Source organism: Neodiprion lecontei, chromosome 2 (assembly GCF_021901455.1).
Source record: "Neodiprion lecontei isolate iyNeoLeco1 chromosome 2, iyNeoLeco1.1, whole genome shotgun sequence".
NCBI classification, from domain to species: domain Eukaryota; kingdom Metazoa; phylum Arthropoda; class Insecta; order Hymenoptera; family Diprionidae; genus Neodiprion; species Neodiprion lecontei.
In genome coordinates this window covers 23,229,868-23,298,538 of record NC_060261.1, presented here as the reverse complement: position 1 = coordinate 23,298,538, position 68,671 = coordinate 23,229,868, and the positions used below count along the sequence as shown (strand labels likewise).

Genomic DNA, 68,671 nt, shown 5'->3' with positions numbered 1-68,671 from the left:
AAAGAGTCCTTTAAGTCAAGAACGATTGCATTACCAAATTTCGTTTTAACCCGACGAACGCCACTTCGCAGTATACTCCGAGGTCCGAAAGCTTTTTCAAGGGCGGAAGTGTCTCCAGGCGAGCGATTTCGTTCGATTTTGAAAAGTCTATCATCGTTACTGTCCAGTTGTATGTGTTCAAAATCTCTTGTGATTTGATTGAGGTCAGATTTGATTTGCAGCAGATGTTTCACTTCTCCAATATTCTTGATGAGCAGTTCTAGTCGTTTCTTCAATTCACGTTGTTGCTCCAAAGCACTTCTCCTTTGCATGAAGAACAGCTTCAGACTGGCGATGAAGTTTTCACTTTTGACTTATGTAACGTTCCACCACGACATAATTTGAAATTTGGTGGCGGGTAAGGAATGTCAGGTGGTTGATATCAAATACGTATGTTTGTGTATGCGCGCGCACCTTTTAGCATTCTTGGAAAGATAGTAACCCAACACCGCTGATCCATGGCTCTGAATGTACCGTGGCTGTCGGTCGACCTTGCACTCTGGTATTGGCTGAACCCGTTCAAAATTCATCGTTGAGTTCACATGACAGTCCAAGCCAAAAAATGTCACGTGGTTGATATCAAACTGACATTCGAGTAAGTGAAAAACAATTCTCAGAACCATTAATTTTGGAATGTTGCGGGGTTGATGACGTAGGAAAGGAATGTGAGGTGGTTGATGTTACACATCAGCGATATCCGAGTGGATAAAAAACAATTCTCAGAACTATCAATTTTGGAATGTCACGTGGTTGATAATCTGGGAACAAAATTGGGGGTGCTTGATGTTACACATCAGCAGTCCTACCGTCGGAAAGGAATTTGGAGTGGTTAATGTTATACATCAGCAGTCCTATCGTGGGAAAAGAATGCGGAACGGTGCAAAAGTTCTCGCCCCCGCTGCACCCTCTACCGTTGGCAGACGAGCAGTACATAAAGACTTTGACCTTCGGTCGGTAAGATTGTCGGTGAAACAGCACGATTTTGACCTTCGACCGATAAAAATTGTTGGTAAAGCAGTGCGATTTTCACTGTCGACCGATACAACTGTCGGTAAGGTGGCATGGTTTTGACCTCAAGTCGGTACGGCAGACTGTGACGTCATTGCGGAAAAGCGTTCGAGTCTGGGGAAAATGTCGGTAAGTGTCAGTAACAGAAATCTGTAAGTAGAACCCCTATTGCTATACTACTGGTGAGCCTTAATTTACGATTGCGCATATAACAGTGAATATTTTTTCGCTTTTATGTAAAAGACAACATGACAATTTAACGCTGAGAATTTTAAAAGTTTTGAGTCGTTGATTAGATCGTCCAACGTGTACTGTGGCGTGTGCAATCTTTGCATTTGATAGAGCCTCGATTTTGAAAAACTGTTTTTTCTTTCGCTAAAATGGAGGTCTGATGAGTTTGATATCGTTATTTTTGCAAATATCGTCAACGAGGAAACCTTTGTCCGACATGAGTGCATCGTTTCTTTCGACTAAGCTGATTAAATTACTTTGTTCGAAGATCGCTTTATATGAAGAGTGTCCTCCGTAAGTTTTGCTCACAATTGAGATTAAATCGGCCGGGGTTACACCAGTCATGAATTTGACTGTGTAATTGCCCTTGTAATGTGAATATATTGCGAGTTCACAGCATTTCAATTTTTTTTTATTGTTCGTGTATCGCTATTTCGATACAATCGATGACACCAAAAATCTGGGAAATCATAAAAACATTGCGGGATATTTCGCAACACTTCATCTTCAGCTGGCTAAGGGATTGCAATACTTTTTAGACTAATGTACAGGGCATCTATAACTCCAGAGACGACTAATTTACAGTTTTGTCCTGTGCAACCAAACAACACCGATAATAGCGCGTAGCTTGTATTTTGCTTAAATTTTACAAAAGTCATTAATATTTTTTCCGTATAATCAAGTTTGACTCGTGTTTTTGGTGCTATGCACGCTAGAATGGTGATGAGAAACTTCAGGATGTCAAAACTTGATATGCCAGTAAAAGTATTCAATTTTCAACTCGTGGTGATTAAATCGATAAATCTGAACTGGCTGGAGTCCCCGCTTATCACTTGAAATCCTTCATCTTCGAATGTTGGCAGAAACTGCTGGAAATTTTCTTGCAGGTCTTCTTCTTGTTGATTTTCTTCTTGTTTTATTTCGTCCGTTCTTTTTTTTGCGGCTAGGTTCCTTCGGGCCTCCTCAGTTTTTTTCCCTACGTCTGAGTAATTTATAGCAATTTACTGCAACTTTCGGCAAATTACACGATGGTACTGCATGGTGCTTCAAATACCTTCTTTTCGCTGAAATATTTAACCATAATCTTTTAACTTAAGTACACATGTATAATATGAAATGAGTATGTTCAACTTATTATTAAAAATTCATATTTCATATCTGGCAATATATAATCATCCTTTTCGAAATGTCAGGAGCAGTTATAAGTCGCCTTGGTAACTTTTTGAGCCATTCGTGAGCCGATCCTCAACTTAAGTTCCCAGGCTTTTTGTACGCCCGCTTTTTCTTTTTTACCATTTTTGTTTATAATGTCAACAAAATATTGCACTGGTTTCGGAAATCCGTGAAACCGGAGAGACGGATCGGCACTTGCTTCACTCGTACAGTCGTCGACATGACAATACCGTTTACTTTTTGAGGTTAACGGTGAAAATCTCGCTCCATCTTCATATGACCTGACAGTATCCATCGATAATAGTAAATTTGACAAATTTCACGTGGGAAATAACAATAGATTTTTGAAAAACTGCGCGCACGAGAAAAAAGTATCCCAGCAGCTGTGATGTTGCTTTGGCGTTTGCTGCACAGTCGGTCCGCTGATACCGAATATCACCACCAGGTGTCATGGCTCCACTCTGGAGTTCACAATAGTATGAAAACAAAAGAACATATGTTTTAACGTAATTAAAACGCCAAGTTCAACATAAATAACATTTCTTATTTACTACGTAACCACGAAACGCAACATTTCGAGATTGTATATGGTTATTGTGCAATTAATCATTTTCTAATATATTGTTACAAAGGATGAAATCACCCGTTTTGCCCCCTCTTTAATGATCTAGTAGTCATCATAGATAAAAGACGTTTATAAACCTCTTGTGTCTTTCAAAAGAATAAGGTTGCTGCGTCAACCAACATTATTGTGAAAACAGTCTTGTTTCAGACTTTGAACGAGAAACACATATGACGCAATTGAAGCATTTTCACAACATTTTATTCACGCTCTTGATTTTTGACTTGTTAATTAAACTCGCGGATCCATATTTATTTTTCGTAACGTCAAAGAACGTTACAATATTTTTCTGTGTCGTGAGTTGAAAAAATGTTTTTGTCAATGAATATACAATGATGTTCAATCTCAAAATCACGACACGTTTGAAGGAATAACTTTATATTCATATTGTTAATTATTTTTTCATTTTACTTGTGGTCCTCATTATTTTACCTTTTGCAGATGTATTTTGTGGCATTTTGCCATGATTGGTGTGTGACAATATCAAAATTTTGGATCCATCATGATTCAACAAGCCTACGCTGGCCACCGAAAAATAACAACGCTACAGCCGATTGCAATAAAGCGGTTATTCCCAAGTATAATTGGGTGAGCATTCAGTACATGGAGCTTTTTGGGCCTTACGGTAATCTCAAAATATATGGCTCATTATTGAACGTAGATATACAAGGGGGGTTTTGAGTAGAAACACCTTCTTTACCGACCAAGCTGCCTATCCAGCGACCGGTCCGCCCAGCTGTGCATCACAGACGCAAACCTTTGAAGGCTACTCCCCCTCTCGTAAGATAAATCGTGCTCTGCCGACCGCTCGTCGATAAGAAAATCTCCCAAACGACCATGACAGTTGGTATGAAATCCTCAGGATGACCATGATTGTCGATTAAAAATCCTCCAAATGACCATGATCGTTAGTAAAAAATGCCTGAAATTGCCGTGGTATTACCCCTGGTGGAATAAATTGTGCTCTTTGTCGGTAAAGAAGATCATGCCAACGAGCGGGATCAATAACTGCATTACCGAGCACATTCCGTGACTCCTCAGGCGTTCGAGCGGACCCCGTGGATCCTCGGACCTTCGAGCGAGAATCCTGGCATGTGTCAGGTTCTTGAAAACTTCCAGAAGGTTCGAGAAGATTCTCCGGCAATTGGGAGGTTTCGAGGGTAGCGGTACGACGTTGAGAGGTTCATGCAACGGTCTTGAACGAAGTTAGGCTGACGAAAAATTCGTCCAACGTGTTTCGGCTAGACATTGAGCGGCATGCGGTCGAAGGATTTCGGTGCGACGTAGAATTCTGAAAGATCTGCTCTGGCCTCGAACAAATTTCAGGTCGACAAACAATTCTCGAAATCGTCCGACGAAAACAGTACTCGGAATCGTCCGACGAGTATCGACTTGACGGCGAGCGGTCTGCTGACAACGGATTGGGGTGCGACGTTGATTTCGTGAGCCGTGCAAAGAAGCCGCCTCGATCCTGAACGATTCTCGGAATCGTCCGACAGAAACAATACTCGGAATCGTCCGACGAGTTTCGACTTGACGGTGAGCAGCCTGCGGACAACGAATTGCGGTGCGACGTCGATTCTGAAAGGTTCTGAAATTTGTATGCGGCTGCTTCGACCCTTAACGAATGTAGGCTGACAAAGAATGCGTTCGACAAGCTTCGACTTGACGGCGAGCGGTCCGGGAACGTGAAAAAGAGCTTCTTTGACCCTGAAAGATTCTCGGAATCGTTCGACGAAAAGAATACTCGGAATCTTCCGGCGAGTTTCGACTTGAAGGCAAGCGGCCTGTGGACGACAGATTGCGCTGCGATGTTGAACTCTGGAAGGTTCTGAAATTGATTCTTAACTAGCATGACAGAGGTTCTGAATTAACGGTTGATATTGACTATGCAAAATATTTTATTTGAAAAAACAACTTGAGATTACAGTTTTACATGAAATTCATAATGCTGATATATGAGTGTAATCACATGTTTTTTACTCAACGGTATCGTACCCATGCTTTATAGAATGGAAATAAATAACTGTTCGAGTGGATACAGATTGTTTTTTGTGTGTGAGTAAAAAATTCCGCAGTAACAATACGTTTTAAACTGTACAGTTTGGACGTAATATAGCATGATGCGTACAGTTTGAATTCGTATCCGACATTTGATTTAATTTCTGCAACGACGAACAACCAAAATCCATCAAATCAACGACTTCAAATTTTTCACCCAGAATTTTCTGCAGCCAACTTTTTTTCTCCAAACCTTTTACGTAAACTGTTGAAGCGTTACGCAGCGACATACATTCGATGGTGAAGTCGAGCTTCTCGGAAGGTAAATCACCACCTTCCGAGGATAGTCCATGATAATTCCGTGACAGCCACAAATTTTCGCTTTTGAATGGAGCGAGCAAATAATTCCAATCGTACGGAGGCTCAAAGAGAAAAATTGACGAGTTGATATCTTCGTCGAGTGACACAACTGCCAACTCTTTTGGTGTAAAACGGGGACCTGGTCTTCTGAATCATTGTACGTCGACTATGAACTGCATCGTGAAAAACACTGAATCGATTGTCACGAGCTTTAAGGTTTTTATACCAATTTTCTTACCCCACCACTCAGCGGGTTATATTCAATCATATGATCATGTAAAATCAAGCAGTAGGCAGATGCACCAGTAGGAAAGTTATTTTTAGCTTCAAATTCGATACGAATATCTACTGGTCCAGATTTCAGAGCCTAGTTTTGTTTCGAACAGTCGATGAAAATCGAAGGTTCGTGCTGTAGACATTTGCTCTTCGTCAACAAAGGCTCGGGTTCTTTGCCGTAATAGGTAGCTTGAAAGTTTGTGTAAATCTCGTACAGTAATGCAAAGCGATTGTGACTCATGTCCAAGTTCAGGTTACCGTACGGATGATACTCGGAATTCAAGAAGAGCTTGACGCCATTCATGTTACAGTGATCAAGATGACTGGCATTTTCGCCAACTTTGTTTTTTTGATTCATTTGGAAACCGAGCATGACAAATAGCGGTTTTTCCAAATGGTTGGACGTTTTCACAGTCCAAACGTGTTTCGTGGTTGCCGGTAGCAAAGGATATTCGTACAACTCCCTACTGCGGAAGCTCATGGAGACTGATGTATCTTTCTCAATGAAATTCAACAGTGCGATTTTTCGTTGATCCGAGAGCTTCACATACGGTACTAACCATTCCACCTGATCGATCACGATTCAAAAATCTTAATCTTGATTTAGAACGATGGCATTTAAATCGCTTTTTGATCTTTCAAGAATCAGCTCGTGTTTCGCGTTAACGATGAACCTGCGATAGTCTTCAGCGACGCCCAATATCATGCTCAAGGGAATAACTACGTCAAAGTTGCCATCTGCATCAATTGATTTTTTCGTTTCCTGAACATCGAGCCATCCAGCATTTTCCATAAGCCAACTGTGGCCAGGGTTGAGCGAAGTGAAACTTTTCAGCAGGCTGGTCAGACCAACGTTTTTACATTTATCAATCTCCACGGCGTTGAGTTCGTACCGTACATCTTCGAACAAATGGCAGATGGCGTTATTGACCAAAGTTGTGATCGCTACTGCAGTGCCGTCCGATTTGAGCAATTTTCCAGAGATATGCAGCGAACTCTTGCTCGGTAATACGCATAAATCCTGATGCTGAACGGTGATTCGATTCTCATTGCTGTTGTTGAAAGTTGATGATGCGTACGGTTTGTGTGCGTGTATTTCTTGGTGAGCGATTGATTCGTCAAAGACGACAGGTGTTTGAATGTTCAAGATTTCCTCCTCCATGGTACGTAGCATAAAACGAAACAGCAAAATCGCAGTTTTATTTGTCGGAAATTCCTTTTCCAAAAGGTGTCAGCTTTAGACCCAGAGCTATCAGGAACTCCACGTTTCGACGTGTTAGCGGTTCGGGAATCGATCGATGACTGACTTGATCGGGACATGCTGACTGACTAATATAACTCTTTTTGGACAATCTGTAATATGCAATACCCATCTCTCATTGCGATTTGATGTGCAGTCTCACAGTTATAACTTCTCCGCGAAAATTAACCAGATCTCCGTCTTGATCGACTCACCGAAGCTGTACGTGATCTGTGGCCTTGACGGTGATCGGAAGGTGAATTAGGTGCGACGGCACTTCTACGATCTTATGTTTCCGCGGAACGATGGGGAAGAGTCCGTGAATAGTATGCACTTTGCACTCGTTCACGTTGGTACCCGTTGTAACGCTGCATTCGACTCACAACGCGTTAACCTTGAGAAAAGCTACAGGCATATTCGAATTGTGAGTTTGGTTATCTGCCACTACGCGCGGTGTAAATCCGAATAGCTGACCAATAGAATCGTCAGGTTACAAATTTACGATATGGTTACATTTGATTTCGCTGCATAACGTATTGTAACGTTCTTGGACGTTGCGGAAATAAATATGGATTCGTAAGTTTGATTATCAAGCCAAAATCAAAGGCGTAAATAAATGTCGTGAAAGAGCTTTTATTGCAAGATATGTGTTTCTCGTTTTGAGTCTGAAACAAGACTGTTCTTACAACAATGCTGGTTGACGCAGCAACCTTATTCTTTTGAACGACATAAGAGGTTTATAAACGTCTTTTATCTATGATGACTACTAGATCATTGGAAAGGGGGGAAAAACGGGTGATTTCACCCTTTGTAACAGTATTATTGTTAGGCTTTATGCTGATTTCGATGTTGGTATTTTTTGACGCGTCTTGAACATACTGTTCAATATCATCAATTTCGTAACCTCCAGTGAATATAGTGACTACCTTATCGGCTACGTATAGTTTATTGTGACTGACATCAACGTTGGGAATGAAATTGAAGGTTAACAGTTCAACGAGACCGGGAACACAATTTTTGTTCAGAGCAAGTTCGACCGGAGAAAAATATTGCGATTCGAGAATCGAAGACGTTCCCGATATGGTCAATGACGTTACTAAATTACGTGTCATGTTTATTTGGCTCATCGCTAAGAAATTTCAGACACAAGTGTCCGCAATCGAATGTACCGTAATCCTGATAGCTTTCATCGTTGTTCTTAACGCTACCAGCACCGAGATGTTTCACGAGGTCGGAGGGACGTTGAAGATGACCGAAACTGTCAAAGTAAACTACATCGCTGCCGCGCTTATGACATGCAACCCAGTGTGTCCCAGGGCCATTTTTATCGTCGAGATTGACCACAGCTGTTTTGTTTTTACGCGGTCCGGTTTTGGGCATTTCGTTGCGCATAAAGACACCTCGGAAGTATGGAATTTTCATGATTTTTGCATACTTCAACAAATCCTAGTTGATCAACGCTCGGCGTGGTAGCTTCACATTCAGTTTTTTGAAAGATGAAGACCGAAACCCTTTTTATAAGGTTTGAAATGGAGACTTTCACCTAAGGCGATCACTATCATCGTTTTGTTATGCCGTTTGCTTTCCTCCAATTCTCGGTATGCCGTGCTCGCATCGTTTACAGCATTTGCTGTACCCGCAGCACCTCCCGCTAACGCACCCGTAGCGCTGAGACCGGCAAAAATAGTTATGAGAGAGGGTCAAAAGCCGCCAACTTCTGAGGGTACCGATAGAACGCTCGTTGATCGAACATTATGTTTACCACCTTTTTTTTTCACAGCTTCTCGAGCACCTTTGAGTGCAGACTTGATGCTCGTTTTCGCGTCGAAGCTCCGAATCATGGACTGTTTTGCCGCTCGTATGATTTTGTCCAAGGCAACGTTCTTAGGTTTTCGAGACCCGATGCCTTATTTTGTATTTATCTTCATCGTGTTTGCTACAGCCCGAGCGGCTGCCCTCTCACCCAAATTTGCGTCCTTTGCGAGAACCCGTTTCCAGGCTTTTCCGGCTAATATTTTATACGCAATGATTCTAGCTTCAAGGTTCTGACGATTTTTCGAGTACGCTATATCGTGTTCCTTACACGCTGCATCGAAAGGATTGATACCAGAATCTCGTATCGCGAGTATTTTCATCAAGTTCTTACCAGGACCGCAGTATTGGTAACCGGGAACATGCAACTCGATCGGAAGTTTGTTAATAATGCTATTTACCAAACCTTTTCCACTTGATCGCGTTTTTGACGATCGCTTACGATCACGTGTGTGCACAATCATGTCTGCTCTGCGACTGAGAGGAAGTTGTTATAAACGATGCATTTATAGAAGGTCCAGCCAGTCACGTTCGAGATGACGTTCGAGACACAATCGACCAAGCTGCCCGTGATGAATTTTCACAAATTTACGCAGCTGAGTACAGAATGGAAAAAACGTCATGGCGAATTGTTGCCGAGTAGTGTACGTGCGGTATTTTGCGGACCATCCAACTGTGGCAAAACCAACGCTTCATTCGCGTTCACAACGCATCCAAACTATTTGAGGTTCGAAAACCTGTAGGTTTACTCAAAATCTCTCAATCAACCGAAATACGAATTCCTCAGTCAAGTGCTCGAAAATGTCGACGGTGTTGAGTATTACCCCTTCAACTAGCATGAGCACGTCATTGCACCGAACGAGACGCAACCTAACTCGATCATGATATTCGATGACGTAGCGTGCGAGAAGCAGGACAACATACGCGCGTACTCTAGCACGGGTAGACATCACGATGTAGACTGTTTCTATCTTTGTCAGACGTACGCTCGAATTCCTGAGCATCTCGTGCGCGACAACACCAACTTGCTGGTCTTATTCAAACAAGACGAGATGAATCTGAGACATGTGTACAACGATCATGTAAACACCGATATGTCGTACGTTGAGTTTGAAGAATTGTGTATGGCATGCTGGAACGGTGACGAATATTGGTTCGTAGTGATCGACAAGGATAGTGAGCTCGGTATTGGTCGGTATGGGAAGCGATTTGACAATTTTATGAACATGACAATAGAATGAAATGCACGATCTTAGAAGGCGAAGAAACAGTAGCTCTCCAGAACTGGTTGTGTCAACATGCAGGAAATTCGTAAGGAAAAGAAGTCTTGCATCGTATCGCTCAAGCGAGTAATGCGATTCGTCGTAAGCACAGAATCCTTAAGACGGGAAAAAAATCGCTCCAGGAAACAATAAAGGATGTCTTCAACTCTGTGTTAACCCCGCTGCAGGAATCAGTCAATGTTTCTCGAGGCACGAAACTTGTCAAGGAAGAGGTGAAGGGAGAACTCAAAACTGAAACGTAGGATGAGCCGAAGAACGGAATGAAAGCAGAAGATTCTTTTGCAACTGCAGAGGAAGAGGATCAAACTGTCAAGGAATCGTCGGTGAGATCAGAAAATGAATATCTTGAGATTCTCAATGATAAACAAGGACAGCACGAGTTGGATACCGTGTACGCGGCACGGTGTCTTCCTACTGCCGGGCTGATGGTTGGTGACTCACCGATAAGCATCGAGCGCGATTCCGTTCACACAGGCGGCACGCTCTATCCAAAAACTAAGAGTGCTAGAGCTGCTATTCAAAAAGATTCCCAACAGCGCTCACGTTACCCGAAACGACAAGGAGAATTACAGAAATATCTTTCTCACAACAAATGCTCACAGAAAGTACTATAGCGCCACCGAGCCTTTCCGAAACGCTCAGGGTGCCGAATTCAAGCATTTAATTGCTGAGCTGCTCAATATTTCTAAGTCAGGCAAAGGCGTATCACCATCGTCACAGATGTCGAAGCGTACAGGCAAAGGTGTTCTTCTACCTCAGGCTTGGGTTACTCGACAAAGTGTTAAAACAGATTATATTTTCTGGGACGACGCTAACGAGCTGGTGGAACGTCCTCGTTTGCTTATGGCATCTCAAGCGGCTGGGAATACAAGTCACAATAATGAAATTATGTCGATTCTGTAAGAATTACGGAAAGCCGGAATCATTTATCAGTCAATTCTCGTCGACTGTGCGATCATTTAAGAGATGAGCGTCGACGTGTTTGGACGCCAGCTGAATAAAAACAGCTGCGAGCACTCGCGGTCCTCCGGGTGTCGAGTTTCAAATAACAGCGGATGGGCATTACGATATACGAAACAAGAGACTGTGCAATGTCGCAGATCCCGCAGAGCCGAACAATGCTGTAACTTTAAGAATCTTGAGACAAAAATTCAACGTGCTGCAAAAACAAATTGACAACCTTGATCAAATGATCAAATCCTTGGAGATCACCACGGAGAAAGCCTTAGATACCTTATACACAGACTTTAAAACAGGCAGAGACTTGTCGATTCGAAACGCAGAAATCATTTCCAAATTAGACACCAGATTAAGAGCGTTGGAATATGAACGAGAAAAAGCAAGCACTGATGACGGAACTAAATAAGCCTGCACGCCGGAATTACCCGCGTCGACGTGTAGAAGTGCGCGGTATCGACGAGACCTGGCAGGAGGATCTTGTTGATATGACGTCGTACGCTGGACAAAACAAAGGCTACAAGTACATGCTCACAGTCATTAATATCTTTTCAAAGTATGCCCGGGCTGTACCGATAGAGAGCAAGTCGGGAGATGATGTTACGAAGGCAATGGAATCTGTGCTTATTCAAGGACGGGTGCCGAAAAATTCACACGTCGACGGAGGAACGGAATTTTACAACTCAAAATTTGAATCGCCTATGACACGTTACGAAATCAAACTTTACTCCACGTACAGTAATTTGAAGGCTTCGATCAGTGAACGTTGCAATCGCACGCTGAAAGGTAAAATGTGGAAACGGTTCAGCATGCAAGGGAGGTACGAGTGGCTCAATATCTTTTCTGATTTGGTTTTGGCTTACAACAACGCCAAACACCGAACCATAAGAACGAAACCGTCGGATGTCACCGTTGCAAACGAAATTTTTTAGATTCCGGAGCGTTTTTATTTACCATTCTACATAATGATATTTTGCACAGCATGGTACAGTTATAAATTAAGTCCTACATAAATTACGATACGGTAATTACAAAGCTAAAGTGCAGGCTTGTAAGCCCACGGAAGCGTGTCGGTTGTGTTTTGAAACACGATCCGCTTGTCGTCATTCCAGCTCAGTGCCACTTTCTGCTGTTCTACCGTGTATACCTCGTGCTGTCGACTTAATATCAAATGCTGACTTGTAGACAAATTTTCACGTTTTAACGCACATTCCAAATAATCGTTAAAAGTTATTTTTCTCAACGCTGATCCTCTAATACCTTTGGCACATTTATTGTCTTTCTCATCTCTCAAGACTCGGAATGCGTACAATTTTGCTCCTAATCCTACAAATTCCAGTATCATTTTCCCGTTATTCTTGTCTTTCATAAAGTCGATAACTTTCTTGTTCGCTCGAGGCATTCCATAAACGTTGTCAAGCGGATAATCAGACGTATCGAATTTATGCTAGTCCTTCTTCATATGCTCGTATATGTCGGGGACGGTGAAGTTGTAAATCAAACTGTCGGTGTCCGTGTACATTAGTTTCGCTCGGTTTTCAAATTGCTGCCTAATATAGTTATAATAAAAATCATAGATATATGTTTTGGGCAGATCCAGGTTCGAGAAACCTGCATACAACGGCTTATACAACTTGACTTTCGTCTCACTCATTTCGACAATAATCATCTCTTTGTCGAAAATGGTGCAGCTGTGAAGATTGGGCTTGGCTATGATAGCTCTAGCACCGTACCGTTCATCCCAGTCGGTGATTAATCGAACATCTCTGTACTTTCGCAGGTCTTCCATTGTTTTGCCAAAAACTGCGTTGTTCATCAGTTTGTGAAAATTTTTCTCGAATTCGTTGTGAGATTTTTCAGCAAATCGGTATTCAAATCCATATATTTTTTGAGCCACGGGGTTTGCCTGAATTTGAGAACTCCGTGAATTTCGAGTAATTTCCAGCCTAATTGTAAGCATTGTTTCAAAACGCTGTAGTGAACAACGTAGTTTTTCTTGCAAAATAGCATGGGCGACAATGTTGGCTGTTTATTGTTCGAAATCGGAGGTACGTAGTGCTCCGAACACAATGGTAAATCTTTATGAGTTTTATGCAGTTCCGCAGGATATTATAAATCTACCTCCAGCATGTAACTAAACTCCGCATCGTCCGAAATGGTGAAAACGTCGCATTGTCTGAAGTCTGATATCCATTCGAAGGAGCTGTATGGCAGAGCAAAGCTCATAGCAGCACCGTATAAATTATGAACGTCAAAGTATATGAGATAAGATTCTTCGACCTCAGGATCGAATTCCTCTCCCATATATCTATTGTTGACCTTTGCGTATCTCTGTTTTAACACTGTGACACACCACCTCGAATACCTTTTTCGATGAACATAACCAAGTCTATGTCGGTGAGAAGCTCGAGTTCGATGCCTGAACATTTTAACATCGCATCAAACGACAGACCGGGCGCTGTGTAGTAATGCAATGAGGCCAGTTTGTACGTCGTCCAACAATTCTGTCGAAAATTTTGCAAAACATCAGCCAGTAAAAACACGTCCGTCTGTAAATAGAAGTCCGAATACTCTCCCAAAGTTTGAACGTTAAAAGTTTGCCATTCGTCGCACGCGTCTGAGTAATCGTCGTGTGATATATTCCCGTCATTCAATTTCAAATAGAACTGTTCTTTGGCTGGTAAATGTTTCTTGTCGAGCTTCTCCCAACTGTCTTTCTATTCGTCCGGGAAGACACCTTTTCTAGTCAATAACCGAAATTTGTTCAAGCTACTGCAGAATTTACGTGTTATTGATTCTTGACAATCATCCGGATACGATGATAATTTGTCGAGGCTGCTACTTTGACGAATCAATCGCCCACCAAGAAATACACGCACACAACCCGTACGCATCGTCAACTATCAACAACAGCGATAAGATTCGAATCACCGTTCAGCATCAGGATTTATGCGTATTACCGAGCAAGAGTTCGCTGCATATCTCCAGAAAATTGTTCAAATCGGACGGCACTGCAGCAGCGATCACAACTTCAATCCGTAACGCCATCTGTCATTTGTTCGGAGATGTACGGTATGAACTAAACGCTGTAGTGATTGACAAATGTAGAAACGTTGGTCTGACTAGCCTGCTGAAAAGTTTCACTTCGCTCAACCCTGGCCACAGTTGGCTTATGGAAAATGCTGGATGGCTCGATGTTCAGGAAACGAAAAAATCAATTGATGCAGATGGCAACTTTGACGTAGTTATTCCCTTGAGCATGATATTGGGCGTCGCTGAAGACTATCGCAGGTTCATCGTTAACGCGAAACACGAGCTGATTCTTGAAAGATCAAAAAGCGATTTAAATGCCATCGTTCTAAATCAAGATTAAGATTTTTGAATCGTGATCGATCAGGTGGAATGGTTAGTACCGTATGTGAAGCTCTCGGATCAACGAAAAATCGCACTGTTGAATTTCATTGAGAAAGATACATCAGTCTCCATGAGCTTCCGCAGTAGGGAGTTGTACGAATATCCTTTGCTACCGGCAACCACGAAACACGTTTGGACTGTGAAAACGTCCAACCATTTGGAAAAACCGCTATTTGTCATGCTCGGTTTCCAAATGAATCAAAAAAACAAAGTTGGCGAAAATGCCAGTCATCTTGATCACTGTAACATGAATGGCGTCAAGCTCTTCTTGAATTCCGAGTATCATCCGTACGGTAACCTGAACTTGGACATGAGTCACAATCGCTTTGCATTACTGTACGAGATTTACACAAACTTTCAAGCTACCTATTACGGCAAAGAACCCGAGCCTTTGTTGACGAAGAGCAAATGTCTACAGCACGAACCTTCGATTTTCATCGACTGTTCGAAACAAAACTAGGCTCTGAAATCTGGACCAGTAGATATTCGTATCGAATTTGAAGCTAAAAATAACTTTCCTACTGGTGCATCTGCCTACTGCTTGATTTTACATGATCATATGATTGAATATAACCCGCTGAGTGGTGGGGTAAGAAAATTGGTATAAAAACCTTAAAGCTCGTGACAATCGATTCAGTGTTTTTCACGATGCAGTTCATAGTCGACGTACAATGATTCAGAAGACCAGGTCCCCGTTTTACACCAAAAGAGTTGGCAGTTGTGTCACTCGACGAAGATATCAACTCGTCAATTTTTCTCTTTGAGCCTCCGTACGATTGGAATTATTTGCTCGCTCCATTCAAAAGCGAAAATTTGTGGCTGTCACGGAATTATCATGGACTATCCTCGGAAGGTGGTGATTTACCTTCCGAGAAGCTCGACTTCACCATCGAATGTATGTCGCTGCGTAACGCTTCAACAGTTTACGTAAAAGGTTTGGAGAAAAAAAGTTGGCTGCAGAAAATTCTGGGTGAAAAATTTGAAGTCGTTGATTTGATGGATTTGGATTGTCCGGCGTTGCAGAAATTGAATATAATGTCAAACACGAATTCAAACTGTACGCATCATGCTATATTGCGTCCAAACTGTACAGCTCAAAACGTATTGTTACTGCAAAATTTTTCACTCAAACACAAAAGACAATCGGTATCTACTCGTACAGTTATTTATTCTCATCGCTCAAAGCATGGGTACGATACCGTTCAGTAAGAAACATGTAATTTCATTTATATATCAGCATTATGTATTTCATGTAAAACTGTAATCTCAAGTTGTTTTCTTCAATAAAATATTTCGCGTCGTTAGTATCAACCGTTAATTCAGAACCTCTGTCCTTCCAGTCAAAGTTCATTTCAGAACCTTCCAGAATTCAACGTCGCACCGCAATTTGTTGTCCGCAGACCGCTTGCCTTCAAGTCGAAACTCGCCGGAAGATTCCGAGTATTCTTTTCGTCGAACGATTCCGAGAATCTTTCAGGGTCAAAGAAGCTCTTTTTCACGTTCCCGGACCGCTCGCCGTCAAGTCGAAACTTGTCGAACGCATTGTTTGTCAGCCTACATTCGTTCAGGGTCGAAGCAGCCGCATACAAGTTTCAGAACCTTCCAGAATGCGACATCGCACCGCAATCCGTTGTCGGCAGGTCGCTCGCCGTCAAGTCGAAACTCGTCAAAGGATTCCGAATATTGTTTTCGTCGGACGATTTCGAGAATTGTTTGTCTAAAATTCGGTCAAGGCCAGAGCGGGTCTTTTAGAATTCGACGTCGCACCGAAATCCTTTCACCGCATGCTGCTCACCGGCGGATCGAAACACGTCAGACGATTTCGAGTATTGTTTTCGTCGGACGATTCCGAGAATTGTTTGTCTGAAATTCGTTCAAGGCCAGAGCGGATCTTTTACAATTCAACGTCACACCGAAATACTTTGACCGCAATCCACTCACCGTCGAGTCGAAACACGTTAGATGAATTGTTTGTCAGTTTAGATTGGTTCAAGGCCGTGAGAATCTTCTCGAACCTTCTGGAAGCTCCCAAAACCTGACACATGCCAGGATTCTCGGTCAAACGCTCGAGGATCCACAGAGTCCGCTCAAAACCTGAGGATTCACGGAGTGCGCTCGGTAATGCAGTTATCGATCCCGCTCGATGAGCATGATTTTCTTTACCGACAAAGAGCACAATTCATCCCACAAGGGGTAATACCACGTCAATTTCAGCCATTTTTCACCGACGATCATGGTCATTTGGAGGATTTTTCACCGACAATTGTGGTCATTTGGAGGATTTTTTGCCGACGATCATGGTCATGTGGGAGATTTTCTTACCGACGAGCAGTAGGCAGAGCACGTTTTATCTCACGAGAGTGGGGGTATTCTTCAATGGTTTGCGTCTGGGATGCACGGATAGGCGGATTGGTCGACGGATAGGCGGCTTGGTCGGTAAAGAAGGTGTTTCTATCCAGAACCCCCTTGTTATACTACTCTTATCGTTTTTAAGACTTTAGTGTTCATAGAATCTACTCTACCTGCCTTGTCTTTTAAATTCAGAACAATATTTTCAATTTCTTTGGCGTTAGTGTAATAGAAGAAAATTGTATTATCCAGCATTTTAGGGAGTTTCAGTTTCTCATTAGGATTCAATTCAATTTTATCGCTCAGCTTTTTACCAACACTACAATAGTGATTGTTCATATTCTTAGCTATTTATACTCCATTTGTTGATCTTCCATTTTTATCATCGACAATACAATGAATATGAGGATTTTTGTTATTACTCCTACCAAGTTTATTTTTTATATAACTCTATAGATATTTGGATTTCTTGTAATTTAATTTCATCTCACTCTGATCATGTTTTCTTTTTGCTTCCGTGACAACTTTTTCGAGTGTCTTCCAATAATTCTCATACTCTTTTTTTAAATTATCATTATTTGGTTGCAACTTCAAACTAAAATGAAGTTGCTCTTTTTTATTACACGAATTAACAATTGCAGGAGTTATCACTTTTTTTTTGGTATTTCTTTTGAAGCACATTTGTTATTTTAATTTTTTTTTTTTTTGGCCGTATCGATACAGCTTTTAATTTCATTAATTCATCAATCAGTTGACATATCAGGATCATGCGTTATCAATTGGTTTCAGTCTCTTTCACTTGAAATTAATTTTAGTTTGTTGTAATCTCTAAAGTAATAGTTTTGACTTTTTTTTCGTTTAAATTCATCATTGTTAAGGGCGTTGCCTAGCTAGGAAGCGCGGGCTACTCCGCTTCCCGCGTTAACCGTGGCGAGAGAGAGGGTAAAGAAACAAGTGAGACGGAGCAAACGAGCTGTCGCCGGAGTGGGGCGGGTGACGCGGGCTAGCCTCTTCCACCCCTCACGGGCATTCGGTTTCAAATACTTTTAAACAGCCCAGTGTATCGCGCTCGGCACGACGCAGCACCTGATGAATAATATAAAAAAAAGTAGACACCTTTCAGATGCCACTTGAAAAATTTACTAGTAATACAGAATTTAATAAGGAACCCGAAACTATTTTTTTTATAATTCGAAAACTTGTCATTAATGAGGTAAAAATCGTCAAACATTTGAATTGTTTATAAAAATTGGGATTTTCAATAATGTTCAACATTGCATTTTTTTATGAAAGCTTATGCGTTCACCTTCCGAATGCACTGTAAATGATGTCTTTACGTCGAATAGAACCGGATATATCCGAGCTCCTTTTGGATCAAAATTGAATGATTGTCTTGTAACTTTCGAAAACAAACATAATTCGGACGAACACCAAAATGCGTGTCGATTCTTTTTACCTTTATTTCATGTGAAAAAAAGTATGAATAGATTGAAAAAATACGAGGTTATTTTTTGATTGACGTGACGTAGAATTCCTTATACGTATGTTGATATAGATATACATTCTTAATATTTCAACGAAAATTATATTCGCCGGCGTCCGTATTTCTACGGAATGCGATCACGTGACTGGTAATAGTCTAATAGCCGGTATTCATAGTCAGGTTCGATTTGCAGGACTGTCTTGAGTCAGCTCAAAGCATAGCTTGATCGGCTGAGAGCTATTCCTAATACAGTCTCGAAAATAATACGTAACTATTTACGAATACCGGCCAGACGTCGTCACAGGTCATTTTAAATTGAAAATGCAACGACTAGCTGTGAGCAAATTCATGATATAACAACGAAAATATCATCAATCTCCCAGGTCTCACCACGTGGAGGTCGCTATCAAACAGAGACCCGCCTAACCCGTCCCTACCTCCCAACCATGATCGGGTTTGCACCAAACAAATACAAAATGATAAAAAATAATATAAAATGGTAAAGTAAAATTAAACTCGTTTAAATTCAATAAACATAATCACGAAATCTATATGAGAAGGATCTCATAGAAATTAAATTGAAACAGTATAAGTGAAACATGACAGTAATCTTGATAGAGAAAATTGATATAACAAAGCATCGAGCATTGTATACATTATATGGCTAAATAAATTCTATAGAAAGCGCAAACTATGGAAAGTAGTACGTCACGAGTGCAGGTCACAGATAGTAATGAAAAAATAGGCTATAGAATATTTACATAATATATAGGTATACACGCAGTCTGGTCCGACTGCAAAAAGTATTCCTGGAATGAATAATCAGATATCTAATTATAACGATATGACTAGCAAATTTTTAGCACAGTAATATATATAACTAACTAAACATAAATCACAGAAATATTGCACGTAAGCTATATACAAAGCTAGTATATTTATGTACATGTGTACATATATTTATATTACAGTTTTTTGTCGTCTGTCGGTCGTGAATTTACTGTTTCTTACGCGCGGCCTTATCTGAGCTTCGATGATTTGAGGGGGTTCGCGGATTGAGAGTTGTCGGGCGCGTCTAAAATCTACGATCTCGGGTAACAAACAAAAGTAAAAGAAATCCGCTAATTTATTCTCCATTTTTTCGGTCCAGAATTTATCGTCACGTTTTATTTTATCAAAAATCAATCCCTTTGGCGTCTAAACTATAAAATAGCACCACTTTCTATTCGTAATATGTAGAAGACCTTGGACCTGATACATGTAATTATGAGAAAACTCTAACTTGGCTTTTCCACCGATTATTTTCGTCTCAAATATTAATTCTGTATCCCAAAAATCTATCGAGCGAGCGCAGCGGACGACCAAAATTTTTAAATGTTCAAGTGAAATCCCACAAAAAGTACTCATATCCCCAAAAAGCACCTCTGGTGCAAAAACCTTTCGCCAAGTATATTAATGTGACAGCCACCCACAAAACAGCCACCTACAAAACTGTCATCGAATCAGATACTGCTGCCAAGTATAATTTATTTAGAAGCTAATGATGATTTTGATATACTATAGCTAATGACGACAAAAAAAAATTGAAATCAAAATTGAAATTGAAAAAAAAAAATAATTTTTATTGAAAAAAAAAAATTGGAGATAGTGGTATATGGCGGGCTTTTTCAAAACAAGCACAAGAAAATACAAGTCGAGCTATATCAATGTTGTAATGGCAATATAAACATGGGCCCGCCAAGTACCACGTATTCCAATTTTTTTTTTTTTTTTTATCTAAATTTTTGTTTTTTTTTCTTCGGTTTTCAATTTTTTTTTTGTCATCATTAGTTATAGTATATCAAAATCATAATTAGTTTCTAAATAAATTATACTTGGCAGTAGTATCTGATTTGATGACAGTTTTGTAGGTGGCTGTTTTGTAGGTAAGGTATGCATTAGGGTGGGCCAAAAAAATCGACTATTTTTGTTTTCACTTGATACTTCGAAAACTTGGTTGATAGAGACCTCAAAAACATTTTCTCCGAGTATGAGCTCTTAATTTTAATAGGAAGGTCCTCCGCCACGCAGTTTTCTATTTTTTTCTTATGGTGAGGAAGAAAAATACATATCTCAGTATCTACTATGTATTTATAAAAAAAAAATGAGTATCATATTTTCGTAGGAAATTGAATCCTCTACAAAAAAGGTTCCCTACAATTTTTTTGTATACCTCACTGTTCAGAAGATATTCACTGTCAAACTTCAATGCGCACTATTTTTAACAGTTTTTTGTTAATAGTTCAAACAATTTCAATTTAATTCGTGAGTTTCGGGAAAATTTGTACAAATTTCAGTTTCTGTCGTCGAAGTAACTACTATAGAATTTCTCTGTTTCAAAAACCTTTTGTAATTTATAAATTTTTTTAGTATTTTTACAATTTTTTTTTTTTATATTTTGAAATCCCAATCTCTCAATTATTTTTATGGCGTTTGTTCAGAGAACATTTTAGAACTTTTTTTCACAAATTATACGTAAAATGTTTCGCTCGAGAGGATGTTTGTTTTAAATCCTATGGCTTCGTCTGTTTGTCTTGTGTAACTAACGCCACTGTTAAAAATAGTGTGCATTGAAGTTTGACGGTGAATATCTTCTGAACAGTGAGGTATACAAAATATACAAAAAAATTGTAAGAGACCTTTTTTGTAGAGAATTCAATTTCCTACGAAAATGTGATACTCATTTTTTTTTTATAAATAGTAGATACTGAGATATGTATTTTTCTTTCTCACCATAAAAAAAAAATAGAAAACTGCGAGGCGGAGGACCTTCCTATTAAAATTAAGAACTCATACTTGGAGAGAATGTTTTTGAGGTTTCGACTAACCAAATTTTCGGAGTACCAAGTGAAAAAAAAAATAGTCGATTTTTTTGGCCCACCCTAGTATGCATGTATGATTACCCCAGAATTACGTCAAGTTTATTTCTAAAAACAAAACGCGCGTATTTTAGTGGCCTAATACGTACGCGCCGTATTTACTTCGTATGGAAAATTCTGCCAGATGCTTTGTAATTTTACCTTGGATACTTAGGTAGTCACAATAAGTGATGAGAATATTCCTTATGATCGACAAAGTGTAAACACTAATGCAAATTGCCCAATAGTGATTTCGATCATTTAACCTGAACACGTAACAAATTGATGACATATTTTAGCGACTAATGCAAACCGGGCTAATAGCACACGTCACAATGCATTCTAGTTTATATTTTGGTATGTATAAAAAACTTGAGAATGAATTTATACTGCTATCATGAACAGCAATATCGGCTCTTGAAAGTACCTTCTTAGATTAAAGCCCTGCGATTGTTCGTACTCAAGTGATTGAATCTCGAAGTCGGAGAGGATGCGACATCAATCATATAAATAATTCGATTTACCTAATTTTTTCCTGAAATTTGCCAAAATCTTTATGCCGGGTCGTTTCTCCTTCTTCAAAGATAGGTTCCTTCTCTTCTTAGCCATCGCGGGAATAAATACTGACTCGAAATAATAAAAAACACGGTAGAAAAACACAAGCAAAAACAAAAGCGCGGAACACTATCCACGTGCCGAGCGACGAGGAATCGAACGAGGGGAATTGTAGTGGGGGGGTTTGAGTCTACTCTCATCGCCTGTAATTCGCATGGTCGCCGGCCAACGCGGTCGTGGCGCTAGCAACCGCCCGCCTTTGGCGCGAAAAATTTGCTGTTTTATGCTTCGTGATTTTCTTTCTCATTTCCTCATTTTTGAAGATACTTAGATTCTTAGGGAGTCATTTTGAAGATAAAGAATAGATCTGTGTCGCCTCTTTCGCCGAATTTAGAAAAAAAATTCACTGCCCGCTGTGTCTCACTTCAAAGATAACGTAATTTCAAGTACGTTTTTCGCAAATCTGAAAGCGAAATCGAAAATTCGGCAAAAGAGGCGACACAGATCTATCCTTTACCTTCAAAATGACCCCCTAAGAACCTAATTATCTTCAAAAATGAGGAAATGAGAAGGAAAATCGTGAGTCTCTGTTCGCGCGCGCTCTTCGAGGTATAGGCAACGCCCTTAAGTACAATCAACAAAGGGTGATGATCAGTTATTAAGTTGGTCAATTTAATAGATTTGTAAACCAGAGAATCTGATTTTATAAATACATTGTCAATACATGATCCTAAGTTTTGATCTCTAGATGGTCTAGTGACCTCTTCAAAACAAGCAGTGTATCCGTTTGACAGAAAGTTAGAATAGAACTCCTGACTTAAAGTGTCATCATCAAACAGATTAACGTTGAAATCCCCAACAATCGAGTGATTTTTTAAAGTTTCATTTAAATCAAGAAAGATATTTACATTATGTATAAACTCTGTTTTTGTAATTACTCATCATCTATACATTGCTGATATTACAAAATTTTTTTCATTTTTTAGTTTTAATTTAGCTTGTAATATTTTCAACTTTCCAACCTGAATTACATCTGTGCTTGATTTAATATGCTTTTGTATGAATGTTACAACACCATCTGATTTATTTAAAGTACTATTATTATAGAAGATTTCATATCCTGTTATCTCAAAATACTTATAGTATTGTAATATCCATGTTTCAACACATACTACAATCAATGGTTTTACTTCAAGTCTATGTAAGAGAAGTTTGAGATTGTTTAAATTAGCATTGAGGCTACGAATATTTAAATATAAAATTAACCTATCATTTGGTCCCATGTCTTCATTCAAGAAGGATATATCCAATTCCAGTTTATATTTGCTTAAATTGCAATCTTCTATATTAATAAAGGCGTTTTCTGGATCCATTATTAAAACTTTTTCTTTGCTTTTTTGTTGCCTTTGGGTATTTTTGCATTTGCCAGTATATCACTTTTTTGAGCTTCTGCCCGTTCAACACTTTCACTTTCATTGCTCGCATCTTCATTCTTATTTTTAGAATTAATATTGCCTAGATATCTTGGTATATCAGGATTTACTTTGTAATCAGTAAATTCAATACATCTTTTTAATTTAGATTTTAGTATATCACAACACTGACTGTCAGTTGCTATGTGATCAGTTTTATACGTAGTTTTATATTTATCCTTACTAAATTGACAATTAGGACATTCTCGTTCTTTCGGATTTGGACATTCATTAGTCTTATTTTCGCCAGCACAACTTAGACATGTAGTAGCATTTCTGCATTTACTACCTTTATGCTTGAATCGGCCACAATTAAAGCATGGTACAGTATCTATTATATCAAAGGTTCTGCAACATTGGTGTCCTACGAAAATTCTGTTGTTATTTTTCGTGATGTTCTGATGTATTTCAGCTGTAACTTCCATAATGACAGTCTGGAGTTCATTGTTTGTATTTTTATACTCATGAAGGATCTTACCCTTGCTATCACAATTGTTGAAATTCCTATCATTTATATCCTTTTCTAGAGTACTAACATCCATGTTTGTTAGGTTATCTATTTCTACAATTTTTACTTTAGGTTCAATCAGTTTTTCTTTTTCAATTGTTGAAAATATAGTTGAAAAAGGGGAAAATTTATAATGTTTGCTCACACACCTCTGCTCCTATATTTATATTTGTCTCTTGTTGTTATCGCTCATAGAGCGAACGGTCAAGTGATGTATACACACCGTTACCTGCACGCATACACTGCTGCGGGAAGCCGGGCTGTACTGTACAAGTGAAGGTTGTCTTTGCTTATATGTCGTCGTAGTCGCATGATAGCCGTATATAAGTCTATGTATAATATATTAAATCTTCTTTCTATATATAAAATAAATGGAAATTCAACATCAATATTACAGATGTCTACTACTTTATCATTTGATGAACCAAGAGTACTATTTACACTATCATCATTTACACAGCTGATGATCAGTTTGTCTTCATCCTTGGTAACAATATTCTTTGTTTTGATTATTTTATCACTTATTATGTACTTTAAAATAGCTTCACTTATTTTCTCAATTTATTCTTCTTTTTTTGTCCTTTAAATTATGATCTTGGGAATTCTTTTAGAACTTTCTGTTTTGTAAGTAACTATTTCAGCAAAAGTATTCTTCTGCCAACCAGGATTGTTGTTTTTCACATCATCTAGTTTTTCTCTTAACAAGGTATTTTTTTCTGTTAGTTCAAAGTTCAAATCCTTCAGCAAGGTATTTTATACTTTTAATGTATCTAATTCCTTTTCTTCATGAATAGTTGTATTCTGGATAACAGATATTGTTTAATCTCACTGATGATTGGTGTGCTTATTTCATTCTTGTTTTTTAATCTAATCTGTGCTATGATATACTCAGCATCTAAACTCAATGAGTCAGCATTGAGATTTGAGGTTAGCTTTTTGGTATCGTGTTCTGGACATATAACACAGATGCTACTATTGAATTTTCCATCACATTCTCTTGAAATATCACTTATATGATACACATTTTCACAAATTGAGCAAACTACTGATTTGAATTTCTGTTTTGGGTGACATTTATAAAAACACTCTAGCGGGGGACCCGCACTAGTTTCCGCCATCTTGGCGACGAAAAAAAAAGTAGTTTGGCAGTAGTATAGCAATGGGGGTTCTGAGTACAAACACCTTCCTTACCGACCGAACCACTCCCCCCACTCTCGTCAGATACGACGTGCTCTGCCGTACCGTCTTGAGGTCAAAACCGTGCAACCTGACCGACAGTTATATCATTCAACGGTAAAGAATCGCACTGCCTTACCGACAATTCTTATCGGTCGAAGGTCAAAAGCGTGCTGTTTTAGCGACAATCTTACCGACCAAAGGTCAAAGTCTTTATGTCGTGCTCGCCTGCCAACGGTAGAGGGTGCAGCAAGGGCGAGAACTTTTTTACCGTCCCGCATTTTTTTCCTACAAAAGGACTGCTGATGTGTAACACCAACCACCCCCACATTCCTTTCCCACATTATCAACCACGCGACATTCCAAAATTAATGGTTCTGAGAATTGTTTTTCACTTACTCGGATGTCGGTTTGATATCAACCCCGTGACATTTTTTTGGCTTGTATCTGTACTGTGAACTCTACGATGAATTTTGAACGGGTTCAGTCAAGACCAGAGTGTAAGATCGATCAATAACTGCGGTACATTCAGAGCCATGGATCTGCGGTGTTGGGTTACTATCGCTCTAAGAATCCTAAAAGGTGCACGCGCATACACAAACATACGTACAGCTACCCTATGAAAAGGACGCTCATCACTGCAAACGATCATGAAGTCTCAACTTGTCAAGTATACGTGAGGAAAAAGCTCAAGATGGAATCCGCGAAGTGTTTAAGATTGATCGATATTGTGGAATCGGCGTACAAAATCTTGGACAAATCATCATCAACAGCAGCGATTCAGAAATGAATGAAATTTGGAAGTCAAAATATTCGGCTTCTGAACAAAATTTTGCGAAAGGCTTCATCGATTAGAGAAAAGACGTGAATCATCACAACGATCGGACTCTTGAAAGCGCTCGCGGAAAAATTCAAATGTCTTTAGAAAACGGGTAGAGGTACGCGAAAAGAAGAAGCGATCGAGTTCACTGGGAAGATTTGGAATCAGCTTTCGCGGGAAGAATTCGAACTGGATCCATCATCAATTTGAAGCATTAAGATGTAGAGAGATTTCTAGAAGACGCAAAGGTACTAGCTGTGACGAGACTAAAAAACGCTTTGAAGAAAGACAGGAGCTTGAAAGCCAACGTTATTCTGGCTTGTAAATTTGAAGTTAGAAAAGATGATCGCACGGTGGGAGTGATCAAATTTTTTAATACGAGAAATGAAATCATCCTCCAGACATCGGATATCAACGAATGGTTCATCGAAAACGCGACGAAGCGTTTGTTGAAAAAGGTGGAAGATTTCCAGGAAAAGGATTCAGGCTGGTCGTTACTTGAAATTATAAATCTTACCGTCAACATTAACAAGTACGTGCCACTACGAGGCGGTGTCTTTACGTACACACCACTACCCAAAGATATTCAAGGTAAGAAGGCTGTCGTCAACATCCGTAAAAGCGACTCGTATTGCTTTCTTTGGTCGGTCACCGCAGCTCTGTTCCCAGCCGACAACAACAATCCCAGTAAAATGACTTCATATCCGCATTTCAGCTCAGTGCTACAATACGAAGGTTTGCATTTTCCAATTTCTTCAGACCAGATTCCAAAATTTGAGAAACTCAACAAACCGTCAATCAACGTTTATGGTATAGATAGTACGGAAAAACAAAAGCGCAGTGGAATCGTACCCATTTATTTGAGCCGAAACAAGTCTGACAAACCTGTAATTCATCTTTCAGCGATCAAAACTGAAATCACTGACGATGGCGATGATGTTGATATGGAAAATTATGAGAAAAATAGAATCTTTCATTTCACTTGTATTCGAAATCTGTCTCGATTAACAAGATCTCACATTTCTAAGCATAAATGTCGTACTTGGTTGTGCAATAGATGTTTGACTCACTTTCAATCTGAAAGATGTTTGACAAAGCACAATGTAAATTGCATGAATTTAAACAAAACCAAAGGTATTCTACCTACACAGGAGACAAAGATACTGATATTCAAAAATTTCAAACACAAAGAAACCGTTCCATTCTGCATTCACACGGATCTAGAATGTTTACTGGAACCTACGCTCTAGAAGATGGGTACAAGAACAATTTATCAGAAGCATATTCGGTATAGTGTAGCCTACTATCTACATTGTGCGTTTGACGATTCGCTTTCAAAATTTTAAATTAATCGCGGAGAAACTTGCATCCAATGGTGTGTGAATGAGTTAAAGGAATTGGCACTTTCGTTAGAGGGATACTACAAGACTGTTGTACCGATGGGACCACTAAATTTCAATCAGATCAACGATTTTGATTTATCGGCAGTCTGTCATATTAGTGAAAAACCGTTTACACCGACAGACGTGAAACATCGGGATCACTGTAGTTTCACGGGAAAGTACCGTGGTGCTGCTCAGCGCAGCTGTAATCTAAATTAACAAAATTCGCACACTATCCTAGTGATATTCCACGATCTGTCGGGTTACGATTTGCATCTTCTGATCAAAGCCCTGGCAACGTCATTCGAAGGTACTGTTAAACTACTACCTGTTTACAAAGAAAAGAACATTTCCTTCACTAAATTCGTTAAAGGTACGGATGTAACGTTCCGTTTCATAGATTCGTACCGTTTCATGCCTAGCAGCCTCAATAATTTATCATCGGATCTGGACGATTGTCAAAAAAACATAACACGTAAATTCTGTAGAAGCTTGAATGAATTTCGGTTATTGACTAGGAAAGGTGTCTTCCCGTACGAATACATGGACAGTTGGGAGAAGCTCGAGGAGAAACATTTACCAGCCAAAGAACAGTTTTATTCAAAATTGAATGACCGGAATATATCAGACGACGATTACGCACACGCGTGCGACGTATAGCATACTTTCAACGTTACAATTTTGGGAGAGTATTTGGACTTGTATTTACAGACGGACGTGTTTTTACTGGCTGCGTTTTTCAAAATTTTCGACAGAATTGTTGGACGACGTACAAACTGGACCCATTACATTACCACACAGCGCCTGGTCTGTCGTTTGATGCAATGTTGAAGTGTACCGACATCAAGCTCGAGCTTCTCACCGACATAGATATGGTCATGTTTAACGAAAAAGGTATTCGAGGTGGTGTGTCACAGTGCTCGGACAGATACGCAAAGGCTAACAACAGGTACATGGGAGAGGCATTCGATCCTGAGGTCGAAAAATCTTATCTCATATACTTTGACGTTAATGATTTGCACAGTGCTGCTATGAGCTATGCTCTGCCATACAGTTCCTTCGAATGGGTATTAGACTCCAGATAATGCAACGTTCTTACCATCTCGGACGATGCGGAGTTTGGTTACATGCTGGAGGTAGATTTGGAATATCCTGCGGAATTGCATGAAACTCACAAAGATTCACCATGGTGTCCGGAGCACTACGTACCCCCAATTTCGAACAATAAACAGCCAACATTGTCGCCCACGCTATTTTCCAAGAAAAACTACGTTGTTCACTACAGCGTTTTGAAACAATGCTTACAATTAGGCTTGAAATTACTCAAAATTCACGGAGTTCTCAAATTCAGGCAAACCCCGTGGCTCGAAAAATATGTATAAAATATGATTTGAATACCGATTTGCGGAAAAAATCGCACAACGAATTCGAGAAAAATTTTCACAAACTGATGAACAACGCAGTTTTTGGTAAAACAATGGAAAACCTGCGGAAGTACAGAGATGTTCGATTGATCACCGAATGGAATGGACGGTACGGTGCTAGAGCTACCATAGCCAAGCCTAATTTTCACAGCTGCATCGCTTTCGACAGAGAGATGATTATCGTCGAGGTGAGTAAGACGAAAGTCAAGTTGAATCAACCATTGTACGCGGGTTTCTCCATCCTGGATCTGTCGAGAACATATATCTATGATTTTCATTATAATTATATTAAGCAAGAATTTGGCGAACGAGCGAAATTATTGTATACGGATACCGACAGTTCGATTAACAATTTTACCGTCCCCTACATATACGAAAATATGAAGGAGGACTTGCATAAATTCGACACGTCTGATTATCCGCATGACAACGTTTATGGAATGCCTCGAGCAAACAAAAAAGTTCTCGGCTTGATGAAAGACGAGAATTACGGGAAAATAATGTTGGAATTTGTAGGATCACGAGCTGAATTGTACGCATTCCGAGTCTTGGGAGATGAAAAAGACAATAAACGTGCCAAAGGTGTCAGAGGATCAGCGTTGAGAAAAATATCTTTCAACGATTATTTGGAATGTGCGTTGAAACGTGAGAATTTGTCCTCGAATCGCACTTGATATTAAGTCGGAAGCACGAGGTATACACGGTAGAACAGCAGAAAGTGGCACTGAGCTGGAATAACAACAACCGGATCGTGTTTCAAAACACAACCGACACGCTTCCGTGGGGTTACGAGGCTGCACCTTAGCTTTGCAATTACCGTATTGTAATCGATGTACGACTTAATTTATAACAGTACCAAGATGTATAAAATATGATCATGTAGGATAGTCAATAAGAACGCTCCGATATATAAAAAATTGTGCAGCGATGCATATGTCTGTCGATTGTGTTAAAAATAAAGATGCATACTTGTGATGTGTCGGGTATAAAATGAAGAGACACGCACGTTTTTCACAAAAAAATTGATTTGTTCAAATGTCACATGTCCGATTCGTTTATCCAACTGTTATGTGTATTGTCAAAACCTGACCATTTAACATATATTTTTCTTTCACGCTTCTTGAGCACCTTCTCCATTAGATAGATATCCGGATGTTTAACCTTGAGGAGCTCTTGTTCGTGGAAACCACCAGCGATGGGTTGATCTCGGTAGTCTTTGAGCTTGTACGTCACAGGATGAGTATTTTCCTCTCGACTTATCGTGAATACTTCAGTCATCCGATTGGGAGTGTAACCTTTCTCGAAGTCATTTTTGAATTTGCTGATTCGAACTTTGTCGCCGGATTTGAACTTTGCCGATATGGTAGGTATCGCTCGAAGCCCTCCGTACGCCTGACGTAATAACAGCCTCTCGTTGGCAACGGTGACATCCGACGGTTTCATTCTAATGGTTCGGTGTTCGACGTTGTTGTAAGCCGGACCCAAATCACATAAGATGTCGAGCCACTCGTAGCTTCCTTGCATGCTGAACCGTGTCCACATTTTACCTTTCAGCGTCCGATTGAAACGTTCACAGATCGAAGCCTTCAAATTACTCTACGTGGAGTAAAGTTTGATTTCGTAACGTGTCATAAGCGATTCAAATTTCAAGTTGTAAGATTCCGTTCCTCGGTCGACGTGTAAATTTTTCGGCACCCGTCCGTGAACAAGCACAGATTCCATTGCTTTCGTAACATCATCTCCCGACTTGCTCTTTATCGGTACAGCCCACGCATTCTTTGAAAAAATATCAATAACTGTGAGCATGTACTTGTAGCCTTTCTATTGTCCAGCGTATGACGTCATATCAACAAGATCCGCCTGCCAGGTCTCGTCGATGCCGCGCACGTCTACACGTCGACGCGGGTAATTCCGGCGTGCAGGCTTATGCAGTTTCGTCACCAGTGCTTGCTTTTCCTCGTTCATATTCCAACGCTCTTAGTCGAGTGTCCAATTGAGAAATGTTATCAGCGTTTTGAATTGACAGGTCTCTGCCTGTTCTAAAGTCTGTGTAAAAGGTATCCAAGGCTTTCTCCGTGGTGAGCTCTGAAACTTTGATCATTTGATCGAGGTTATCGTTTCCTTTTGGCAGCACGTTGAATTTTTGTCTCGAAATTTTTAAGGTTACAACATTGTTCGGCTCTGCGGAATCTGCGACATTGCACAGTCTCTTGTTCCGTATATCGTAATGCCTGTCCGCTGTTATTTGAAATCCGACACCCGGAGGACCGCGAGTGCTCGCGGCCGTGTTTTTATCCAGATGCCGTCCAAACACGTCGACGCTCATCTCGGTAATGAATGCAAAAACGAAGGGGGCTGCTTAAAAAATGATTCCTGCTTCGCGCAGCTCTTCAATATTGGAGATTATTTCGTTATTGTGACTCGGATTTCCCGCTGCCTGAGATGCCAGGAGTAAACGAAGACGCTCCACTCACTCGTTTGGATCATCCCAGAAAACGTATTCCGTTTCAACACCTTGTCGAGTGATTATAGCTTGCGAAAGTAGACCTTTACCCTTTCGGCCAGGTGATAGTGAATAATCCATCAATTCAGCAATGACATCTTTGAATTTGTAACTGTTATCGTTTCGAACAGCCCCATCGGATGAGTGATACTTTTCATGCGCGTACGTTGCGAGGATTATGTTTTTAAAATTTTCCCGATCTCCGGCGCTTACAGAAGAACCGTCAGGCTTCTTTTTGAACAAAAGTTCCACCAAACCCTTTGTATTCGGGTAACGCCCATCGTCAATACGAATATAGTCTCTCTCAAAAGATATCAACGAATCACCAATCATTAGTCCGTTCGAGAGGTTGCGTATACCGTACACGTTGTCCAATTCACCTTTTGTCTTCGCATCTCTCATCAGTGCAAAATGCTCATCCTCGATTTTCTCGACCGGTGTTTCTACGATTGTTTCATCTTCTGCCGAAGCAAAGGAATCGTCCATTTCTGAGACTGTTTCATTTTTCGTTTCATTTTTCATCTGCTTTATTTCTTCTTTAATTTCTCCCACGTTTTGTTTTAAAGGTTTAGTATCTTTTGTAACATTCACCAGTTCTTGCAACGAAGTCACTACTGGTTTGAAAACGTCACACAATTTCCGAGTCGTAGATTCCTTGCCCGACTTGAGCAATCTGTGTTTCCGACGGATCGCAGCACTTGTTTGAGCGATATGATGTAGGACATCTTTTTGTTCGGAAATTTCAGAGCTCTACGTATTGACGCAACTGAGTCTGCAACGCCACTGCGTCTCTCGCTCGAAAACGTTAGATATTATTTCTTTTCCAGGCTAACAAAAGAATCGAATCCACTCCTGTATCTTCCTTCGTTGAGCTCACTGTCTTTGTCGATCACCAGAAACCCGTACTTCTCACCGTTCCAGTATGCAGAGCACACACTTCTAAACTCTGTGTAAGACATATCGGTGTTTACATGGTCGTTGTATACGTGTCCCAGGTTCATATCGTCTTGTTCAAATAACACGAGTCAGTTTACGTTTTCGCGCACGAGATGCTTGGGAATACATGCGTACGTCTGACAAAGATGAAAACAGTCAGCGTCATGATGTGTACCCGTGCAAAAGTAGGCTCTAATATTGTTCTGCTTCGCGCACGCTACAACGTCAAATATGATTATTGAGTTGGGCCGTGCTTCTTTTGGTGTCATCACTCGCTCACGCTTGGTAAACGCAAAATACTCCGTATTTGCAACATGGTCCAACAATTGCTCCAACGATTTATGTTGAGGTCGGTTGAGAGATTTCGAGTCGATGTATATATTTGCAAATCTGAGTCCGTTGGGATGGGTTATGAGTGTGAGCAACGCATTGAATTTACCACAATTCGACGGTCCACAGAATATTGCACGTACACTATTCGGGAGTAATTCACCGTGCCGTTTGTGTCTTTTGACATTTTGCTCCGAAAGTTTGTCGAAATTCATCACCGGAAGCTTAGTAGGTTGTTCTTCAGACCGCATCTCGGATATGACTGATCGAATTTGCTATAAATACCCCGTTTTGAAGCACTCTTCTTTAGTCAACGCACGAACACAATCGCGTACAGAGGTGAACAAAGCAGCAGGCGGCTATATCGTGGCAAGTGTCTGGTGGTTAAAATCATCAACAGCCTTCCAGTCGAATTGCATGTACCTGGTTATCAGTACTAAGGGCCTGGTACACAATTAACAAATCGACTCGCGCGGGGTGATTCGCGAATCAATCTTCTCGACGCGGCTTGCAAGGTCCACGACATTGCTTACTAGCAGAATCGTGAAAATCTTGAAGTTAGAAACGAGGCTGATAGGGTGTTGTCCGAGAAAGCTCGGAAACGGGTTCTCGCAAAGGACGCAAATTTCGGTGAGAAGGCAGCCTCTTCGGCAATAGCTAATACAATGAAAGTTAAATCAAAACTCGGAATGGGAATTCGAAAGTCAAAGAATGTGACCTTGAGAAAAATGATAAATGCTGCAAAACGTTCCGTGGTTCCAAGCAACGATGCAAAAGTAGCTATCGAATCTGCGCTGAAGGGAGCTGAGAACGCCGTTGAAGAAGCGGGTGGAAAATGTAAAGTACGAACACCTCGCGTCCTACCGGTACCTTCGATAGTCGGTGGTTTTCTACCGTTTCTGATTCCTATTTTCGCTGGACTTAGTGCTACAGGCGCGTTAGCCTTTGCTCCGGCAGGTATGGCGAAAGCTGCGAACGACGCAAGTGCTGCTAGACGAGAACTGAGAGAGAGTAAACGACACAACAAAACTACGGAGGCTATCGCGTTGGGCAAAGGGCTTCATATGAAACCGTACAAAACAGGTCTTGGTCTCCATCTCTCATAAAACTAGATGCGATGCTACCACGTCAAGCGTTGACAGATTGGGACTTGTTGAAATATGCAAAAATCTTTGGGGTTCCGCATTTCCGCAGTGTTTTCATGCGAAACGAAATGCCCAAAAACGGTCCAAGAAAAAACGAGTCAGCTATAATCAACCTTGAGGACAACGCCGGTCCGGGAAGACACTGGGTTGCATACAAGAAACGCGACAATAATATCGATTAGTTTGACAGTTTCGGCAACCTCCAACCACCCTCAGACCTCATAAGATACCTCGGTGTTGGTAGTGTTAAATACTATCATGAAAGGTACCAGGATTATGATACATTTGAATGCGGACACTTGTGTCTAAAATTTATGAGTGGTGAGCTATATAAACATGGTGCGTGATTCATCAAAGTCAGTCTACCACTCGCAGTCATGGATGATTCGTTAACGTTAACGATTTCGGGAACCTCATCGATTCTCGAGGCACAATATTTCCCACCGGTCAAACTTGCTCGTGATACGAGTAATGCTCTTGGCTTGTTAGAATTGTTAACCTTCATTTCGATTCCCAACGTTGATGCTGGTTTCAATGAAATTTACGTAGCTGATAAAGTGATCATACCTACCGGCAGCTACAAGATCAAGGACATAGTGAATTATTCTCAAAACGTGCTAAGAAATACAAATGTCAGGCTCAGCATCAAACCCAACAATAATACATTACGCAGCAAAATCACATGCAACCACACGATCAACTTTGAGCCGAATGCTTTTATTGCTCAACTTTTGGAATTCACACCATGTGTATTAGAGGTAGATAATACTCACGAATCAGACGTGCCTGTAACTATACTCAAGGTCAACGCGTTGCGAGTCGAGTGTAGCATTACATCGGGCGCCTACGTCAATGCACACAAAGTACTCACCATTCACGAGTTTTTTCCGACTGTCCTACCAGGATATAAGATCGTGGAAGGACCATCGCACGTCATTTACCTTCCGATCACCGTCGGGACCATAAATCACGTTTAGCTCCGGTTGGTAGATCAAGTTGGAGACCTGGTTAATTTTCGTGGAGAAGTGATTACTGTAAGACTAGATATCAAATCGCAATAAACGCTGGGAATTGTACATAACAGTCTGTCAAAGAGTAGGTATATCAGTAAGTCGGCATGCCCCGATCAAGTCAGTCATCGATCGATTCTCGAACCGTTAACACCTCGAAACGTGGAGTTCCTGATAGCTCTGAGTCTGAAACTGACCACTTTTGGAAGAGGAATTTCCGGCAACCAAAAATCCGATTTTGCTGTTTCATCATCTGCTACGTACCATGGAGGAAGAAATCTTAAACATTTAAACACCAGTCGTCTTTGACGAATCCGTTGCGCATTACGAGATTCACGCTCACAAACCTTACGCCTCGTCTACTTTCGACAACAGCGATAAAATTCGAATCACCGTTCAGCATTCAAATCACAGGATTTATGCATATTACCCAGCAAAAGTTCGGTATATATCCATGGACGACTCCTCAAACCTGATGGTACAGTTACTGTGAACACACAGCTCGTAAACAACGCGATCTATCATCTGTTTAAAGAAACTCGCTACGAAATTGATGCAGCTGAGATTGATAGAAACAAGAACGTTGGCTTGACAAGTCTCATGAAGGGTTACGCTTCCTCGCACCCTGGTCAGACTTGGCTAATGGAGAACGATGGCTTCATGTAAAAGAGAAAAAAAAATTAACCGATGCCGAGAGTAATTTTGACGTATTGACATCGCTCAGCATGATATTGGGTTTTGCTGAGGACTGGCGCAAGATCGTTGTCAACGCTAAACGTGAGTTAATTTTGACGAGATCAAAAACTGACGTCAACGCTATCATGCAGACTCAAGAGGAGGAATTCAAAATCACGATCAATGCAGTGGAATGGCTAATACCGTATTTGAAACTCGCGGATCCAAAAAAAGTTGACTTACTAAATTTCATTCAGAGAGATCCGCCAATTTGGATGAGCTTCTGCAGTTGGGAATTGTACGGATATCCTTTACTTCTCACAACATCGAAACACGTTTGGACTGTGAAAACTTCAACTCAGCTTGAAAAACCTCGTTACGTCATTTTGGGTTTCCAAACAAGTAGAAAGAACAAGACCGGCAAGAACGCAAGTCATTTCGATCATTGCAATATCACGGACGTCAAGCTATTTTTAAACTCTCAATCTTATCCGTACGGTAACCTGAACCTCGAACATGAATCGTAATCTGTACGCGTTCCTGTACGAGATATACGCAAACTTCCAAGCTACCTGCTACGACAAGAACCCTGAGCCGTTGCTGACTGAGAGTGAATTCCTCCCAGACGTCCCCTTATTCGTTATCGACTGTTCAAAACAAAACGAATCTTTGAAGTGCGGACCTGTCGACATCCGTCTCGAATTTGAAGCTAAAGCCAACTTTCCGGCTGATACATCGGCGTACTGCTTGATTGTTTAGGATCGTATTGTCGAATACAACCCGCCCAGTGGTGGAGTGAAAAAGTTGGTATACAATCTGACTCGTTTCCACCATCTCGCACAGTTCAAAGATGGAGCTTATCGTCGACATACAAGGCTCTCCTAAACCTTTCAACAAAACCTGCACATTGAAAGAATTGGCTATAATTTCAATCTACTCGGAAGCATCTTCATCAATGTTTTTCTTCAAGCCACCTTACGAATCGGATTGTCTGGGCGTTAAATACAAAAGCCAAAATTCTTGGTTAGAACGCGATTTCCACGGTTCACCATGGCGCTGTGAAACCATACCGTTTGAGGAAGTTGATCGGACCATTGAAGACAGGCTGTGCAAAGCTGAAACCGTGTACGTAAACGGAGAAGAAAAACGAGATTGTTTGCTCAAAATTGTCCTGAGAGTTCAAATCATCGATATGCTGGACTTTGACTGTCCGTCGCATCAAACCTTGCAAAAAACTTCAGCTGTGTCTCTAAGATGCGACGTTCATACAATACCCAACGCAATCTGTGCAGCACCACACGTTTCGATACTTCAAAATTGGCTACAAAATCATCATACTGTTCGGATGGCGAGGGTGTACGATTCGTGTTACTGCGCAGAAGCGTCTACAAGAACGGTCCCGCATTCCTGGCGAATATATCATCCTGGTTATGATACTGTTGAATAGAATTATTGTACTATCGTTGTGAAGTCATTGTTAACTGTACCCCAAAAATTGTACTCAAACTGTTTTTTAAAGAATATTTATGACATAATTTTACACTTTCACCTTCACCTTAGCTCTTAAGAGAGAATTTTTTTCAATACAAAGCTTATGTCAGATTCAATCTTGTTCTCCATCCTTGATCGAGCTTCACTCAAACCGAGTTATGTTATGCTTTCCCAGAGCGATAGTAACCCAACACCGCAGATCCATGGCTCTGAATGTACCGCGGCTATCGGTTTATTGGCAAGTCGAAATGAATCCGTTAGACAAAGCGAAAACAGCTTTTGTCACAGGGTTAGGTGGACTTTGACAATTTAAAGTTATGCCTTTTGGCTTTTCTAATGCACCAGCTACCTTCGAAAGAGCGATGGAATTCGCCCTTCAAGGTCTGACTGGCAAGATTTGTTTAGTTTATCTCGATGACATCATTGTGTTTGGTAAGACTTTTGATGAGGAATTGGAAAATCTTAAGCAGGTTTTTAGTCGTTCATTCCAAGCTGGTCTAAAAATGAGTCCCAAAAAATGTCATTTTTTCAAAAAGGAAGTCACTTTTCTCGGACACGTCGTTTCAGCGGAAGGTGTTGAGACAGATCCTTCTAAAATAGAAAAGGTCTTGAATTGGCCTCGTCCCGATTCAAAAGCAAAGGTTCAAAGTTTCTTAGGACTTTGTACTTATTACAGACGTTTCGTTAAGGGCTTTGCTTCTATAGCGAGACCCCTCCATGCTCTTACAGGAATTAAAGTTGTTTTTGATTGGACTTCCGAATGCGAAGGAGCCTTTGTTCTCCTTAAAAAATTATTAACTTCGTCACCGATATTAGCTTATTCCATCTCCGATTCTCAATTCATCGTAAAATCTGACGCTTCTCTCTGTGGTATAGGTGGGGTTTTGTCTCAAATTCAGGATAACCAAGAGCGCGTTATTAGTTATTTCAATCGGGTCTTGTCTAAACCGGAACGCAATTATTGTGTTACCCGTAGGGAATTATTAGCGATGGTAAAATCTATTTGCCACTTCCATCATTATTTTTATGGAAGGAAATTTTTGATTCGGACAGACAATGCTTCCTTAACTTGGCTTCTTTCGTTCAAATCACCTGAAGGCCAAGTAGCTCGATGGTTGGAGAGGTTAGGTCAATATGACTTCGAAATTAAACACCGTCCAGGAGTTCTGCATGGTGATGCTGATGCACTTTCTCGTCGTCCGTGCGGGGACGATTGCAAACAGTGCTCTCGTTTAAATAAACAGCTAGATCCCTCGCTTAACGTTCGTCAAATTTCTCTCGTTGAAAATAAAGAAGACTGGATCATCGCCCAGGGGAAAGATTCAGATCTCCTCCTAGTTCGGAATTGGAAATCCACAGGAGTCAGGCCTCAGTGGGAAGAAATATCTTCTATGAGTCAGTCTTTGAAAATTTACTGGGCAAAGTGGGACTCCTTGTTTCTCCTCGATCAGTTGCTTTATAGGAAATGGGAGTCACCTGACTCCAGGTCGGTTCGTTGGCAGCTTCTGGTTCCTAGAGAAAAGATAGCCGAGATTTTGTCAAGCTTTCATGATTCACCTATCGGTGGCCATTTCGCTTCTAATAAGACTTTAGGTAGGATCAGAGAAAGGTATTTTTGGGCTCACTGCCGAGCTGATGTTGAAAATTGGTGCAGAACTTGCACGGTTTGTTTAGCCAAGAAGGGACCTCGTGAAAAAGGGAAGAGCTCTCTTCAAATACATAACGTAGGAGCTCCATTTGAAAGAGTCGCAATGGATATCCTAGGCCCTCTTCCTCTTTCTAGGTCAGGAAATCGCTATGCCCTGGTGATAGCAGATTATTTTACAAAGTGGTTAGAAGTAGTCCCAATTCCGAATCAAGAAGCTAGCACCGTTGCTCGAGCTTTTGTTCGAGAATTCGTCTGTCGTTACGGAGCTCCTCTTGAATTACACACAGATCAGGGTCGAAATTTTGAGTCGAATTTGATGAAGGAGTTCCTTCAAATTTTAGAGATTAGAAAAACTCGTACCACCGCTTTGCATCCGCAGTCTAATGGAATGGTAGAAAGATTGAATAGGACGCTTCTTCGTTATCTTTCTTCTTTCGTTGATCAGGATCAGAAAGATTGGGATGAGTGGATTCCCTTATTTCTTTTATCGTATCGCTCTGCAATTCACGACACTACCGGTTTTTCTCCAGCTATGATGTTGACAGGTCGGGATCTTCGACTTCCGTCAGATTTAGAAAAGGGTGTCAATCCTTCCGTGGCTTCGTCCCAGGTGTATTTTAATTCCGTTTTCCGTCAAAAATTGGACGAGGTTCATGAATTCGCTAGGGAAAGAATTCGTATGGTCTCCGATAAGACTAAGGATCGTTATTATATATTAGAGCTAGAAATTTAAAATTTGAGAAGGGAGATTCCGTTTGGTTATTTCAACCTCGTCGGCAACAAGGGCGTTGTCCCAAACTCCAAAGTAATTGGGAAGGTCCTTATTTTATTGTTGACCGGATTAACGACGTTGTTTTTAGAATTAGACGTTCCCCTCGTTCGAAATCTGAAGTCGTTCATCTGGATCGCTTAGCTCCTTATCAGTCAAGAGCATCGTTTCAGTAGCTCTCTGAAGGTTAGAAAGTTCGTTGACAGGTTAAGGTTAGTTCGATGTTGTTCGATTCGGGAAATTTTGATTCATCGATTTCTTTGGCTTGAAGAGTGTTTTGGTTCTGCGCTTGAATGAAGTAGTGAGCGTTTGGTCGATTCTCTTTTATTTTTCTAACCCATATGTCAGTTTCTTTGAGTTTTATAGATTTTTCCCGACGAATCTGCCGTCTTTGGCTGTTCCCGATGTTACCTCTAGCTGTACTGTTTGTCCGGTCTTAGCCTGGGTTCTCCAGATATTCAGATAAGATCGTTCCTTTTCTTTTGAATACATATTCAATTTATTTTATTTGTGTATTCTCCCAAATTCACTTAGTGAATTTGAATTGTTTTACCACCACTCACATTTGTCCTCCAAACTCTAGGGTGTGCTGTTTTTTGAAGAAGTCTTGGATTCAGTCACCCATTCCTTTTTCCTGTTTGCTGTGCCGGTTCTCGGAGGGAATCAGCCTTTACGTTGTCTAGGACTCAGAGTTTTCCCAATTATGGTTTCCCGCCTCGTCGTACTCATCTGTGTTTGATTCACCGGACTATTTGCCCTGAAGAGGAATGAATTTTCTTTTCGACGACGATCCGGATGATTTTGATGTCTTCAAATTCATGAAGAACTCACTAACTCACCCTTAACACTTACCTTTATAAAACAAGGCACACAAATTTTGAATTCAATTGAACGCTCAACTATCTGCTCAAGGTTTTCTGTGGTTTACCTTGACACTGTGGGCAAATGCCAGATAGTAAAAAGGGAGTCTTTTAATTTTTAGAGCCACAGCTCTAACTCACCTTCGAGCACTGACTGCTAGATCACATTTTTTGTAATTGTTTATCTTTTCCGAGTCGGGTCGACTCTTTTTCTCGAGGGGGAGTAATGTTACAAAGGGTGAAATCACCCGTTTTGTCCCCTTTTAAATGATCTAGTAGTCATCATAGATAAAAGACGTTTATAAACCTCTTATGTCTTTAAAAAGAATAAGGTTGCTGCGTCAACCGACATTATTGTAAAAACAGTCAGTCTCTAGACTTTAAAAAGAGAGCTTGTATCCAAATACATCTATTTTCTTTCTAAAATATTCCTTGTTCGTGTGACTTCTTTGGCTCGGCGTTCGCTTAAATCGCACAGAGAACTCTTTGATTCTCTTAGACCTTTCTTAATTTCTCCCGTTGTTACAATATATATATTGTGACGTGGATTTTTCTGCACCTCGGTCACTCGGAGAAAATGACCGAGAACTTACCGCGTGCACAATAATTTGGCGTCCACGATGTCCCCTGGACCTGCAATAAGACCGCGAAATTTGTTGGGCGCCTGGCGTGGTCAACACGCCTCGAAATCGGTAATACGATATACCGCGACCATATGCTCGGTAGCTCAGTGCCGCGGAGAGGGGAGGGGTAATTTTTGGGTAGAGATAAATGCAACACAAGTAAGCCAACGCGTGATGTGGCCAAATCACTATAAAATTCCAATGATATATTTCTCGTCAGCGATATTAAAAAAAAAAGTAAAAATAAAAATAATAATAATACGACTGCGCAAGTCGTCCTTCGCGATTCCAAATACAATTTTAAATTCAATCCAAAAGAAATAAGAAAGGGAGAAACAAACCAAATAATAAAAAAAGTGAATAAATCTAGGAGACCTCTACGGCCTACGTGCGCTAGTCGCCGTCTTAATAATACCCTAACTCGCAAAAACCAAAAACAAAATCGGACTCGATGCGTTGCCCGCGATCGGCCTCGACTACGACGCTACTCGTCACTTAATTATACACCGCTAAACAAAAACGTGATCTAGATCATACTCGACGCGCTAATCGCAATCGTGATTGAATCTAGCTAATATCCTATTTCTACGGGCGCTAGTCGCCACCTTACTGATGCACAAGCATTCGTAAACTAAATCAAAAAGACGTGACTCGACGCGCTAATCGCGACCAAATTAATCACTCTAGGCAGCTTTTCTGATCGTGCGAGTGTATAGCGTATTATGACGCATCCGAGCTCCAGTCGTAGTCCCTATTTCCCCAAAGTCCACCACCCTTTTTACGTACGCAGACTCGACGAGACCCTGTGCAGCGGAATTTGGCCGCACTCAATCTCACTCCGAAATTGTTCCCCACTCGAAACCGTGACTCTACGCGAGACTTTACAGGGATCAACTTGACTCTACGCGTTATCGCGAAAACTCAGGCTACGGTCATCATCAAGGAGATCGGCAAACAGATTTCGAGCGCTACTCTAACTCCAAGATTACGTGGGCTGACCGTTTATCAGTGTGCCAATTTAACTTGCGCTCGAAATATGCCCGCAAAGAATTACAAGCGCTTACCGCTCCGCAGCCACCCGAGGAATTCCCCGACTCCAGTTTCTGCCATTTCACGCGATTTTCCTTTTCTTTTCCTTAACTCTTTCTCGATACTTTTACCACCCACTATGTAACGGCGCCAGGACTCAAGTGACGAGTCCTGCAAATCGGAGCCGCAATTCGAACATGCCCCGAACATAGGCGCCATCCATAGTCAAAATTTTCCCGATCGAATTGGGGTTCTCGTTACGCAATTCTTACAATCTAGCGTATCGCTATCGTTGAATTCCGCTGTCGCGGGGTGTTGATTGGCTGGCCCGTCTCGGGTACCCCGTAGCTTGGCAGTGGCGTGGTGATGACTTCGCGAGGGTACCTGTCGTCAGTTGGGCGACGGAGGGGGGGGCTACGGCTCGCCGGCCACCAACGGGAATCTCGTCCGCCTTGGATTCCCTCGCGGCAGAGTTCTCCGTTGACGCTCTCTCCGTATCCTTGTGCGAGGCCCTCCTTTTGTCGCGATCCGCCGCGATTGCCATCCAGTAACGTCGTTCGGATTTGCTGCCGATCCCCTGTCTGAAGCCGCATTTACTCGCCACCCAAAAAAAAATAAACAAAAATCCTGAAAAGTCTTATTCGCTAAACCGGCGATGGTCCCCTCTTAGAGTCTCGGATGCGTGACTGTTGTCCTGGCGCTCTTTTTCGAAATGAGCCGCGGTCTGCTCCGCGTGCTCCCTAAGTCTATGGTCCGTCTAGAGTTCGGGGAGCCGTGTGGAACGCGCAGTAAAAAATGCCACGTTACAATATATATTGTTACAAAGGGTGAAATCACCCGTTTTACCCCCTTTTAATGATCTACTAGTCATCATAGATAAAAGACGTTTATAAACCTCTTATGTCTTTAAAAAGAATAAGGTTGCTGCGTCAACCAACATTATTGTACAAACAGTCTTGTTTCAGACTTAAAACCAGAAACACGTATCCTGTAATTAAAGCTTTTTCTCAAAATTTTATTTACGCCTTTGATTTTGGCTTGATAATCAAACTCATGAATCCATATTTATTTTCGTAACGTCCAAGAACGTTACAATATATTCAGCAGTATTTGATGGGAGAAAAATTTTGTCTTACCAACTCTTGACCGGATGGTTTGTGCACATACAGTTTTGGAGTTCATGACTCGTTATAGCGAACAAGTGTGAGCCTGCACACACCCAACCATATTAGCGTGGGACATGTGTTGGGAAAAATCGGTCAACGAAAAGCAGGTAGCGAGCAGTGTTTGGTGTGAGAAAAATCTTGTCTCGTCAACTTTTCATTGGATGGTTTGTGCACAAATAGTTTTGGGGTTTATGACTCTTTATAGCGAACAAGTCCGAGCCTGCACACCCTCAAACCATATTAGCGTGGGGCATGTGATGGGAAAAAAATCAGTCATCAAAAAAGCAGGTAGCGATCTCTTCAGAAAATTTTCCCAGCTCATACTGTTGCCATGCTACATTTTTGCCTGCACATCACGTGGTGTACACCTCCTTTCGTACAAATTCGAACAGCGGTTTTGAAATTTCTCTAGCATTTTGAAAAATCCCTTGTGCAGAAACAAGCGTTTAGCAAAGTGAGTTTTGAAAAACAGGTGTTCATTTGAAAAACCCAAAGACTTCATCGAGTTTCTACTTTTGTGAGTACTTCATAGAATGTACATTAGGGTGGGCCAAAAAAAATGAGTATTTTTTTTTCACTTTATACTCTGAAAATCGGTTGCTAGATACCTCTGAAGAATTCTCACCAAATATGAGCTCTTAATTTTGATAACAAGGTCCTCCGCTTTACAATTTTGCATTTTTTCCTGAGTATTGGAAACAAAAATTCATATCTCTTTGACAACTGTTCGTTAAAGAATATCTCTCCTCATATTCTTGTAGAAAATCGAATGCTCTACAAAAAAGGTCTCTTACAATTTTTTCGTAAACCTTACCGTTTAAAAGATATCAAAGCTTCAAGTTCGATTATTTTAAGAGAAATTTCTGTTTTGCTCATGAATTTTTTAACTCGCTTACAAAAAATTCTGTTGAATTACACAACTCATAGTTTTGTAGGAAATTAACTGCTCTACAAAAATGGTGTCCTATGATTTATCGATTAAGTTAAGCGTTTAAAAGATATTCATCGTCAAACTTCAATGCATACTAATTTTAACAGTTTTTGATGAATGATTCGAAAAATTTCAATATAATTTATAAGTTTCATGAAAATTTATTCCAATGTGAGTTCCTAAGGAAAGAGAAATGTTTTAAACTATTTTTCTTTTATTTTTTTAGTTCTATATAATATAATATATATAATATATATTTTTTAATTTTTAATTTTTAATGTATATTTTTATACTATTTTTCTCTTTTCTCAGGAACTGACATTGGAATAAATTTTCATGAAACTTGTAAATTAAATTGAAATTTTTCGAATTATTCATCAAAAACTGTTAAAATTAGTATGCATTGAAGATTGACGATGAATATCTTTTAAACGCTTAACTTAATCGACAAATCATAGGACACCATTTTTGTAGAGCAGTTAATTTCCTACAAAACTATGAGTTGTGCAATTCATCAAAATTTTTTGTAAGCGAGTTAAAAAATTCATAAGCAAAACAGAAATTTCTCTTAAAATAATCAAACTTGAAGCTTTGATATCTTTTAAACGGTAAGGTTTACGAAAAAACTGTAAGAGACCTTTTTTGTAGAGCGTTCGATTTCCTACAAGAATATCAGGAGAGATATTTTTTAACGAACAGTTGTCAAAGAGATATGAATTTTTGTTTTTAATACTCAGGAAAAAATGCAAAATTGTAAAGCGGAGGACCTTGTTATCAAAATTAAGAGCTCATATTTGGTGAGAATTCTTCAGAGGTATCTAGCAACCGATTTTCAGAGTATAAAGTAAAAAAAAAAATACTAATTTTTTTTGGCCGACCCTAACGTACATATATATTGAAACGTTTCGAGTTTGCACGCTGTCGCCAATGGCACGTACAGTTTATTCGCGGGCTTTGTTTCGCCAAAACTTCACACGCTATGTGTGACATTTAGCGCATACTCGAATGATATATTTATTTTGAGAATTTCCTGTCTCTTGGATAGAGCTGCAGGATTCGGTCTCTGGACTCGGAAGGAAGGTGGAGAAGGATAACTTGTTAATTGTGTGATTAACTCCTGGAAAAGCCTGAAAAGTTTGACCACTTCAACTTAGTTTTTCGAGATAGCCTCAGAATTTGTTTTCTCACCCTCATGTGCAAAGGCATGGGTGGAATAGACCCATCATCATAGGCCGTGTAAACAGTTGAGGGTCAAACTTGATCTGTGAGTGTAAAGCACGCACAGATAGATCGCTCTGAGATGTTGACTCGTGATGCGAAATATTTATTTCCGGAAAGGAAATATTGCAATGATACGTCAATGTTTTGTTCCCGTGAGGCAAGATAAGAGACAGGATGAAAGGTTGTTCAGCGCCTGAGCGTCGTTTTGTGCCGGCGTCATTGCGATCTCCGTGCGAGCCGCGCTCGAACGATTCGTCTCCGCAGGGATGCCAAATCTCGCGTAGATGAGGAGGCGAGCGCGCATCACGCATTTTTTAAAACAGTCGAGTTACGTCGTCCGTCTAGTGACGATCGTGAGTGACGCCGTGCGTTCTCTCGTACCACAACCAAAAGACGAGAGGCCCAAATATACTCTCGTATACGTTCGCTCTACGGAGTAAGGTAGATGAGTACGGCCCGAGTGTCTCTCATTCTACGTAGATGAGTACGGCCCGAGTGTCTCTCATTCTACACGGGACCGAGTGCCCATACACGCATACCAAGGGTCTTGCACCCTTTCATCATACAACGAGCCCGAGCGCTCTTGGTGTACTACCAACACCAATCATACTCTCATACACGTTCGCTCCTCGGAGTAAGGAAAACGCAAATCATACGAAATTCTATCGAATCGAATAAAACAAAAATCGCAATACGAAACGCACTCGAGATCGCGGTGGCACGAGCCAAACGGGCTGTAATCGGCATATACACATTCATATACACAATCGACACATACTTTTATACGTTTACAAATACACGTTCATACTTCGTGGGTTTTTATGCCGCAAGGCTTTTCCCACAAGAGCCAATAAACATTCATAATTCGATGGCTCAAACGCGAGAGTTTTTATTCAAGAAAACCTCAACCTCTATCCTTCACCCTAATAAAAAGGGTTCAATTCAAAACTACGAGGCAACTTCGCCTATGAAGAAGCTTCGACTATACAAAGGTTGTGAACTTATTCTTCTGGTAATCTCTAAGAGATTTTCGATAATTGAGGAAGGGATAGTTCTTCCTTATTTACTTTGATATTAATGAAGTTTGCCTGCGGCAAGACTGACTATTAATTGCGTGATAGCATGTTGGTCAGAGGGACGGTATTTGATTATTCTGGATCGTTGACTAGTCGGTTGTGTGATTGATAATGATTCGTTTAGTGGGAACTAAGACAGAATATTGTTTGTGTGCTAGCATGGTAGTCGGAAGGACTAAGATGATAGTTCGGTTTACCTATGGGTGGACTCAATATTATTTATGCGATAGCCTGGTCGTAAGAGGGACGGTATTCGATAATGAGGAATCGTCGCTGACAGTTGATTTTGATATTATAATTATTCGTTTAGATAGTGCTGAAACAGAATATTACGTGTGTGATAGCATAGTAGTCATAAGGACTTTGATAGTAATTCAGTTTGCGTATGGCAAGACTGAATATTACTGGCGTGGTAGTTAAAGGGGATTCTACGCAAACGTACCTTCACCTGTATTAAGACATTAAGTCGCAATGATCGTGACTCTCTACGGGTTCAGGTGTCCTACCTATGGGTCGGGGGATTGTGAGACGATCACCGTATCTGAGCTATGAGGTCAGACGCAAGGGCTGTTCTTCACTCAGACACGGCTCCCTAGTACCTAAGGAGTTTTTTTTATTGAAAACAAATAAAAATTATTAGTACGCTGAATGCCCTCCTTTGATGGGAAGTGGTGTTGAGGATTCCTTGGACGGGTACTCCACGTCTCCTGATCGTGGGTCCTTGGTGTCCGGCTCCTCGTGGATGTGGGAAGTATTGGTCTTCTCGTAGAAGTCTTCGAAGATCTATTCTGGCGGTTGCTCAATAGGTGATAGATAGCTAGATCCGCATTTGCGCTCATCTTATATACTCTTACTGTCTAGTTACGCCGTTTTCGGGGATAGAGATTGGTCGCGTCCCCTGAAGAAGGGGTACGGTAAATCGTGCGATTTGATTGGATTCCCGGTATGTGGCGGGGTTATCGAGTGGACAGTGAGATTTGGGCTTGGGTTTACCAAGCAAAATATTAGGGGGCACGCGCCGAACCCTAGGTGTCGGTACGCAAGCCAGGCGTCATATATTATGCTTAAACTCGTGAACATCTACATCATAATCACCATCATCATTACTATCACTATCGTCAATATGGTCGATAATCGGTTCATGGTCGATAACCAGCGTGTCAGCGTCGCTATCAACCACATCCTGATCATCCCCCTGCTCATAATCCGCCCCTCTACACACCCGTTTGTATGTTGGCGATCGTGGCGGTGAAGGGGGTGGGGAGTCCGATGGTCATCTTTTCCAACCGTTCATATTTTTTTCAATATGATTCTGAAATTTTTCCCCAAATTTTTATGGATGTGGTGATAGGGAATACAGAAAAGTTAAAACAAATCGAAAAACGATGTTAAATACTGATCAAATGTGATTAGTACGTGCGTGTGTGTGTGTGTGGGCCGTGGGCCGAGAGGGGTTGATGGAAGCGCTAGGGGGAGCTAGAGGGGAGCACCGCCATGTTTGAGTTAGAACCGGCGTATATACACCACTATCGTAGTACCGTCTACTTTCACACGCTAATGTCACGAATATTCAGAGCTTAACAAAAGAGCACCGCCAGGTCTCCATGGCGATGCGGTTGTTTCCACTCCAAGTCATATTGTTTAAACTAACCCCATAAGGATTGAAAATAATAAAACCGACATATTTCCATAAATGAAGGGAAAGGGAATAGTAAACAGAACGAAAAAACGTTCCAAGGGTGAGATGTAATCATCTTAAACGAGACTCTACATATGATTACGATCGAACTTCACAACAGGTAAGTTCGTTTGATCGTTTAATTATATTACGAGGCTCGTTTTCGAGATTACATCGTAGATGTTCAGAGATAACTTACCTCATTATTTTTCAAATAGCCTAAGGCAACAAAAAACACAACTTGTATCAAGACCAACGGTCCCTCAAGGATCAATAGAACAACGGTTTTTATCCGTGTTCCTCACACCTAACAAAATGCAATTAGTATCATTTCAACCAATAACCGATTAAAAGTATGCAAACATAGTCGCTGCAAACTGTTTTCCGCCCGACTTAACCAGCCGATTATAATATTTTGCGAATACCTGCGAGTCCTTAAACCACCCCGCGGTATTTCTTATTGCGCTGATGTCTAAACCTTTTGCTGAAGCGGCCGACGTAGACGCGTGTGTTGTACTGTGTGCCATAAATGCGGGACCTATGCCAGTCTTCGCCAACACTGATCGGATCCAACGACTTATTGTTTGTATGCTCGCCGATTTGAAGGGCCTTCTTGATGTGATTAACACATTATTGCAATCGCCTTTAAGCGGTTTCGTTACTTACAAACATTTTTTCAACGTGCTCGCTATGCATAGTCTGGGCTGTTCACGAAAGTACAGCAATAACAAAAGCGGCTGAAAAGCCCCGGGACGTGAAGTTTTTATGATGTCCGAGATCTTTATCTCGAAGCCCTGTGCGGAGTAAAAAATACTATCGAGTCTCATGAGCGAGAAGGCTTGCACTCGATGAGCCGTACCTAAGGCTAGCAGCATAATTAATCTCTCCGATAACTGTTGAATGTTGAATGATTTCAAGTGGGTATAAGTTCGCAATGAACGTAAGTATCATGCCGACATCCCACGTTTCGTCGTATCGAGGTTTCATCGGTGTAAGCTGAAAAATACCCTTAAAAAATCTACTCATGATCCGATCGTTAGTCACGTCGTTCGCTGATATCAACGAAATTGCCGATCGCGTCGAGTTTAATGTGCCATAGGAAGCTCCTAAACCATATCTTCTCTGCAGAAATTCAAGAATCCGGTTCGAGCTCGCTTCGTAAATGTCTATTTCCGTCTCGTGACAGAAATTCACCCATAGTCCAATAGGTCCCGCGTACTGCTTCCACGTACTCTCGGCGAGTGAAGCCAGCAACGTCTCGATCACTGGGCCCGAGAATTTCTTGCGCCGGTAAGATTCGCAGATAATTTCCCGGCAATCAACCCCATGCAGTAACTTCTGTAATGGATGTTGGAGAGACCTACAAGGAGACAATAGAAGCCATTTAGCGGGAGAGAATATTATGGGTTTCCCTACTAGAAGGTCCATAAATATAGGGAACCATGATTGCGAAGGCCAATTTGGCACTACCGCAATACCACAGGCGCAATCTGCTATAACCTTTTGAAGAAACCTGAACACCAATGCAAACGATGGAAGTGCATAAAACTAATCGGATTTCCAGTTGATCATGAGCGCATCAATAGCTAAGGCATCAGGATCTCTGTGCGACGAACATAAGCTTGACATTTCTCGTTAATCCTGGATGCGAACAAATCCAAATTTGGTATACCGAACTCCAATATTATTTTTTCGTATGCCCAACTCGACAGTTCCCATTCGGTATCTGTATTTCTTATCCTCGACTCCGTATCCGCCTCGATGTTTTCGCTGGACGCTATATAGGACGCGAAAATCCATATCCTCCTACATTCACACCATTGCCAAATCTCTTTGGCTATCCCGTGAAGTGCGGCATATTGTACGCCTCCCATTCGATTAACATAGGCAATAGCCGTCGTGTTATCGATTCGTAATAAGATTTCACAATCATATGAATCGCTTGCAAAAAATTTGAAAGCCATCAAGACGGCGATATGTTCGAGCTGATTAATGTGCAACCCTCTCTCCGTGTCACTCCAAAACCCGTGTATACCTTCGATATCACAATACGCGCCCCAGCCCGTTTTTGACGCGTCTGAGTAAACCTCTTTGACAGCTTTGAAAGCTTTATATCAGTCCAAATGACGTCGTAATATTTTGCTTTCACCAATCGAATTCGATTTGCAATTCTGCGGATACTCCGAGCCGTGCATCGTAATTCCGCCCGCTGATTAACAGGCCAAAAAACTTTTCTCGTTCGAATCTCTTGGTGTAAAGTCATCCATCCTAAATTGCGCGACAACAGTCGACTAACTTCACGATAAAGTGAGCGAATTCCCGAATCGTACAAAATTTGCGATGACTAAAGTCGTCGATCAAAGTTACCATCTTCTTTCTTTTTACTTCTGGAAGCTCTAATCTCATTCTGAAACGAAGAAATTGCAATTCTTCTTGAAAGTCAAACTACTTTTTTGATAATTCGCTATAAGCCCCAGGGATTGCAGTTCTCTAAGAGTGACTTCTGCGTTTTTGCAACACACGTTCAAATTCGAACCGATGCAGAGGATGTCGTCTAAGTAAACCATCGAGATGAATCCTTTTCCTCTCAAATAATTTACTACCGGTTTTTAGATTTTCGTAAAAATATATAGCGCCGTGCATAGACCGAACGGGAAGCATCCAAACTCGTAAATTATATCCCCGAAAACTAATCTTGAATATTTTCGATTTCCAGGTGCATAGGTACCATAAAATACGCATCTTGTAAGTCTATGTTACACATAAAGGCTCGTGAAATTAGTTTCGTCGCAGTTCTGATGTCCTCCACTTGAAATGTTTCGTGACTATAAAACTACAGTAGAGCGTCGATTATCCGAACTAATTGGGACCGGGAACCATTCGGATAATCGAAAATTCGGATAACCGAACAGTGTGAAAAAAACGCTGATTCGTTCAATGTATAAACATACGTATGTATTTAAAACAGATGAACTATCTTCTTATTATATACATAGTACATTTTGTTAACATTTATAACGGTTACGTAATAGAATATAGTGTACAAAATATATGTATTGAAAAACAAGTGTCTATACTAATTTTATAAGTGGTAGGTGTATGTACATACTTGGTTTACTTCTTTGGAAAAAAGTTCATGATTTTCCTCTGTTTTACAACGGAAGCTCGCTTCTTTGCAGCCAAATCCCGCAATCGTTTCAGGAGAAGAAGTTGCGTTTGACAACATTCAGGTTGTTTTTCGTACCACTCCATCGCCGTTTCCAAAACCCCGAAGGCCTCACCGTGAGAGGGCTGCTTTGACGCTTCCACACTTTCGTCGCTGTGTTTGTCATCAGAATCACTATCTTCGTCGTGGAGAACTGAAGATACGATTTGATCGTCGGTTAAAATTTGATAGCCGGGATCGTTCGCGTCATCTTTCAGCCAATTTTCGGCGTCATCGTTGTCACATTCCGTGAATCCAGGGATGGCGTGGAAGATTTCAACGAATTCATTTATGCCACCTTGCTCGCAATTAGAAATATCTTCTTGAATCTCGGCCTGCGTTTCTTCTGAGGGTGGCCACAGTTTGTTCCAAGCGTTCTTCAGATTTCTTTCTGTTAGCGATGCCCACGCATCAGCTATCATGTAGCAACAATGTTTCAAATTTATGGTTTTCGCGAATTGAACAATACTGTCTTCGGTGTTTTCTTCTGCCATAAACAGTCTCCTAAGAACTTCTTTTCTATACAATCTCTTCATTTTCTCTATCACACCCTGATCCATAGGCTGGATAAGAGATGTTACGTTCGGTGGAAGGAATCTGACTTCGAAGTCTGGATCGAGACTGTTCAATACCTCAGCGGATGGATGAGAAGGCGCGTTATCTAGGAGCAGCAACACTCTACCAGTTTTATGTTGAGCCTTGCGCCATTCTTTAACGTTCTTCATAAAATCGTTTGTGTACCAATCGCAAAACAATCTTGAGTCCATCCAAGCACTATTCTGGGCTTTATAGATCACAGGCAAGCCAGTCACATTTTTGAAGCACCGCGGTTTCTTCGCCTTTCCGATAAATAATAACGGTAATCTATGAGTGCCGGCTGCATTAGCACATGTCATAGCCGTTATTCGTTCTTTGGACACCTTGAATCCGGGTGCTGCAGTTTCACGCCTAGATGCGAGAGATTTGGTGGGCAAAGACTTCCAATTTAACCCAGTCTCATCTGCATTGTACACATCATCTCTAGAATATCCTTCCTCTTCTACGATGGTAGCGAAGTTCTGTTTAAACTTCTCAGCAGCCTCCGAATCTGCCGATAACGTTTCCCCTTGAACCTAAAGTTCTCGTATTCCATGGCAAGTCTTGAAGTTTTTCAGAAATCCAGAGCTGGCTTTAAAATCAGACGATCCGCCGATTCTATTGTTCAAGTCAAGAGCTTTCTCACACAAGATTGGACCGGAAATTGGTTGTCCTAAACTTCGCCTCTGCGTGAACCACTCGGATAAAGCCTTGTCGAGAACTGGATTCTGCGCGGATTTTAAAGCTTTTCGTTTCTGGGCCCCATGTTCACCGTCTGACGTTGACACAAATGACAAAATTTTATCCTTATTCTTTTTAATGTCCGTGATTGTTGCATTTCCCACATTGTACGCGAGAGCTAGAGATGCACCGGTCTCTCCTTTATCTAGCTTAGAAAGAATCTCTCGTTTTTGTTCCAAGGTAAGAACGTGTCGTTTACGCTTAGAAGTTAAAGGACTAGACGTAGAACTCATTATGAACGTGAGATAGGAATCACATACAATCAGATTCAATATCGGGGCTCGCTCTTTCACAGCTCTGCAGAAAAGTACATAAAGACTGACACTGGAAAACTAAATGCGCGCGAGCTCCTGTCAAGCGGGCGGAGGGGAGGTACGCCGTGCAAGTCTGAGCTCGCGACCAGGTAGAACCCGCGATACGGTCCTAACAGTTGCACGACTCGGCCATAAAACATCTGGTCGCCAAATGCAAACTGCACATGCACGTCTACGCGGACCTAACGGTCAACCTCGGTCAGGTTTTCCGTATACCTACCAACAAACCTAATCATTACCCCCACAAATCTTTCGGATAATTGACGTTTCGGATAAACCAAATCACCATTCGGATAATTGACGTTTCGGATAACTGACGTTCGGATAATCGACGCTCTACTGTATTGAGCTTTTCCAAGTTTAACACAAATCTCATTTTACCGTCTGATTTTGGTACTAAAAATTATGACGTAATGAATTGTCCCGGACATGGCAAACAGGGCCTGACTGCGCCCAGTTCCAACAGCTTGGTGATCGTAAGTTTCATATGCTCGCGATCAATCGAAGAATTAAATTCTGGCTGAAGAGGTGGAATAGTTTGATATACCGACTGGTCAAATTCAGTTCTATACCATCACACACAATTCAAAATGAATTGATCCTGCGTGATCTTTTTCCATTGAGGAAGAAACTCTCGCAGCCGCGCAGATGCTTTATTTACCTCTAAGGTCTCTCCTGAGAGCCTCGGTACGAGTTCTTCTTGCGACTCTAACTCCAAGCGCGTTGTTGATCTCGTTGTTGATACGACTGATTCGATTTCAAAACAAAAAGTGATCGTAAAATTCGCCCCTTTTTGCTAAGTGTGTAGCAAGAACGGGAAAGGTCGTACAGAGGTCTCCGTGGGCTTAAATTAATCGTCATCGAAAATGTAGGTGAGCATATTTCGTTTTTTTCGATTTTGCGCGACTTACCCCTATTTTTGGGGTGAAGTATGTCAGAACTTTGCATTTTTGAGCTACCACGAAGCAAACTCAAATCACTATTATTACTCTAATGATTATACAGCTGACTTTAAAAAATGGATCATTTGACTTTCTGTATTCATATGGAGATGATTTGAACTATTTTTATTTCAGAACTACCCTTTCCAGGGGGTGAAAACCACCCCCAGTACGAGAAACATCAAAAATGGTCGACATAATCTCGGGAAAAATTGGCGGAATTCCACATGGCAAGAGTAGTACTGGGGGTGGTTTTCACCCCCTGGGAAGGGTAGTTCTGAAATAAAATGGTTCAAATCATCTCCATATGAATACAGAAAGTCAAATGATCCATTTTTTGAAGTCAGGTGTATAATACTCAGGGTAATAATAGTGATTTGAGTTTGCTTCGTGGTAGCTCAAAAATGCAAAGTTCTGACATACTTCACCCCAAAAAAATGGGTAAGTCGCGCAAAATCGAAAAAAACGAAATATGCTCACCTACATTTTCGATGACAATTAATTTAAGCCCACGGAGACCTCTGTACGACCTTCCCCGTTCTTGCTACACACTACGCAAAAAGGAGCGAAAAGGGGGGGTTTTTGCAGTTACTCTTTGACAATCCTCCTCGATCCTCTCTGATTCGCCTCCGCGCGAGATCCCTCTCGATTCGAGTTGGCCGGCGGGCCTGTCGAGTTTCCCGAATTTGAGTTACGAAGACACCTTCGGGACCGATGGCTGAGACTTCAACTCCAAGCCAACCTTTTCAATTGATTTTGCCGTTTTTATTTTTCCCGATGAATCCTCGCCGAATAAAAATGCGTCTGGCTTAGTTTCGTCCAGAATTTCCTTAACCCTCTTGTCGAAAGATGGTGTAATACACAATCTCCGTGTAAACTTGTCCAGACGAAAAGCATGCGCCAGCAGTCTACCGGCATTGGCAAGACACTCCAATAACTGGTACTCATCGATGCCGTCTTCCTTGGTGCTCAACAGCAAGGAAATTCCAGTGCCTAATGCGGCCATAGCTGAACCGCGAATATTTTGCGCATTTTTCAAGTACTTGTCTCGTTTCGTGGCAGATTCAAAGAGCGACGACGCTACCTCTGCGCTTAATGATGGCGCTTCCAAACGACAGTTGCCTGTCCGAGCATACTTTGCCAACAACTCTTCTTGATCTTCTTTTTTGAGTCTCTCGGCCATCCATTTTTCCCAATTTTGTGCCAAAGTTGGGTTGAGCTGTAATTCTGTTGTGCCAGATTTTTCATCGACACTCAGAATACGCAGCATCTCCTCATCGAAAGCCTGTACTGGGTCCTCCGCAGGCTGGCCCGCTGTTGTGTCTGTGGGCTCACTCGCAGCATCCACTAGAGATTGTCCTTCGATGTCTCGAGATTGATCATCCTCTACGATGGGCTAAATATTTTCTATATTCTCACCGTTTGCTGGTGACAAGCCTGTAAACACATTAACCTGCGATAAAACCGTCTCTCTATCTTCGTACGGCTAATGCCATCGAGTCATGTGTTCCATTACATTGGACAAACTACAGGAGTAGTTAGAATGCAAGAGTTTTAACCCACGCAGTGAGTTAGAACTCTTGTGTCCTGATTCCTACCTTACCGACAGTCGGTATGTTACCACCACGATGGTAAACTTTACCCGCGATATTGGTGCCGACTGTTAACATAGATGGCGCCACCTGTATCTTATCGACAGACAGTCTGACAGTTAAATTTTTTGCTAGTCAGATGGGCAGCCATTTTGATTATTGCTTAGTCAGATGAGCAACCATTTAAATTTTTCCCTCCGTCAAATGCTGCCCACTATCTGCTTTTTCATTGACCGATTTTTTTCCCCATCACATGTCCCCACGTTGATTAGGGTTGGGGTGTGCAGGTTTTTGATTTTTCCCCATCAAATGCCCCACGTTGATTAGGGTTGTGGTGTGCAGGTTTTTGATTTTTGCTTGATCAGATGTGCAGCCATTTTGATTTTTCCCTCGTCAAACGCTGCCCATTACCTGCTTTATCGTTGACCGATTTTTTGCCCATCACATGCCCCACGTTCGTTGGGGTCTGCAGGCTCAGACTTGTTCACCATAAAAATTTTTTATTCTTTGATGGCAGGATGGGTAAAGGGTGGGCCCAATCGTCTCTGACGTCATTTGTCCCTCCGAGATGCCCCATGCTGATTGGGGATGGGGTGTGCAGGTTCAGACCTGTTCGCCATAAAAAATTTTTCTCTTCTTTGATGGTAAGGGTGGTACAAAGCTTGGACTCCTTACCACCTTCCCCACCACCACACCCCAAATTCTTGTGATCTATCGACATATATTAACTCCACACATCCGAAGACTCGTCAGTCTTACACAATACGTGCTAGTAAAAAGTTTTGCTTGTATCAACATTAAAGTCATGGCCGCCGAAACATACTCCAATCTCGTCAAGATCACGGAGAATGCGCACAATTTGTTGGGCGAGCTACATTCTGAGCAGGAAAATGACGATACCTTGAAGAACTGGATTGACGTTGGAACGGAAAATCTCCAATTGCTGCGTGATGTTTCCATGCGTCCGAGAACGAGCATAGGTGCAAAACAGCAAATTCAACATGCAATCACACTCATATAATCTTTGGTGGCAAAGATTCAGCAACAGCTGCGACAGCGAAAGCAGCAGCGGCAGCAGCAGCACGCTGTGGTGACGGGTGGAAATATCGGTACTCCTGCGGGTATACAATGGGACGATGTGGATAGTGCTTTTACCAGCCGAATCCGAACGGGGGTTGTCACCAACCTCGGTCATAAGAATTTGAAAGCCTTTCTGGACGATGTGCAGCGCGTCGTCACCGAGAATTTGAAGCTGGTACTGCGCAAGGAGGTAAAAGTGAAGGTCAACCTCATGTTATCGTGCAAATTCGAAAATACCAAGCACGAACAGATCTCCACCGAAGTTGAGAGCTTCAATACATCCAACGTGGCGATTCTTCTCCCATCGAGCTGTATAAATGGCTGATTTACACGTGCACGGGGTGATCTGCTATTGAAGGTGGAAGATTTCGAATAACGCGATTCCGGCTGGAGTATGATTGAGATCCTCAACATCGCTGTAAACATTAACCGCTATCAGCCTCTCGCCGTGGGGCTTTCAACGTTCATCGAGCTGCGCAAGGATATTCAACGGAAGAGAGCGGTGGTGAATGTGAAAAACGATGACAAAAGGTGCCTTCTCTGTTCCGTCACATCAGCCCTCAACCCAGTCAACACCCACACCGATAGGACTTGCCATTATCGTCGGTATATTTCCGAATTGGACTGTACAGGTATCAAATTCCCTGCTACTCTACATGATGTGGAAAAGCTTGAGATATTGAATAATTTGCGCATTAATGTCTATGGGGTAGAGTCTGAAACCTTTTCACATGATGTAAAATCGAATAAAAGCGCCATCGTGCCAATTTATTTGAGTGATCATTTGAGTACCGCGAACATTGACACGATTCACCTTTTAATGGTTGAGAGTAATCCGGAAGACGATATGACTGGCGAGTTTGCACCGAGATTTCACTTTGCTTGGATTAAAGATTTTTCACGATTGGTGAGCAAACAATTGTCTGATTACAATGGTCAGCTATATTTAAGTGACAGATGCTTGTATCACTTTACCGTGAAACACGCCTACGACAATCATCGCCAAGATTGCATTATGTTGAATAAAGTGCGCATGGAATTTCCTCAGTCTAAAGATTTAACATTTTCAAATTTTCGAAACAAAGGTACCGCCCCGTTTGTCGTATACGCCGATCTCGAATGTATATTAGAGTCTGTACCAGTTAATGAATTCCAGAATCACGTCTCAAACCGTGAAACACATGAAATTCAAAAGCATATCCCGCACAGTGTAGCATACTACGTACATTGTTCGTACGACGATACTTCATCAGAGTTCCACGGTAGACGCGGTGTCGATTGTATAGAATCGTTCGTCCGACGACTCAAGGATTTATCGATTCAAGTAGAGTCACACATCAAAAACATAATTCCGATGAAGTCTCTTACCCAAGTGCAACGCGATCGTCACATGCGCGCATAGAATTGTTATATTTGCGAAAAACCGTTCACCCCTGAGGAGGAAAAGTGTTACGATCACTGTCACTTCATGGGTAAATATCGTGGTCCTGCTGATAACCGGTGTAATTTGAATTTCAGAGAGACGCATACAATTCCAATAGTTTTTCACAATTGAACCGGTTACGATTCTCATTTTTTAATAAAATCTCTCGCCTCAACTTTTAAAGGCGAGACTGATCTGCTACCTATGAATAAGGAGCAATATATGTATAACTATCACGAAGTGGATCGAAGGGTCGATGATGAGCTTCAGATTTATCGATTCCTTTCGTTTTGTGGCCAGCAGCATCAATAAACTCTCGTTACATTTGGCCGATGCCAATAAACATATAACGCGTAAATTCTACAATAATCCGACTCATTTCAGTTTGTTGACTCGCAAAGGCGTTTTTCCCTATGAATCCGTCGATTGTTGGGAGAAGCTCGATGAAACTCAGCTACCTGCAAAGAAGGATTTCTACTCTCAACTCACCAATTCGAATATTTCAGACGCTGATTACGAGCACGCGAAAACTGTTTGGGATGAATTTAATTTAGAAACATTAGGTGCGTAGTCGGATTTATACTTGAAGACGGATATTCTTTTGCTCGCAGATATTTTCGAAAATTTCCGCGCTAGCTGCTTCAAAACATACGATTTAGATCCGTTGCATTACTACACAGCGCCGGGGCTTGCTGTTAACGCGATGCTCAAGCATACTAGAGTAAATTTACAACTTTTAGACAACCCTGAAATGGAGTTATTTATTGAAAGAAGCATTCAAGGTGGCGTAGCGCGGTACTCTAACCGCCATGTTTAGGCCAATAATAGATTCATGGGTTAAGATTTTGATCCAAACAAAGCGGAGTCATACCTCATGTGTTTTGATGTGAATAATCTGTACGGTGCAGTTATGAGCGTACATTTACCAATCGGCTCGTTCAAGTGGAAGTATGAGCATGTTGATATAACAAACCATCCGGACGATTCACCGATTGGTTACTCTCTGGAGGTGGATTTAGAATATTCTATAGAGCTTCACGAGGATTATAAAGATTTACCTCTTCGTCCTGAGCATTTCACTCATCCAGATAGTAAAATCGCCAAACTCGCGACCACCCTTCACCCCAAAACAAAGTATATTGCACTATAGAAATTTGAAACGGTGTTCGAGTTTAGGATTAAAATTAACGAAAGTGCATAGAATTTTGAAGTTTGCACAATCTCCATGGCTCGAGCCTTACATCACTCTCCACACCTATATGCGGAAACAGTCTAGGAACGAATTTGAGAAAAAAATTTATAAACTCATAAATAACGCGGTGTTCAGCAAGACTATGGAGAATGTACGAAATCGCAAAGATGTCAAATTGGTCACAAAATGGGAGGGAAGAGGTGGTGCGACAACGCTTATTGCCAGGCCAAACTTTCGTAGCTGTACCGTATTTGACGATGATGTAGTTATTACAGAATTGGATCGTGTCAAAAATCGCTTCGATAAACCTATTTACGTAGGTGCATCAATTCTCGATCTATCAAAAATCATTCTTTATGATTTTCACTACAATTATATTAAAACCAACTTTTCAAACAAACATGCTAAATTGATGTACACCGACACAGGCAGCCTTATTTATCAATTTAACGTATCGAACATCTACGATATCATCAAACGTGATGTGGATGCAATATTTGATACCTCTGACTATCCGCCCGACAATGTGTATGGTCTTCCTCTTAAAAATAAGAAACGACTGGGGTTAATGAAGGATGAAAATAACGGTAAAATCATGACCGAGTTTGTGTGGCTGCGAGCAAAGCTGCACACATTTACTACGAGGGGTGAGGATAGGGAAAAATATGGCAACGGCGTAAAAGTGAGTAAGCGTGCCAAGGGTGTCAAAATTCAACGATAAATAGCATCACATTTGATGATTATAAGAACAGTCTGATGGCTCACCAAGAGTTGACCCTTCCACAGTGTTCAATACGCACCAAAAAACACAAAGTAAGCACGATCATATAAAAAAAATTGGCTCTGAGTTGGCAAGATGACAAGCGGCGATTGATACTTGGACAGACCAAAACTGTACCTTGGGGGTTTGCCGCAACCCCCCAATAGCTATAGAATAGAACAGTTTTAAATATCTGCGTTTGACGCCTCGGAAGATCCACAATCAGGTGAAAACGTTTCACCATCAATACGATATTGAATGAAACTAAAGTTTCAAAAAATGAATTCATATACTTTACAATTATTTATTTATTATTATTATCGTTATTGTTGTTGTTGTTGTTGTTGTTGTTGTTGTTGTTGTTGTTGTTGTTGTTATCCTCGTTGTCGTCGTCGTCGTCGACGTCGTCGTCGTCATCCTCGTCCTCGTCATTATCATCATCATTATTATCATTAGTCTTATTATTATTAATGATATGTGACACATGTATGCATAAGGGAAGAGAATGTGGAGATATTTTGTATAATTGAATATTTCATTGTCATTTTGAAAATACATACAAATTATATTACATGTCTGCTTTATTTATTCAACAATTGTGTAAACTATCGAATCCCAACCATTTCACATAGAGCTGATTCCCTGGTTTGCGTGATATTTTCTCCACAAGGTAGCCATCTGGGTATTTTACTTTGCTGAGCTCCTTCTCGTAGAAGCCTCCTTGGATGGGATGATCCTGATAATCGGTAAGTTTGTAGGTGAGTAGATTGGTATTTTTCACCTGACTCACGGTGAATATTTCAGTCGGCCAATTGGGTGTATAGCATTTTTCGAAAACATTTTTGTACTTGCTGATTCGAACTCGATCACCAACTTCCGATTGCTCCGCTTGATTTGCCAAGGCTTGTAAACCCTTCAATATAGCTGTTTTTCATTGTCCGCGTTGACATCCACCGGTCTCAGCCGAATCGTGTGATGCTTGGTGTTGTAGGATTTCATCAAATCGCTCAAAATATTAATCCACTTATACCATCCTTAGAGGGAAAACCGCTTCCGCATTTTATTTTTCAACGTTCGGTTAAAACGTTCGAATATCGAAGCTTTCAAGTTGCTGAATGTCGAATACATGTTGATATTGTGTTGCTTCATGAGAGCCTTGAATTCACGGTTGTAAAATTATATGCCCTGATTGACGTGTAGATTTTTAGGTATGCGGTTCGGTATCAGTACCGATTTCATGGCAACAGTCACATCTTTCCCACTCTTGGACTTTATCGCCACCGCCCACGCATACTTGAAAAATATGTCGATGATTGTAAGCAGGTATTTGTATCCCTTGTTGTGTGAACTGTATGCGGTCATATCGACGAGATCAGCTTGCCAGGTCTCATCCAGTCCACGTACATCTACGAATCGGCGCGGATAGTTGCGTCGAGCCGGTCTGTGAATTTCAGCCGCTATTACCGCCTTTATTGTTCCTAACTCTTCACCTTCCAATTTTTTGAACTGTCGACCAACCGCTTTTAATCTTCAATCGATACTTATTCCCTGCTGGCTTGTTCCAGCGTCGGTGTTGCTTGAATCCCAATATGTTTGATGCGACTCAGCGCGTTATCCATGATTTTGCCGTTTATGCGTAGTTGTTTCAACTCCTCGTTGTGATTATATATGAATCTCTCAAAATTTGATTGAAAAGTATCCATAATATCCACAGCCATAGACCGTAAAGCAGTATTGAGAGCTTTTAAGGAAACAGCATCGGTGGGGTGCTGCGGATCAGCTATGTTACACAATCGTTTACCATCCAGATCGTACTGATTGTCAGGAGTGATTTTGAATCCAACACCATGGTACACGAACGAGTTTTTTATCGCCACGTTCCGAATGATGTCCGAATATATCTATGCTCATCGTTAGACAGTCACTGAACGAATGACGATTTTATGCTGATCTGCTGCTAATGAACGATTCCGGCTTTCCGTAACTCTTCAATAATGGCCACTATTTCGTTGGTAAGACTGGTATGACCTGCAGCCCGTGATGCCATAAGCAGCTGGAGACGATCTACAATTCCATTCGGATCATCCCAGTGGATGTAATCTAAATCTTACTCCTCCTTTCGCGCAATATTACAGTCAGGTAAGCCTTTACCTGTTTTTTTTTTTTGCGAGATAACGTGTTGTGCAATGAAATTTCTATACTTTGCGCTTTTTGAATCGTCTCAAAGGCTTCCATCGGCTTGATAACGTTTTCGATGCGCATTTCTCGTCGTTACAATTTTTATGTTATTACTAGAGGCTTCGCCCCTGCGCGCTTCGCGCGCCAACACCGCCTCGACGTTACGTCCCTCACTATTTCTTTATACATTTTTTTGCGTGTCAGAAACAGATACCTATCAAGATATTTGTCAAAGACCGATCCGATTTGGGGTGGATGAATTTGTTCTCCGCGATACATGATTGAACAAATCTTAAAAATGTCCGCAGCTGCAGCTAATTCCGCTTCTCCCCCGTAAATTCCATTTTTATTCAAATGTGATTTGTAATCACCAGGTGACCTAATCACGGCACCGTTTGTCTCATTACCTGTAATAAGACCTGCAAATGTAGACCAAATATCAACTTTATTTGAAACGATACTCAGTCTCACCTCTGCGTGTCGATCTTCAGTGTTGTATACACAATAAAGCGCGAAAAATACAATTCCCGTCGGGAATCATCTTGATAATTTGCATGTTTATTTTTTGCGTGTCAGAAACAGATACCTATAAAGATATTTCTCAAAGACTGTCATACACAGCCGATGACAGCTGTCAAAGGAAGCTTTGTTTGCTAGATGCTTTTTGTTTTGTTCTCGGCATCTCACCCCACCGCCAACTTCGTTGTATACTATTGTTATTATAGGCTTCAGGCTTCTTTGGCTTCAGGCTTCTCTTTCACTTGTTCGAAACTTTTTTATTAGATAGAGAAATAGAGAGATTCTTGTCGGCATCATTTACAATCGATGCATCGGGTGATTTTTTGAACAATAATTCAAGTAATCCTGGTGTTCTCTCATAACTTTTATCTCCTACGTTGATCTGATCATCAGAGAAATTGATTGGCATATAACCAATTATCATACCGTTTGTAAAATTTCGAACACCGTATGTGGTATCCCAATCCCTCTTTTTGCTTGTGCTGAACATTTTCAAATATCGCGCCATGGAATCCGTTGTTTTCTTCACCGGCGTACTTGTAGCAGAATTTTCACCAAACTTCAGTGTTTTATCATTAGCATCCATGAAATTCTCCTCGTCCATATCCTCATCCTCCTCATCGTCATCCCTGGTACTCTCGTCTTCTTTTTCTTCTTCTTTTTTCATCGTAACATCCGGGTTTTAATTTCTTGTTTAATATGCTGCTGCCTCTGCAGCTTTGAGGTATCCACCAATTCTTGAAACGGCGTTACTAGTGGTTTGAACATCTTTTCCATAACCTGCTCGATTGTGTCTTTGTCTAACTTGATCATTTTGTGCTTCCGACATATGACATCGCTAGCTTCAGATATGTCACTCAATGTATCGCTATGCTTTCGAATCTTGGAGCTCTCCATGCTGCCGGCTCCATTGTTGCAATGAAATTGTACAAATTTATGTTAGTTTATGCTTATAAAGCAGTCGAACCCCTTCCTATACCTCCCTCCGTTGATTTCGCTATGCTTGTCAATCACGGTGAAACTGTAATTACCATCATTCCAGCATGCCGAGCACAATTCTTTGAATTGCTGATACGTCATGTCTGTGTTCACATGATCGTTGTATATATGTCTCAGATTCATTTCATCTTGCTGAAATAGCAAGATAAGTTTGTATTGTCACGCACTAGATGTTTTGGAATGCGCGCATTCGTTTGAATTAGGTGGGAGCTATTGACATCGCGATGCCTCCCCATGCTGAAGTATGCTCTGATATTATCTTGCTTTTCACAGGCTACATCGTCGAAAATCGTAAGAGAGTTGAGGCGAGCATCTTCCGGTTTTACAACCTCATCGTTCTCACGAAACGGGAAATAACCCACACCCCGCACGGGTTCTAGTAACTTTTGTAAAAATTGATACTTTGGCTTGATGAGAGATTTCGAGTAGACGTAGACATTTTCGAATCGCAACCCATTGCTGTGGGTGATGAGTGACAGAAGAGCATTAGTTTTACCACAATTCGATGGCCTGCAAAAAATTGCTCTCACGTATGTGGCAACAATTTTCCATGTGGTTTTTCTATCTTCCTCTTTCCACGCCGAACCATTTTATCGAAATTCGCGATAGGTAGTTTATCGGGTTGATCTTCAAATCTCATGATGCTTCGTTAGCATGACAACGAGAACTAAGATGACGGTATATAAATTCTTCTTTTTATAGAAGTTTCGTTAGTTGCTGCCCGACTATGAGGACGTGCACACGGAAGAAGCGCGGCAGTGGTTTGTTAAATACATTATCAATCATCCCCCGGTTAAATTGCACGTGCCGGGGTATAAGTACTGCAGACCCGGAACGAAATTAATTAAGAGGTTGGCTCATGGTAATCCAGGTATTAACCCTTCGGACGCTGCGTGTAAAGACCACGACATTGCATACGCAAAGAATCGTGATATCGCAGCGAGAAATTTTGCTGAAAAAGTGCTCGCTGGGAAGGCGTGGAATCGCGTCTCAGCCAAGGACGCTAGTGTGGGTGAAAAGGCGGTAGCCTGGGGAGTCACCAACGCCATGAAAGCTAAATCCAAACTCGGAATGGGCTTCGCTGCGAAGCGGTCAAAACTTAGAATGGCTGCGAAGAAGAAGAAAAAACTTGGAGCTAGTGCGCAGAAGAAGAAACTTGGAGCGGGCGCGCAGAAAAAGAAATCCAGAACTGGTGTAAAGACTAAACAGCGGAAGAGGGCAATAAATCTTAAATCTATCATTAACGCCGCAAAGGCATTAATGCGACCGGGTTATAAATCTGTTGTGTCAGCGTTGGCGGATGCTCGTGCAGCCGCGTGTGGGACTGGGACGAATGTTCGTATGCCTCGTATTATACCTGTGCCTGATAAAATTGGCGGTATCCTACCGTTTCTCATTCTAATTCTCGCCGGTCTAAGCGCTACTGGGGCTCTAGCGGGTGGTGTTGCGGGTAATGCTACAGCCGTCAACGAAGCTAGTGTCAACAAACATCGGTTGAACGAAACCAAACGGCATAATACAACAATGGAGGCGATTGCGTTAGGCAAGGGATTATACCTGCGACCGTACTGCAGCGGAATAGGCCTGTACTTACGTCCAGCATGTTGTCTGTGTAGGTTTTACATAAAGTGCACAAGGGTTATCAACGCTAAATATGTCTTTATTAATAACTAACTCTTTCAATCAAAAAAGTAGCTTCAACTCACAAACAGGTAATGTGATAACGGCGGAGTCCGTTCGCCGATTACAGAGCAACTGTGCTTGCTCTCCCCGTCATTTGGGCCGTTGCGCGCCCCTACTACCTTGTATCCTAACTCAACCCCAACACTTCCCCTTGTAATAAACAAAGTATTCGTAACTTAATTTCCTCTTGCAGGGTAGCGTAAAGGCAGCGTTAAGGCATCCCTATTTCTAAGTCTTCTAGGACTATGTGGGAAATTTACATTTATCACTTTTGGCTTCTTTCTCCTAGTCTATTTGACACAAATCTGTTCATTTGGCTCAATATAGTAATCCGAGTCCTCTTCTAAATTCAAACCTGGCATTCTAGCCTTTTCGCCTGCTTTGGTTACTTGATTCAAATGTCATTTTCAAATACGACCATCGTCTAATTGTATGAGGTAATGTCATAAACCAATTCTTTGTTTTATTGTGCCAAATTTCCATTTTCGTGTACCGATGTAATTCCTCACGATAACTCTCTCTCCTCGCTCAAAATTTCTTACATCTTCCTTTTTGTATTTCGTAACATCTAGCTTGTCCGTATTTTCTTTCAACAAATTTAACCTACAACGAATTTATCTATTGAACATCAACTCTGCCGGTGCTTCGCCTGTTTTTGCATGTGGCATTATTCTGTACCTTTGTAACAAAATTTTCGACGAACTCTCAATTGAATTTTTCTCATAACTTAGCTTTTTTATCCCTAATTTCAAAATTAGAACAAAACGTTTAGCTTGGCCATTTGTTACCGGACTATATGGAGCTGTAAACTTCGATTGAATTCCATTTTTTTTTTTTTAATTTTCTAAATTCCGTAAAAGTGCTTCCATTATCCGACACAATGATTCTGGGCAAACCGAACGTTCCGAAAATTTCTTGACATTTCTGAATAATTGTACCAGCTGTAATATTTTTGACTATATGTATTTTGTAAGGTGATAAATCCAAATTTTGAATTTATCCGCGGTTAAAATCGAATTCTATAATCGAAGAATCAATCGATCCTCGATTTCTCATTTCCCCCCCTCCGATCACACTACCGAGTTCGCTTTCGTGAGCTCGGTCTCTTTGCTCTGGGACGTCGAAGGGACCGGTCATCCGCTCATCTCTCTCTAGTCGACTCAACGAAAACTGGCCAGTAATTAAAACAAGATTTAACGTGGAGAAAATATTGAAATCATCGACTTCGATCCCGGATTCCAGTCCCAGGGCAGAAGCCAACGTGGGAAAAAACGAGCATCATAGATAAGTCGAAATTTGAATTATTGTTTATTCGAAAATCTCACCAAACTCCGAGACAAATCAGAAAACGATGTATAAATTGGAATGAGTGTGTGTGTGTATCTGTATGTGACTATGTGTGAAAATATGTGCCTCATATGTTAAATAAAAGTAAAAATAATATAAATTGATCTTACAATTTCTGGCCACTTTCTGTATGCGTCTACCATGACAAAAAACCATTTTCCGTAAAAGGGACCAGCAAAATCAACGTGAACTCTTTCAAAAGGTGCATCGGTTGGTTCCCAAATGTGCTTCTCTGTATGTACCGGATTATTTTTGCTCACATTGCATTCGAAACAGTTTCTAGTTAGCTCTTCTATATCGTTTTGCAAATTTAGCCACCAACAATACCCTCTAGCTAAATTTTCCATTTTTATTACTTTAAAATGGCCTATGTATAGTTCTTGTAATATTCTACTTTTTAAACTCTCTGGAATGACCACTTGATGTGCTTTTATCAACAGGTCATTTACCAAACAAAAATCATTTACGTTGCAATTCCAAGCATCTTTGGAGTTGAATTTCTTACCTCACCTTAACATTTCTATGATTTTGGCCATTTTCTTATATTTTGTACTTTCTGTAATTATTTATTTGGCTGTAACGGGTAACTTGTCTAGTATTTCATTCAAAAATATCTCTATTTTATCCGAACTTTTTTCGCCTTCTAGGATAGGTAGTCTCGATAAACAATCTGCATTACTACTATCTACTGACCGCTTGTACTCTATTTCGTAATTGTATGTCTGTAAGAAAATCGCGTAATGTTGCATACGCATTGCACTAAACACGGGTGAAGGCTTGTCTTTCGAAAAAATTTGAACTAAAGCACGATGGTCAGAAACTAACGTAAATTTTGCATTGTATAAATATTGATGATACTTTGCTATAGAAAAAATTATAGCGAAAGCCTCCTTATCAATCTGAGAGTACTTCGCTTCTGTCTTTGAAAAGGCATGAGACACAAATTTTATTGGCCTCTCCGTAACATTACTCAGCCTGTGTGATAAAACAGCTCCGCATCCGTAAAGACTTGCATCAGTTGCAACTACTAATGGCAACTTGGCATCGTAAAAAATTGAACATTTCTCGCTTTGAAACTCTTTTTTCATTTTTATGAAAGTATTTTCACATTCTTCTGACCAAACAAACTTCTTGTCATTCTGTAATAATTCGTATAAGGGTTTCATTGATGTGCCAGAATTTTGAATAAATCGGTTGTAATAGTTGATAAAACCGATAAAAGCGCGCACTTCTGATTGATTTTTTGGTCTTGGCATATTCTCGATTGCCTTAATTTTTTCATTCATTTTATGTAATCCGTATTTATCTATTTTGGATCCACAGTATGTAATTTCTGTGTCGAAAAACTTGCATTTATCAACATTTATTTTAATATTGAACCGGTCTAAAATCCGAAATACTTTATCCAGTGTTTCCAGTAAAGCTTTTCCATCTTTTCCACCTATAATCATATCGTCAATCAGAATTTTCAATTTTGGAATGCTTGCGAATATACTCTCCATTGTTCTTTGCCAGATACCTACTGCGGATGCAACGCCGTACCACAGGCGCTTGCATTTGTATAGCCCTCTATGCGTATTTAGTAATAACAATTTTGAACTCACGTCAGTTAATTCTAGTTGTAAATATGCTTGTCTTAAGTCCAACTTAGAGAAAACGGTACACCCAGCAAGATCCGCAAACAATTCATCCGGTGTAGGTAGATGGTAATCATCGATAACTAATTGGGGATTAACTGTAATGCTAAAATACCCGCAGACACGTATTGAATTATCCTTTTTCAAAATTGGAACGACTGGTGTAGCGTATTCTGAAGTTTCAAATTTTTCTATATCGCCTTCTGTCTCTAAAAAATCTAATTCTTTGTTCAACAATGCCAATAATTTAAATAGTACCGTACGGGCTCCGGCAAAAACCGGCGTAGCATCTTTTTCAAAACCAAATTTGCTTGCAAATTTCCAATTTTACTCAAATCATTCTTAACTATCCTATTGTATTTTTTTAGTAATTCACGAATATTTTCGTCGAAACTGTGTACAGTATCTACTTCTTTGATTTCCGATAAACTTGAAAATACATTGGTATTGTCAACTGACAATAAAGGGCAAATCCATTCTCTGCCCATCAAGGGTTTTCTTTCAATATCCGTTAAATGAATATTCAATTCGTAGTTTTTATTTTCATGTGTATCATTTACCGTAATGTAACCTAAAACGTTTACTTGTTTCTTGCAATATGTGATCAGTTGAACTTCAGTCTTGTATACCTTGTGACGGGTTTTGAGTCCGCACTAATTATGTGGAAGGGAGGAACAATTAGAGACGGGGCAAGGAAGTCGAGACTGATTGAATAGGTAAAACTTAGTGTCTGTATTTGTGGGGAAGTGTACATGAGTTGCGATCGGGGGGGGGGGGGGGAAGTCGACTTAAAACTACAAAAGATTATTATAATGGGGTTGTAGACATTAACGGTGGTTGATCACGCCTCAGCCCTTAGCGTCACTTAATTCTAACTTACAAGTACGCGCGCGGGGGGGGGGGGGGGTAGG

The 68,671-nt window shown here is 40.9% G+C and overlaps 1 protein-coding gene across 1 annotated transcript; it reads right to left on the bottom strand.

Moving 5' to 3' along the window:
• Positions 1-50,687: 50,687 nt before the first annotated feature.
• Positions 50,688-52,328, bottom strand: LOC124293005 (jerky protein homolog-like). Its single transcript, XM_046731899.1, has 2 exons — positions 52,001-52,328; positions 50,688-51,865 (listed from the first exon to the last, which is right to left on the bottom strand). The coding sequence occupies exons 1-2, from the start codon at positions 52,326-52,328 to the stop codon at positions 50,688-50,690; spliced, it is 1,506 nt and encodes a 501-aa protein (XP_046587855.1).
• Positions 52,329-68,671: the final 16,343 nt, after the last annotated feature.

Excerpts from the sequence above, each read along its gene's own strand:
- LOC124293005 (XM_046731899.1), bottom strand. The coding sequence starts at position 52,328 with ATGAGTTCTACGTCTAGTCCTTTAACTTCTAAGCGTAAACGACACGTT. Across the intron at positions 51,866-52,000 it reads AATTTCCGGTCCAATCTTGT|ATTCGGAGGCTGCTGAGAAG; the intron begins GTGAGAAAGCTC and ends CGTTATCGGCAG.